This window comes from Lygodium microphyllum, chromosome 15, assembly GCF_053477565.2.
Source record: "Lygodium microphyllum isolate KBCC chromosome 15, Lygodium_microphyllum_v1.1.10, whole genome shotgun sequence".
In the NCBI taxonomy this organism is placed as follows: Eukaryota; Viridiplantae; Streptophyta; class Polypodiopsida; order Schizaeales; family Lygodiaceae; genus Lygodium; species Lygodium microphyllum.
In genome coordinates this window covers 92194717-92266805 of record NC_141149.1, presented here as the reverse complement: position 1 = coordinate 92266805, position 72089 = coordinate 92194717, and the positions used below count along the sequence as shown (strand labels likewise).

The window sequence follows — 72089 nt, the reverse complement described above, 5'->3', positions numbered from 1 at the left end:
CATGAGGATTAAATCTGACCTACAAGCCTTGCTCAACCATTTGACCAACAGAAACCAAATTCTTGGTGATATTCGGGACATGAAATACATCGGACATGTATTTCTTTTTCCCATCCTGCATAGACAAATGAATTTTTTCAATTTGCACAATAGGATGTGCAGTATCATCACCAGTCTCCACAAATCCTGGTTTTTCCATTTTCCTTGCATCCTCCATCCATTCTGCATGACTTGTCATGTGGTTTGATACACTTGAGTCAACATACCACACTTCGTTGCTTTCTTCTACACTTGTCACAGAATTGTTCATGTGTTGAACCATAAACAAATGCTCATTTCTATCATCACCCTCTCTACTAGAAGATGCATAATTTCCTTGTTGCAGTTTTCCATTCATGATGTCATTCTGCTTTTTATAGTAGTCTTTAGCCATATGACCCATTTTACCACAGTAGTAGCATTCAACATTACTATTTGAATTTTGGCCTCTTTGCCATCCACCACGACTTCTTTGGCTCCCCCTGCCTCTAGAGTTACCACGTCCTCCTCCATAGGACTGGTTTTCTTGAGTTTGTTGCATATTCTGATTTCTACCACGGCCTCCAAATTGGCCTCCTCTACCTCTGCCTCTACCTCTTCCAGCATTTGAGTAGAAGACAGCTTCTTTTGAAGTTCCTCCTGAAGAAGATGCACCACCATTTCTCTGCTCCTCAGAAATTAGAAGAGCAATTAACTCCTCAAAATCAGAAAATCTTTCAAGGACGGAAATGTATGTTCGAAACTGTGCATAATCCTTTCCTAGACCATTCAAGGTCACTGAGACTAAATCATCTTCTTCCACTGGCAACCCAATGAAAGCAAGTGCATCTGCAATCTTCTTCACCTTCATGTGGTAGTCATTGATGCTCATACTTTCTCTTTGCACATTGTGCAACTGTTGCTTGAGCTGCATTTTCCTAGCTTGCGTATTTGTGCTATACATTTTTGACAAAGTATCCCATGCCTCCTTTGGCGTACTTGCATCCTGAATATGCACAATCATAGAGTCTGAAATGCTGATAGACAGCCAATACATAACTTTCCTGGCTCTCTCATGCCATGATTTAAATGCCTGCATTTGCTGTTGATTGGGGACATCAGGAAGAACTGGTTCTTCTTCATTTCCTGCAACAAATTCCCAATATCCTTTTCCCATAAGGAAATTCGTCATTCTAAACTTCCATGCTTGGAAGTTGTTCTTGTCAAGCTTTTCAGTGACAATCTGTGAAAGAGAATCAGATGCCATTACAGAACATTGCAAAAAATTCTGTCACTGCAAAAAACACAACTTCACCCTCACAAGGGCAAATCTGCAAAACTGACGAAAGTGGTATTTGACCACACAGTCACTTCCTAGTGACGATTTTGCATAAACAGGAACCCAGGATGATTCTGTAACTCCCAATGTCTCTGCACACAGGCATATGATGCAATTTCTACATTAACTTTTCATCGACCTGTAGAACAGTGGCTGCACAACATAAACCTTGGCCTTTTCTTGAGTGTAGAACAGTGGCTGCACAGCATAAACCTGGGCCTTTTCCTATACTGTCCTCTTGCTTCACCACGAAGGGCTCAACCTGGACAATGCACTCTTGCAATTTCCGGCTGTGCTACCTGCAGAGATCTGCTCCCAAAATAGAAAATGAAAGCAACATTGCTCCTCTTACCAGAACACCGCAAGCTTGGCTTGCTTTCTTGAGCTCTTTACCATGAACAAGGCTCTGATACCATGTCAAGATTGTGGGAGAGAAGGAAGGAGTCTCACTTGTAGCTTTCTTGCTTGCACAATGGGGGAATACACACAAAGGTGGAGGCTGAAAACAGTTTTCCTCTTCTTAGTTGTGTAAGCCCAAAAAAACTCCAGTACATAGAAATAGAAGAACCCTATATATGGGTCTCAAACCAAACTCAACTAACTAAGGTGGCATACTAGCTGAGCCACAAACTAGAGTAGATAAGGATAGTTGTCATCTAGCTCTTATTCATGGGCGGTGTACCAACCGCATCTGCAACAACTGATAAGTCGGTGACATAAATGCACAACGGTCACCCTAGCATATCACAAGTGGAGCTCGATATCTCAACATAACCACAGGAGAAAAGACCTCATCAAAGTCCACACCATGCTCCTACTTAAAACCCTTTGCTACCAATCTAGCCTTGTATGCCAGCTTGGGGTGTCCATGGGTACTTTTCAGCTTGTACACCCACTTGCATGGCAAAGCTTTCTTGCCCTTAGGCAAGGAAACCAAATCCCAAGTCTCATTCTTATCCAAGGAGTCTATCTCAGACTGCATAGCCCTCTCCCAAGAGTGACTATCACCCTTGCATGTAGCCTCATCATAAAAGAAAGGCTCTCCTACATCTGTAACCAAGACATAATGCATCGAGGGCTGAAATCTATCAAGTGGACGTCTATCTCTAGCAAACCGTCTATCTCTAGCAGACTGTCTATCTCTAGCAGACCGTCTCACGGCAAGCTCTGTTGCCTACTCGGCTGCCTGTCCAACACCCTGACCATGAGCATCGGCTGCAAAACAACTATAGGTTGTCCAGGGCTGTGTGGGAGCCCTCTCCTCCTGAAATGTGACCCTGCAAATCTCAACAACTCTCTTAGGCTGCCTATGCATCTTGTCTTCATGGAAGACTACATCATGACTGCTTTCCGCAGTTTCCTATGGATCCCAGAGACGGTAACCCATCTCACATGCATCTCCATAACCAAGGAAAATGCATTTGACACTCTTAGGATCCAGCTTACTTCTCTTGTCCTTGGGCACATGGCAAAATGCCTCACATCCAAAGACATGGAGATGCGCATAAGAGGAAGGTTTTCCAGTCCATACCTCCTCTGCAACCTGGAAATCCAAACCACTACAAGGTGATATGTTTATGATATGCATAGTTGTACTAACTTCCTCAGCCCAAAAGCTCTGTGGTAGGCCTGCATGGCTAAGTATACTACGTATATGCTCCTGGATGGTTCCATTCATCCGCTCAGCCAAACCATTCTAGGGGGGGGGTGTAGGGGGCGGTCAAGTGACGCTTAATACCCCTCTCATCACATAACTACTCAAAAACATGTGAGACATACTCACCCCCATTATTTGTCCTTAGGCATTTTAGCCTATACCTAGACTGGTTCTCAACCAATGCAAGACACCTGAAACACAGGCAAGACATCGAATTTTAGCTTAATGGGATAAGCCCAAACTTTCCGTGAAAAATCATCTATGAACGTAACAAAATACTTTGCACTACCCATAGACTGAGAAGGCATGGGCCCACAGACATCCAAATGTACCAATGCTAAGGGCTCACTCATGCGTGGCCTACCAAACTTCTTATGCGTAGACCTAGTCTGCCTGCCATAAAGACAATGCTCACATGAATCAAAACATGCATAATCAAGGGGCGGTAAGTACTGCAAACCAGAAAGCATTTTCATTCCCTTCAAAGACATATGGCCCAAACGGGCATGCCAAAGAGATACATGTGGGATAGAACCCACAGACAAAACATGATCAAGGGAAGAAGCGGATACAATCAAGGGATAGAGACTGCCTACCTTGGCACCTCTCGCAATCACAAATCTGCCACCACGAGTGATTTTCCATGCAGAGTCTCCAAAAGTTACATGATAACCTGCGTCATCAAGCTGTCCAGCTGACAAGAGACTACGTGTCAAAGCAGGTACATGACATACATCTTGTATAACAAAACTGCTGCCAGAAGGAAACTACAGCCTAACATCACCAATGCCCACAATATCAAGAGAGTTGTCATCACCCAAGCGCACAAAACCTGAAACAGTATGGTATGAATGAAACCACTCTCAACAAGATGTCACATGAAAGGACGCACCTAAGTCCAAGAGCCAACACTGTGCATACATAGAGTGTATCTCTGTCATCTACGAAGCACTAGAAGAAGCTGCAAGGATATGATCATCATCAACATCCTCAGGCTGCATAACATTGATCTCTTCAATTTTAACACTGGACTTTTCAAGCACTATGTTCCGATTAGAAGACTTATCCTACACTTTGTCTTTCCCCTTATCTTTGCGCCTTTCATTGCGTAATTCATAGCATTGTGGCCTAATATGGCCCTTTTTCCCACAATGGTGACAAATAACATCTGCATTCCTGCCACGGGATTTGCTACGTGACTTCCCATGAGACTTGGATCGAGATTTTTGAGAATCCCGTCCATGGCCATTGCCCCTGCCATGCTTTCCATATCCATCATTCCTACCTCTAACTGTCATAGCATGCGACACACAAGAGGTAGCCAAATTCTTATGGTTAACCCTCTTCCTGCAAAAGAGCACTCTCAACATCAGATAATTTCAAGGTAGTAGTAGAGACACATAATGCAGTGCAGAATACATCCCATGACTCATTAAGAGTACCAAGCAAGAAAAGAGGAGTGACATCCTCTGCAAAAGTGATGTCCTGCGAAGTCAAATTCTTGAGTATAGCATGGAACTGGCTCAAGTGAGTAGACATAATCACCTTCTCCTTCATGCGCAGATCCATAAGCTGCTTCAGCCAATACATCTGACTCACTGGACTTTTCTTGTCATAGAGATTCACAATTTTATCCCACAACTGCCATGTACTCTATTCTTCCTCAAATACATTGTAATGAACCGGTTCTATGAAAGATAGTACGATAGTGGACTTGCATAACTCATCAAGCTCAAACCATTCCTCATCTGGCATAGTTGTAGGCAGCTGCCCGCCGCTGAACCTCAATGGTTTGATCTGCGATTTCTGCACTAACACCTGTCAAATCTGGCTCTTCCAATAAGAGTAATTCGTACCATAAAGCTTAGTGATGCTAAAAATAGTATGATCAGCAGGGATGAACTTGCCATAATGCAAGCTGGAAGATTGCAGACAGTTCAAAACTGCTTGCTGTTTACTGCAGAAAATGACCAAAAAATCACCAAAATTGAGAGAAAATGGAAAGAAAAGTGTAAGCAAAGCTGCTGCCCACCAAGTACTAGTGAAAGTACATCAATTCAGAATAAGTTAGCATGGAAAATACATGTCAGTCCAGAGTTAGATGCTTGTTGTAATAAATGATAGCAAGGTACTGTGAGAGTCAATTGCTGACCAAATCACTTTACCAAGTCAATAAATGATAGCCAAGGCATGACAGCCATAAACAGGCATAAATCAACACCAAACAGTCATCAAGACCCTGAGCAAACACCCAAACATGTCACTAAAGCATCTGTCAGTGAGTAAGCATACCCCTTGGACAGTAGGGCAAAGTATACATAACACTGGCAAGACCTGACACCAATAGGTGTATGCTCACAAGAGTGCAAAGCCCAAGCTTAGGTCAAAAGCAACTCCAAGATATCAGTGCATGAACCATGCAACATTTAAGTGTAAGAGATCCCAAAGTCTCAAGTATCTAAAAAAATGCTCAAATAGCATAAACCTCCTACTCAATGTCGGTCAAGCATACAAGATGCTCCCACTGGCACAAAAGGTGGATAAATGAGCTCAACAACTCAATCAAACCAAGTCAAAGTACCAAAGACAGGTAACCAAGACAATGCCTCAATAGCATCCCAAGAACATGACGGCTACAAAGCAATTGTAGGTAGCATCCATGAGTAAGACATACATCCCAATAAATATCTCTGACAATCAAAAATGACATCCAATACAAAATTCTGGAATAGCAAATGAGAATCCAAGCCAAGTCTTCAAAGAGCACTAAAGCTCAACAAGTACATGGTACATTGTGCCAAGACAAATACATCAAGTCATAGGCGTCGGGTAAGTATGTACCCAAAGAGCGTATAACTGTCAAAGCACTGACCACCGTCAAGCATAGACCGATGTCAATAATAAGTGCGTGTTGAAATAAGCTCAAGCTTCCAAAAGCATCCGGATCCAATGACAAGCTCGAAGTAGTCCCTCAATGATCAATACATCATAGCATAACCCAAGACATGCACCCGGAATCAATAGACATATGTTAAAGCATGAAAGATAGCTTCTGCCCAAGAGTACTAAGCATACATTTAATGTTATAAGCTAAGTATTTCTAGCCCCACAATTAGGCCAAAATCATAGCATTACATGTAGCTGCAATCCCCCAATCAATCAGGATGCAATAGGCATCAAACCGGTTATGTAGTCATGCCCAAACAAGCATAGGCATAAACTGTAAATGTAGCATTAGTATCAAATGTCTGTGAACTATTTATAACAGTCCTGAAACACTATTTTCAGCCACCAACCAATGCCCAATCTCAAAGGATCAATGCCAAGTATCAATATATGTGCAAGAAGCCCAGAATGTAGCCCGAATAAGTGCTAAATGCCAAGTTGGAACTGGAGCTGAAGTAGCTGAATGGTGGCTGTCCAAAAAAAGGCTCAAATTTGCGTGTTGTTGTTGCTGCTCCTACTGGTCCACGTGGCAGATCTGGAGAGGTTGGAGGGCTCAAACATGAGCCAAAGAGGCCTGGGAACAAGCCTCTAGCAGCCCACAACCAGTGGCAAGGAGATACACGGGCAACTAGGCGGAGGTGCCTTTACTCCCAATAGGGGAGCTGTTAGAAAATCAAGCTCTTTCATGTGTGTTTGACTGACACAGCTAGTCTAGCTATATTAGTCAGGTATATTAAATAAGTCGGTACTCTAGTCTTTATGGTCGGTGTGAATGGTCCTTCGTGACTTGTAAATACTTGACTCATGTTCTTTCAGTAAAAAGAGAAGAGTGAGAGAGGAAGCATGTTGCTTCACTCTGTGTGTTGCTCTCTATCTGCATCCATGAAAGCAAACATGGTATCAAAGCCATGAATGGGCTCACTCGTGGAATGCACTGGAAAAGAAGACTTGAAGCTTGAAGACAGAGTGTCTCTATGGAGAAGAAAGGCTGCCATTGTTACTCTATCAAGGTATGTGTCAGGGTTTATGCATTCTATCTATGCAAGAGCTTGCTATAGCTTGTTGGGCAGTCTCTCAGGGCCTCATTGAGCACTAGAGTGTGCTCTATGATCATCATTGTCATCGAATGTTGTTGCTGCATAATCCAGACAGGTCTGCGTGTTTACTCCTGTTGTGGCTAAAGACATATCTGATTGCAAAACAAGGCATTGGAAGCTTATCAAGCAATCTACATCTTGCATATACACCTTGGAAGGTGGTTGAAGGTCTTGGCATACTAATACTCGGATGTGTGCTTAGTTATGAGCTACAGATCTAATCTACAAATCTGAAACAAGAGCAGTCCAGTTGTAAACAATGATAGGGCAGCTTGTATTTGATCTTGGTTGGAGCTTGAAGCTCTCTGACATGCTTTGTGGACTTCATTGAAGCCTAGATGCACTCTGGAAGACATATGTATCTGTCTTCATGCCTTTGAGCTAAAATTCCTTGAAGAAAATACTCAGATCTGGAAGTGTAAATAGGCTAGAAAATTGTCAAAATCTGTGGGCAACAAGCATTGTCTTCATCTGAAGCATTGCATTACATTAGTTGGTGTCAATCGGATGTATGACTTGAAATATATCTGACAGTTACTAAGCAACCTAAGATGAGCATTGAATGCTCTTAAAAGACTGAAATCTGGAGCAAAGAATAAATGCAATAACAATGTATGGGCTGGTTACAAATAGTTGATGCATCTCCTGACTTGGTTCCTTCAAGACGGGTTTGACTCCTTGAAGACGGGTTGTCTATGGTTACCCGAATGCTCATATATTGAATTGGTCATCAAGTACTGAATGTATGGAATGTATTTGGAGTTGTTGGACTGAAATACAAGCACTGTGATTGAATATCTTTGGTTGATTGAAACCTGTAGCTAGATTACTATGCTTTTGTACTTGCAGTACATGTATAAAGTGTCAGATTGACTTGTTTGGAACCTCGTATGCAGAGATTAACATCTGAACTGCTATAGGTGTATTTTGGATCATATACCACTCAGTTTTGGGCTTGAAACCACTACTGGTCACTCACAAATTACAGTTTTCAGACTGCATGTATGTACCCTGGCAGTGAGGTTGCAAGAGTTTAAACTAAAGCAAATACATAGCATATGTATTGACTGTTTTACCTATAGGTTAGGCCACTTGTTTGTGGGCTATTTTGGGTTGTCAGTGGGCTGCAATACCCTGGTTTTTTACTACAATTAATTGCAGAAAACTGTCATAAACAGTTGCGGGCTGAAATTGAACTATTAAGAAGACCTTGGTTTGCAGGTAGTTAGGCAGTGTCTACAAAATGGCAAATGCAGATAGAAGTGACAACATAACGCAGATTGTGGGGGAAAAGATTGATAGCAACAATTATGCAATATGGAAGTTCCGCATGGAGAACTTTCTGATAGGCAAGGGATACTGGGACTTAGTGACAGGTGTTGAGGCTGAACCTGAAGTTCCAGAAAGGGAGCCTACAGCTGATCAAAGACGAGCGCATCGAGCTTGGACGAAAAGAGCTCGCAAGGTTTTACATTGGCTGTCATTATGCATCTCGGATGCTATGGTGATGCAAATCATGAACTATAAGTCCCCAGCAAATGCATGGAACATATTGGTCAAATATTATGGCACAACCACAAGTTCCAGGAAGACACAACTGAATCAGAAATTCAATAACATGGAGAGAAAGAGCAGATCCATACAGGATTATGTCACAGAGGTTAAGACCATAGCAGATCAGCTGGCATCTGTTGGTTCACAGGTTGAAGATGAAGATATGGTTGCAGTGACTTTGAATGGCTTGGGTCCTGAATACAAGTCATTTGACACTTCAGTGTCTGTGCAGGCTGAAATGCCTGACTTTAATGAGCTGGTTGCATTATTGATTCATGAAGAGGTTAAGCTTGGCTTAGCTACAGGGTCAAGCAGTTCAAAGAATAAGGATGTAGTTTTTTACTCGAATCAGCATGGCCGTGGCAGCCATGGTAGGGGCTATGGATCTGGTAGAGGAGGCCAGTAGAATGCATCCTATGGTAATAGCAATCAGCCATCATCAAATGCAAGAGGTGGTGGAAATTTTCAAGGAAGGGGGAGATCTAACTCCCGTGGCAGAGGCTCATGGCAACAGCAGCGTTCGTCTGACAATCAAAACAAGGATAAGGATTTTTATTACTGCGGAAAGTATGGGCATATTGCAAAGGACTGCTGGAAGAAGCAAGGAAACCAGAAGGGCAAACAGCATGGACACTATGCTACGTCCAATCAGGCAAATGACTCTGGTGATAGTATGTTTGCCATGCAATATGTCAAAGATAAGGCTGCTGAAAAATCATCTGATGATGCAGTGTGGTACATTGACTCAGGGGCGTAGAATCACATGACCCCTCATGGTGACTGGTTCACTGATATGGTGGCTGAAAAGCATGGCTATGTATGCATAGGTGATGACACGCAACATAGCATTGAGCATAAAGGCAAAGTGCCTCTTGTGGTTCATGATGGCAGGAAGAAAAAATTGCATGATGTCTTGCATGTCCCTTCAATTACGAAGAACTTATTGTCTGTCCAGCGGAGCAAAACTTGCAGGTTAGATTCAATAAGCATGGTTGCTTTATTGAAGAGTTTGGCAATGGCTGCAAGTTGATAGCTCGTGGTCACAGGAATGGTAGAATGTTTACTCTTGATGCTTCTTTGCCAGAGCTGAATTCAGCTATGTTTGCCCATGGTTCTGTCACTGTTAGGGATTTGGAAATATGGCACAAGAGAGTGGGGCATGTTAATTTGCAAAGGCTGCAAATTATGCAGAAAAAACAGCTGGTTACAGGTTTACCTAAGTTCCAATTTTCAGATATTGGTCATGTATGCGATGCTTGCCAGTTCGGTAAGCAGTCTAGATTGTCGTTTGTCAGGCATGTAAGGCAGAGTACACATCCATTACAGTTAGTGCACTCTGATGTTTGGGGGCCAGCTCATAATGCATCTATGGGAGGTTCCAGATATTATGTATCTTTCATTGACGACTACAGTCGCTATACCTGGCTTTACATATTGAAAACAAAAGATGAGGTATTTGCTGTTTTTCAACAATTTAAAGCACAGGTTGAGAAGGAGTTTCAATGCTACATCTCTTGCTTGAGATCTGACAGTGGTGGGGAGTATGTATCAAATGAATTTGATGATTTCTTGGCTGAAAATGGCATTCATAGGCAGCTAACCTGCAGCTACACTCCGCAGCAGAACGGAGTAGCTGAAAGAAAGAACAGGGTTCTGATGGAAGCTACTAGGGCCATGATGAATGAAAAGCATATGCCGCTTTACTATTGGGCAGAGGTTGTTATGACAGTCGAATACATTTTGAATAGGACTCCCACTGCAGGTATTCATGAGATGACACCGTTTGAGAAGCTGTATGGCTATAAGCCGGATGTAAGTCACATGAAAGTCTTTGGTTGTCTTGCTTATGTGCATATTCCAGATGAGAAAAGGAAGAAGCTAGATCCCAAAGCGCATAAGTGTGTTTTCATTGGATATTCGCAGGAGAAGAAGGCATACAAATGTTATGATCCCTCTACCAGGGAGACTTTGGTGAGCAGGGATGTTATCTTTGATGAGATGGGCTCTTGGTATGTATCACCAGTTGCATTGCCATCGGATATGCCTTCCACTCATGTCTCTACAGTTGATTTACAGCAGAGCACTGCTATGATAGGACCTAGTAGTCAGACAGTATCCCCATGGACAGGGAGATTGAGGAGCTCACCGTCCACTGACACCACTATGTTAGTGAGGGGGAGATATGATGTCTTGGACAGCACAGGAAAAGAGAAAGCTACTAAGGATGCATTTGGTATGATAACACCTGGCAGAATGACTTCTGGCTATGAGTCTGCTGATACTTTAGACAGTGAACTTGGTATTCCGACTGTCTATACGCCTGGCACAAGGCAGAGCAGGTATATTCCGCCTCATGAGAGAGGGGAATCGAGTAGTGCACCACAGCTTAGATGCTCATAGAGGGTCAGATACCCTGTTGACAGGTTGACATACAGTGGCTACTCCGCAAAGCATTATGCTTACATGACAAAAGTGATGGAGGTCAAAGAACCAGGTACATATGCTGAAGCAGTGAAAGATGAGAACTGGTGTGTAGCCATGGATGAAGAAATGAATGCCTTGGCTAAAAATAAGACTTGGGATTTAGTGCCACTGCCTGAAGGGAAAAAGACCATTGGTTGCAAATGGGTCTACAAAATCAAATGCAAGTCAGATGGCAGTGTGGAGAGATACAAAGCCAGGCTGGTCGCAAAGGGATATGCCTAACAGTATGGACTTGATTATGAGGAAACATTCAGCCCTGTTGCCAAGATGGCAACCATATGCACTGTGATTGCCTTGGCTACTGCTAAAGCCTGGAAATTGCAGCAGATGGACGTTAAGAATGCATTTCTTAACGGTGACCTAGTAGAGGATGTCTATATGGTTCAGCCGGAAGGGTATGTTCACCCTGATTTTCAGCACTATGTATGCAGGCTGAAAAATGCATTGTACAGGCTGAAGCAGGCTCCGAGAGCTTGGCATGCTAGGATCAGTAACTACTTGCAGAGATTGGGTTTTGCTGTTGGCAGGGCTGATCACAGCCTATTTACAAAGAAGACTGACAGTGGCTTGGTAGTGCTGGTCATATATGTTGATGATTTGATAATCACTGCTGATGATGACTTGGGCATACAGCATGTAATGAAGATGCTGAAATCTGAATTTGACATGAAAGACCTAGGAGAACTGAAGTATTTCTTGGGCATTGAGGTAGTTCCAGCTAAAAATGGTTTATGGCTGATGTAGAAGCACTATGCCATGGAGATATTGAAGAACTATGGCATGGCTGAATGCAAACCGTTGGATACACCACTTTATCAGAATGTCAAGTTAGACATGAACACTGGGGCTAAAGTAGAGGATGTGACTATGTACAGGCAGATGGTTGGCGGCTTGATTTACTTGACCATCACTAGGCCTGACTTGAGCTATGCTATAGGGCTCATAAGCCAGTTTATGCAGAAGCCTAGAAAGCTGCACTTGGATGCAGTTAGACGCATTATGAGATATGTTAAGTCCACTGTAGAGTATGGGCTATTCTATGTTAGAGATAAGCCCTTGACATTGACTAGATACACGAATGCAGATTAGGCAGGTTGCTCATATGACTGTAGATCTACGAGTGGATATGCATTTGGATTTGGTAGTGGTATGATTAGCTGGAGCAGCAAGAAGTAGCCTACGATTGCTTTGTCAAGTACTGAGACAGAGTATAGGGGTGCTGCATTGGCAACATGCGAGATTTCATGGCTACTCAAGCTTATGGCTGATTTGGACATACAGGTAGATGCTCCAGTGAAGTTACTATGTGATAATCTAAGTAGTGTACTCCTGGCTATGAATCCAGTCTATCATGCCAAGACGAAACACGTAGAGGTACACTACCATTTCATCAGAGAGATGGTTCTTGCAGGACGAGTTGATCTTATGCATATAAAGACAGATGAACAGGTTGCAGATATCTTTACCAAGTCCTTGGGTAAAGATAAATTCTGTGGTTTTAGGCAGATGCTTGGTGTGCAGATGCTGTCTTGAGCTTGAGGGGGAGTGTTAGAAAATCAAGCTCTTTCATGTGTGTTTGACCGACATGAGCTAGACACAGCTAGTCTAGCTATATTAGTCAGGTATATTAAATAAGTCGGTACTCTAGTCTTTATGGTTGGTGTGAATGGTCCTTCGTGACTTGTAAATACTTGACTTATGTTCTTTCAGTAAAAAGAGAAGAATGAGAGAGGAAGCATGTTGCTTCACTCTGTGTGTTGCTCTCTATCTGCATCCATGAAAGCAAACAGGAGCTGGTCCTTTTGAGAGTGCTTAAGTCATGTTACTCCACTCTCAAAGAGGGCAATAGTAACAAGCTGGCCCATCGTTTCTATGGCCCCTACTGGATTCTTAATGTTAGGGGTAAAGGCGCCTCTACCTAGCCGCCTATATATTACTACACTGACAATACCCACACACTTGCACACTACAAGTGACGGGTGCCCATCAATATTACTTCATTCTTTATTCTTTTAATGACATTTGAATAAAGGGAAGGCTAGTAACACATTGTGATTATTGGAGTTCCCACATTGTGTGTGTTTCTCTCTCTTTCTCTTGCTCGTTCCACCATATCTCTTGCTCCCACTCATGCTTCCACTTCAGGGCTCACCTCCCTTCAACTGGTATCAGAGCCTTCTTCTTCACAAGCTCCAGCTTGATTCGGCACACTCTCAACTTCCATTCGAATACCTACAGCAATCATCTCTTTGTTGGCAACCATAACCACTCCTTTCGAGCTTTCTATTGGTTGCATTCTTCTTGGGTACTCTTTGAGCCTTCTTGAGAAAGTTGGACCAGCCCCTCATAGCCCTCACCCTACTAGTGCAACTGAAAGGGATGTAGGAGGTGCAGGAGAGAAGAGCACACACAATGTAGGTGCTATCAACAATGTTATGACAACCTTATTGCACTTTCATATATATATGAATAAAGAATATGGGTGGTCACTATACACGGGCAGGCCCAAGGGCCTTTTACCATGCAGGAGACATGGGAGAGAAGAGCACACACAATGTAGGTGTTGTCAACAATGTTATGATAGCCTTATTGCACTTTCATATTTATATATGAATAAAGAATATGGGCAGTCATTGTACACGGGTAGGCCCAAGGGCCTTTTACCCCAACAACCTTCCACTAAAAGGCCAATGGGCCAGGGAGTGAAAAAACAAAAGAAAATAAAAGAGACAAGTGAGGAATCATGACATCTCACCCAACGCCCAATCGGAAAGCAAGCTGTGCAATAAGTGGCGGGAACCTTCTCATAAGAAGAGTCAAGCATCCCTGAGTCCATGACATCCACGAGATAAGCAATCCCATAGCTCTAGACAATAGAGCAATCAATGACTGCTTCCCATGAAGCAAGCAACACAACTCATAAGTGCACGACTGTAAAGCATCAGAGTGGCGCATAGCATCAGCACAATGCATAAAAGACATCGAAGAGCATACAAACTCTCCAAGGTTAATCATCGAAAGAAGGCCAACATCCCAGACACAAGTCAAACATGGTCTCAAGACAATATGCGGTCTCAGCAAAGCGGAAGATTGACATATGACTATAGAATCAACCATAAAGCGCATTGAACACGCATCAAGAGGCACGAGAGGTGTCTGTGTCTCATAAAAGACAACATGATGGCTGCATAGAACCTGATGGGCATCTAAATCCCAAAATGTGTAAGCAATAAAGTCACCATCTCCATAACCAAGGAGAAGACATCTGCGTGATATATGAAAGGAAGCGACGGATTGAAGGTTGGACTCGAGAGCTATAACGGGAAAGCAAGAGCAAGAAAGGGAGAGACTAGAAATGGGAACTCCAACGGTCACAATGTGTGACCGAGCCTTCCTTTATTCAAACTGTCACTAAAAGAATAAAGAATAAAGTGACAGTGATGGGCGCCCGCCACCTACATTATGTAGTGGTGGTGACTGTCAGTGTAGTAATACACAGGCGGCTAGGCAGAGGCACCTTTACCCCCAACAACCTCCCACTTAAAGGTGAATCTGCCCCAGTGAGGAGTGAAAAGAAAAAGAAAAAAGATAGTATAACATGTACACATGTACAATAGGATGAGGAAAGACATCATCTCATCCCACACCCATCAACCTCTTGAGAAAGGCAAAGTGCTCTGTAGAGAGGCTTTTCGTGAGCAGATCTGTAGGATTCTGGTCAGTCGAGATCTTGACAAGATCAACAAACTTGTCCTCAACGACCCCACGTATGAAGTGATACGTGACCGCAATGTGTTTCGTCTTCGCATAGAAGACCGGATTCTTGGCTAATTGAATAGCACTCATAGAATCCGAATGCAGTGTAGGGATTGCATCAATACCAAGGTCAGCAACCAAACAACCCAATCAAATGGCCTCCTTGCAAGCCTCAGTGGCTACAACATACTCGGCCTCTGTAGTAGAAAGGGCCGTGCATTTCTGCACCTTGGACATCCAAGAAACAGCACCTCCAGCATATGTGAATACATAACCAGAAGTGGACTTCCTACTATCTGCATATCCTATATAATCAGAGTCAGTGTACCCCACGACTCCTGTATCTTGGCTGCCATAGCATATGCACATATCTGCAGTGCCTCATGATACCCTTCACGGCATCCCAATGCTTCTTGCCAGGTGTAGCCATATAGCGTGCCACAACACCAACTGCAAAGGCAATATCTGGATGAGTGGCTATCATGGCATACATAAGACTGCCCACTACGGATGCATAGGGAATCTTGGCCATCTCGGCCCTCTGCTCATCTGTCTGCGGACAATCAGCCTGTGTTACCTTCACATAAGAAGGCAATGGATAGCCAATAGGCTTTAAGTCCTGCATGTGGAAGCGCTCAAGGACTTTATGAATGTACTCCCTCTGTGACAAGTAGAGGAGTCCTTGATGCCTATCGCATCTAATGCGCATACCAAGTATGTGAGCGGCATGTCCCAGATCTTTCATCTCAAAGCTCTTCTTGAGCTGAGCCTTAAGAGCATCTAGCTCATCATGAGCTTTCCTTGCTATCAGCATATCATCCACAACATAGAGGACCAAAATCAACAAAGAACTATCACGGGCTTTCTTCGTGTAAAGATACGAATCCATAGCACTCCTACTGTAGCCCTGTGACTGCATAAAGGCATCAAACTTATGACACCACTCCCTAGGTGCATGTTTCAAGCCATAAAGGCTTTCCTTCAATTTGCACACTAGGTGCTCCCTACCAGGTTCTACAAAGCCCTTAGGCTGCTCCATATAAATCTCATCATGCAAGTCCCCATGTAAGAAAGCCGTCTTGACATCCATCTGGTATAAATCCAAGTCAAGCTGAGCAACCAAAGCCAAGACTAAGTGTAGGGTGGTCATCTTAACCACAGGAGAAAAGACCTCATCAAAGTCCACACCGTGCTACTACTTAAAACCCTTTGCTACCAATCTAGCCTTGTATGCCAGCTTGGGGTGTCCAGGGGTACTTTTCAGCTTGTACATCCACTTGCATGGCAAAGCCTTCTTGTCCTTAGGCAAGGAAACCAAATCCCAAGTCTCATTCTTATCCAAGGAGTCTATCTCAGACTGCATAGCCCTCTCCCAGGAGTGATTGTCACCCCTGCACATAGCCTCATCATAGGTGAAAGGCTCTCCTACATCTATAACCAAGACATAATGCATCGAGGGCTGAAATCTATCAGGTGGACGTCTGTCTCTAGTAGACCGTCTCACGACAGGCTCTGTTGCCTGTCTAGCTGCCTGTCCAACACCCTGACCATGAGCATCTGCTACAGCTATAGGCTATCCAACTGGCTGTGTGGGAGCTCTCAGCTCCTCCTGAAATATGACCCTACGGATCTCAACAACTCTCTCAGGGCTGCCTATGCATTTTGTCTTCATGGAAGACTACATCATGACTGCGGATGACTTTTCGTACCTACAGATCCCAAAGACGGTAACCCATCTCGCTTGCATCCCCATAACCAAGGAAAATGCATTTGACACTCTTGGGATCTAGCTTACTTCTCTTGTCCCTGGGCACATAGCAAAATGCCTCACATCCAAAGACACGGAGATGCGCATAAGAGGGAGGTTTTCCAGTCCATACCTCCTCTGCAACCTGGAAATCCAAACCACTAGAGGGTGATCTGTTTATGACATGCGCAGTTGACTAACTGCCTCAGCCCAAAAGCTCTGTGGTAGGCCTGCATGCCTAAGTATACTGCGTACACGCTCTTGGATGGTTCCATTCATCCGCTCAGCCAAACCATTCTAGGGGGGGGGGGTGTAGGGGGCGGTCAACTGACGCTTAATACCCCTCTCATCACATAACTGCTCAAAAGCACGTGAGACATACTCACCCCCATTATCTGTCCTTAGGCATTTTAGCCTATACCCAGACTGGTTCTCAACCAATGCAAGCCATCTCTGAAACACAGCCAAGACATCGAATTTCAACTTAATGGGATAAGCCCAAACTTTCTGTGAAAAATCATCTATGAACGTAACAAAATAGTTTACACCACCCATAGACTTGGGCCCACAGACATCCGAATGTACCAATGACAAGGGTTCACTCATGCATGGCCTACCAGACTTCTTATGCGTAGACCTAGTCTGCCTGGCATAAAGACAATGCTCACATGAATCAAAACAAGCATAATCAAGGGGTGGTAAGTACTGCAAACCAGAAAGCATTTTCATTCCCTTCAAAGACATATTGCCCAAACGAGCATGCCAAAGAGATACGTGTGGGATGGAACCCACAGACAAAACATGATCAAGGGAAGAAGCTGATACAATCAAGGGGTAGAGACTGCCAGCTTTGGCACCTCTCGCAATCACAAGTCTGCCACAAGTGATCTTCCATGCAGAGTCTCCAAAACATACATGATATCCTGCGTCATCAAGCTGTCCAACTGACATGAGACTACGTGTCAAAGCAGGTACATGACGTACATCCTCCTGCATAACAAAACTGCTGTTAGAAGGAAATTGCAGCCTAACATCACCAATGCCCACAATATCAAGAGAGCTATCATCACCCAAGTGCACAGAACCCGAAACAGTACGGTATGAATGAAACCACTCAAGGCAAGGTGTCACATGAAAGGACGCACCTGAGTCCAAGAGCCAACACTGTGCATGAAACAGTACGGTATGAATGAAACCACTCTCGGCAAGGTATCACATGAAAGGACGCACCTGAGTCCAAGAGCCAACACTGTGCATACATAGTGTATCTTTGTCGTCTACAAAGCACTAGAAGAAGCTGCTAGGATATAACATTCTCAGGCTGCATAACATTGATCTCTTCAATTTTTAACACTGGACTTTGCAGGTACTATGCTGCAATCAGAAGACTTATCCTGCACTTTGTCTTTCCCCTTATCTTTGCATCTTTCATTGTGTAATTCATGGCATTGTGGCCTAATATGGCCCTTTTTCCCACAATGGTGAGAAGTAACATCTGCATTCCTGCCACAGGATTCGCTACGTGACTTCCCACGAGACTTGGACCGAGATTTTTGAGAATCCCGTCCACAGCCACTACCACTGCCATGCTTTCCATATCCATCATTCCTGCCTCTAACTGTCGTAGCATGTGACATACGAGAGGCATCCAAATTCTTACGATTAACCTCTTCCTGCAGAAGAGCACTCTCAACATTAGATAATTTCAAGGTAGCAGTAGAGGCACATAATGTAGTGCAGAATACATCCCATGACTCATTAAGAGTACCAAGCAAGAAAAGAGGAGTGACATCCTCTGCAAAAGTGATATCCTGCGAAGTCAAGTTCTTGAGTATAGCATGGAACTGGCTTAAGTGAGCAGACATGGTCACATTCTCCTTCATGCGCAAATCCATAAGCTACTTCAGCCAATACATCTGACTCGTTGGACTTTTCTTGTCATAGAGATTCTTGATTTTATCCCACAATTTCCATGCACTCTGTTCTTCCTCAAAGACATTGTAATGAACCTGTTTTGTGAGAGACAATACAATAGTGGACTTGCATAACTCATCAAGCTCAAGCCATTCCTCATCTGGCATAGTTGCAAGCAGATGCCCGCTTAACCTCAAAGGTTTGATCTGCAATTTTTGCATCAGCATCTGCCAAATCTGGCTCTTCCAATACGAGTAGTTTGTACCATCAAGCTTAGTGATGTTGAAAATAGCATGATTAGTGGACGAACTCGCCATAATGCAGGCTGGAAGACTGTAGATAGTTTAAAATTGCTTGCTATTTATTGCAGAAAATGACCAAAAAATCACCAAAATCAAGGGAAAATGGCGAGAAAAGTGGAACCAAAGCTGTTGCCCACCAAGTAATAGTGAAAGTACATCAATTCAGAGTGTTTCAATATGAAAAATCCATGTCAGTCCATATATATATGCTTGCTATAATAAATTTCAGATTTTAGTAAAAGAGAGCTAACAGTGCCAAAATCAGATCCCAAGGCAATCAGATATTGCCAAGACCAAAGTCGGCATCATGCGGGCATAGCATAAGCATATGATGATCGATAAGAATGAATCCAACACCCAAGTATGTCATACAAACATCTGCCAGTGAGTAGGTACACCCCCTAGGGGCAATGGGGCAAAGTGTTCCCTCCACTACCAGGCACACCCCCCAGGGGCAACGGGGCAAAGTGTTCCCTCCACTACCAGTGAGTAGGCACACCCCCAGGGGCAATGGGGCAAAGTGTTCCCTCCACTACCAAAACTTAACACAAGTAGGTGTCAGTTCACAAAGATACGGATCCAAAACTGAGACTTAGCTCATAAGCATACAGTGAACCAAGACATATGATGTATCATCCCAAAAGGTAAGAAGTCCCAAAGTCTCAAGTGTCTGTAACTGCTCAATAGCATGTAACGGCTCAATGCATAAAAGTACCACCTGCTCAATGTCTGATAAGCATTCAAGAATGCTCCCACTGGCACAAAAGCCGTACATACGAGCTCAAGAGCTCACGCCAAGGCAAGACACAGTGCCAATGACATAAGTCCAAGACAATACATCAATAGTACATCCCGATGTAGGCGGTAGAGCATCCGTATGTAGCATCCATAAGCATGTAAGACATCAAGTACATCCCAAGATACAACTCTGGCAAGCCAATAAATAGCTCAAGTAAGCTCCGAGAATCCAAGGTCAAGCCAAGACCGAGCCCCAGTAGCAATAGGCTCCAAACAATGTAATTAGCATGTAGTAATGGCATAGGCTAAGCATGTCAAGACCGGTCAGATATAAGTAACATACATGCCATAAGTACATCCAAGATGGAGCATCCAAATGCTTTGCAAAGCTAGCTCAAACTCAACCAATGATCTCGAATCAAAACCAAGCTCTATGTCGAGCCCCAAGTGTCAATACATCACCATATATGCCCGAAACATAGCCCGAAAAGCATATGCATAAGTATACATGAGTAAAATGACTTCAGCCCAACTATGTACAACAGTGATTTACTATTCAAAACTGAGAATTTCAGCATCAAAATCGGTTCCAAATGGTTGCCAAAACAATAGGCATACATTCCCCTAACATCCGGGCATTAAACTAGACCAATCGGGCATTCAAATGACAATACAACCTGTAGCATCAAATGTCAGTGTAACACTGTCATAAACTACCTGTGGACTGTTATGACAGTCCCAAAATAGTGTTAAATCAGTCCAAATGCTATGCCAACACATCAACCATCAAAACCAAGCATCAAAACATGTTCATATGCCCGAAATGGAGCCTTTCCAAGTGTCAATGAAGGGGGAGAGTTGCTGTTGTGACTGTCAATGCTGAAGACACATATGGGAGGGCTGTGTGATTCCGCCAACTATAAATGCCGGTCCTGGGGCTGCAAAAAATGGTGGCCAAGCTTCAGAGGGGTCCGGTTGAAGCCAAGGAGGGCCTCAAACAAGCTCCAGCAAGCCTTGTTCAAAGGCAAGTGAGATATGAAGCAAGGGAGCTTCAATGCTGGTTGCCCCAATCTTGTTTACAGCATGCGAGACCTGAGAACTAAAGTAATCCTAAAGAAAATGATCAAATACCTCTGATGTAATGCCCTGAAGGTACCCAACAATGCCGGGAAGGTGCTCGGGAAGTCGGGGAGTGACGGGAGCTCAAAGGAGTCAAATATGGCTGCCAGGAAGGAGACCCAATGCAAGTAGGGAGTCAATGGGATGCTGAGAATGCCATGAACCAAGCTCAAGAGTTGGAAAGCAAAGCTCTGATACCAGTTGCAAGGGAGAGATGGATCGAAGGTTGGACTCGAGAGCAAGAGCAAGAAAGGGAGAGACTGGAAATGGGAACTCCAACGGTCACAATGTGTGACCGGGCCTTCCTTTATTCAAACTGTCACTAAAATAATAAAGAATAAAGTGACGGTGACGAGCACCCGCCACCTGCAGTGTGCAGTGGTGGTGACTGTCAGTGTTGTAATACATGGGCGGCTAGGCAGAGGCGCCTTTACCCCCAACAACATAGGCTCATATGGCATACTGATAGTGGCCTGGCAGCCAAATATCCTCAAGTGATCATAGGAGGGTCTCATACCACTCCATGCCTCATGCAGTGTAATACCATCCAAAGTCGAGCACGGTGTCCTGTTAACCAAGTAGACTACCATCATAAGGGCCTCAGCCCAAAAGCCATAAGATAATCCAGTTGTGGTAAGCATAGCAGCAACCTTCACTTGTAAAGTCAGGCACATGCCATGAGCAATCCCATAATACCGTGGGCATAAGAAATCAATGCTATATTGCTAACAAGAGATCCGTAAGCTGGGAGAGATAGCATGACTCTCATAATCCATCTACAAGCATCTAGGCCTGCTACTAGTAGAATCCATAAACCTGTCAAACATAGTAACAACATCCTCAATCTATACCAAAGGGTAAGCCCAAACATGGTGGGTAGCATGATCCATGAAGGTCACAAAATATGACGCGCCACCAAGTGACTGGGAAGGCATAGGTCCATATACTGCAACATGGACTAGATCTAGAGGAGCATGCTTCACACGATCGCCATAAGCCAAAGAGGCTCTACACGAACCATGAGTACAATGAGGACAAGTAGCATGGGGAAGAGCAGGCAATAAGCCCGTATCACATAAAGCATCCATCTCAGTGTGTCGTACATGACCTAGGCGGCAATGCCATACCAATGCATGTGGTATCTGTGTAATTATAACCATAGAATCTCCCACATGAGAGACATGCACTGCATAATCACTGCCATAACTAGCACCTCTGGCCAATACCAAGCAACCACGATGGATTTTCCATGAAGTATCCCCAAGAGAGACATAATATCTTGCACCATGCAACTAGCTACAGAGATCATGCTCTTACTGAGCATAGGTATATGCAAGACATCACGGAGCATGAGAGAATATCCATTTGGCAAAGCTAAGTGTATATCCCCTGTACCAATAACATGACAATCCTGCTCAAGGCCCAAAGAAATACATCTGTCAACCTCCGTGTAAGAAGAGAACCAATCTCTATGCGGAGTAACATGACAAGATGCCATATTGTCTAAAAGCCAACAAAGGTATAGGCCGTATCACTAAGCAAGTAATCTGCAGGGTAACACAATGCCAGGAGTCTAGGCTCAGCTGCATCATCATGGGTAACTACATGCACCATACCACTATCAACAATGGTCTCACCTATTGTACCATTGACTCTGCTCTCATGTCTAGTGCGGTGCAATCTTTGTTGCTCTCTAATCCACTTGAAGCATTTACACTTCACATGCCCTGTCTTTCCACAATGAAAGCAAACAAAACCTGTAAAACCTGTAGAAGAGGACAACTGCTCTGTAATAGCATGAGTAGGGCTGTCCAATACATCCAAGGAGCTCAAAGAATCAAGGGAACTCTCATAAGAGAGAACATGCTCATCAAGAGGACTGTCTGCATGACTAGAAGAGCTGGAAGTCATCATAGCATACTGCAAAGGGAACTCATCCAAACCAGAAGGGGAGAACACAAAGGCATCAACCACGGATGCAAAAGCTCCCTCACAGACAAGCCTAGCAGACAAAAGCATGACATATCCAACCACTTTAGCTCGCAGCCATAAAAACAAAAGTATGCCTCGGAGCCATAAATGCATAAGCATCCCCGAAATATAGGAGTATACATAACTTTGCAGTGTCTCATACCATGTACTGACATACATGTCCAGCCAAGAATGGTAGGTGACAAATAAACCTGCAAGAATCAAGCTCCAAATATCTGTGTAAAAGCATCCAGCTAAGAGGCTCTGTAAAATACATAGCAGCAAACCATGTGCATACACGGGTGGCCATAAAGATCAACTACTCCTTGACATACATGGGCAATTGCATCCCAAATAGCATAGATGCCATACAATAGAGAAGCAAGACGGCCATAACTATAAATCCCAAGCACTATCCAAGTCCACTGATCAATAAGTATCCTGCATATCAAATGCAAACGAGTAATCACAGCTCAATAGGCAACTGCCAAAACAAGGAAGCAGTTCACTGCTCAATACCTATAAGTGCATCCAAGTAATAGCCAATATCCATAATTAGAGCATCAAATTCCATATAGCATCCAAGGTCATAACGAAAAAAACCAAGTCGTAATGGAAAAAGCCGAGCCAATGTCCAACTGCTCAAGGGAATACTCAAATGAATGTCGAGACGAGCTCAAACAACTGCCATCCACAGCCAAAGCATAAAGCATTCACCAAGACATCATAACCCGTGCTGGGTAGCCTAGGCATAAACCATGTCATAGATGAAAAGCATTACAGAGCATAAACAAGACATGTGGCATAGTCCAAATACATCATGACATCATATCGAGTAGCCGGGAGCACCCCATGACCAATAGGCATAACCCAACTGTAGCATAAATATCTTCAGCCCTGAAGTTTCCAGCAGCATATAATCTTTGTAAACTAAGCAAATCAGTTCTCAATCCAAGCTCAAATCCATAGGCAAACCATAGGCATACATTCTCGTATGTATAGGCACCAACCGGGCATAATCGGGCATCAAATGCCAAGACCTGTAAGCATCGGATTGAAGTAACAAGTGGCTACCTTGTTTTGAACAAATCTGGAACTATTCAAAATAGTTAAGGCTGAGCTAAATCAGCTCCAAATGCGTCTCACATAAGAGGCATAACATCCACAAGTGATCCGGTATCAATAGACATCAATAGAAGCATCACATAAGCCATAGGCATACAAATACATGCTGTCTTAGACCTAAAATCTGTTGTTAAATATTTTGTCATCAAAATTTGGCAAATTCGACATCACCATCGCGTCCGGAGCATATCAAAATCCCAACTTAGACTCTTACCTTGCCTGAATCGAGTTTCAAATACCCGAGATATGACAAAAAGAGTGATTTTTGAGCCATTTTTGCAAACATGCACAAATAAAACGTGAGCATGCTGTTGTACTTGAGGGGCCAAATCAGGATGGGTAGGGGCTAAGCAAGAGCACGATGAAGGCCTACAATAGGTCTACACAAGCCTAGGACAAGTCCAAGCAAGAGGTGAAGAAAACAAGCTTCAATGATGGAAGCTATGGCTGCCTCTTCATGAAACCCTGCTGTTCATGTCAAAGAATGGCTGAGAATTGAGTGCGAAGCAAGCTCTTATACCTTGTGTAGATGCCAGGGAAGACTGGGAAGCGCTCGCGAAGGACTTGCTCTGATACCAGTTGAAAGGGATGCAGGAGACCCGGGAGAGAAGAGTACACACAATGTAGGTGCTATCAACAATGTTATGACAATCTTATTGCGCTTTCATATATATATGAATAAAGAATATGGGCAGTCACTGTACACGGGTAAGCCCAAGGGCCTTTTACCCCACAACAACATCACGTTATGTGAAAGATGCACTTTTTTTAGTAGTAGCTCACATTTTCCATCTCCTACGTCATATCTTATACAAGCACTTATACCCTTGGTTTTGATGCTTGACATTGATCCTTCACTCTTGGTATTCAATTTGAGTGTTGAGCTTCAGCTTTGGACTACTATAACAGTCCACAAACTGTTAGATTTGATATCTACACTCATTGCCATTGGTTGGATGATGCCCAATTATGCCCAGTTGATGCTTTATATATTTACGGATGTTATATCATTGCTTGGAGTTGATTTTGGAGTGATTTAACCACTTCATTTACTCTTGGCTAAGGTTTGCTAGCTGGAAATACAAGGCAACACTCTATTTGATGCTTCTATGGTTAGCTTTATTGTTCTTATGACGCCCGATTATGCTAGGGTGATGTCTACATGTATGGGAATGCTATGCCCTTGTTATGGATTTGATTTGGAGTTGGTTTTGGTACCAGAATATCTTGGTTTAACAGTGTATTCTCAGTGTTGTATACTGCAAGGTTATCTCTGCTATAATAACCAGGGCTAAAGCTTGATTTTGGTACTGGAATAGCTTGGTTTAACAGTGTATTCTCATAGTTGTATACTATAGGGTTACCTCTGCTGTAATAACTAGGGCTAAAGCCTATTTGGTCAGTGTATGCTCTACCTATTGGTCACATGTGCTTCTTGGGTGACTCATATGACTAGATGGATGTATATGGAGGTTGGCACATATTTTATTGCTCCAAAATGCCTTTTTGAGCTTCGATTGAGCTCCGTCTTGGTTGGCATTTGATTGACATTGGTCTACTGTGGCATGCCAATTAGAGTTTCCCCCTACCACCAAGTTTCACAATGTGTTTAATGTCAGCCAACTAAAGTCCTTCATTGGCACCTCAGTGGACTATGTGGAAGAACTTCCCCACATAGATAAAGAATGTATAATTTAGTATATCCCTAAGGCAATCATTGGGCAACAAGATAAACATTTAAGATCTCAATCTATCAAAGAGTACCTTATCAAATGGCAAGGCCTACCCCTGGAAGAAGCCTCATAGTGTCCAGTCACTATTGTCAATGAATTTCCTCACCTCCAAGATGCCCAATAGCCAGTTATGCCCTCGTTTGACCATCCCCTACCTGTAGACTGCACATTGTTTTAGAATAGTTTTATACTTGCCCAAATCTCTAGAATGTGCCTCCTACAAGGGCTGAAAGTACATGTCATAAGCTCTATTTCGACATGCAGCACACCCCATTTGGAGTAGCCTATCAAAGATATGATAATTTTACCTCAACAGGCCTCTCATGGACAGCATGCTATCCCTAGTCTTTACCCATCTATTTTCATTATAATGTGGTTGAGAGTAGTACTCTGCACCCCATTCCTTAAGCCCATCTATCACTTCCCTCCAATTGTCTTCGTTTTTTAGGGCAAAAAACTTCAAGGTGGGGATGGATTGTAATGAGCAGGATACATAGGAATCAGGGGTTAGACACTTAGTCACATTGACCCGGGTATATAAGGTGTAAGAGTCCCAATATTTTGCTATAAAAATTTGAATTGAATACATGTAATAATGTAATAAATTTTAATACCATGTATCACTTTTTATCTAGAGACAAGCATTCATGATAGATATGCTCATTAATAATACATACACATACACACACACACACCCCTTAGTACACATATAATGAAATTATTGTAGAAACATGATATTACATTACACATATGATTTCTTATTATAGCTTTTGTGTAATTTAAAGGGCCACACTAGTGCAAAGCACCATGAGTGCCTCGAAGTGGCAAGAAAAGTTGCCATGCTATTGCACGACAACTTCACTCGACAATTCATTTCTCCTCTCTCTCTCTCTCTCTCTCTCTCTTTTCCCTCTCTCTTTCTAATTTGTTTATTCTCTTCTCTCTCTCTCTCCACCTTTTATTTTCGTTGATTTTCTCTCATCTCTTTGTTCTCTCTCTCTCTCTCATCAAATGTAAAACTAAAAGCAATTTATAAAATTTATAGTATAAAATGCTAGATATACATGCAATCTCTTTTATGCATCAAACTTCACTAGGCTGCTTTGTGGCAACTTTGCGCTATCTACTATGAAGTGGCAAGCAAAGTTGCCAATTTCACTCCACAATCCATTTTTTCTCTTTCTCTCTCTCCTATTTTCTCTCTTTGTTTCTAATTTGTTTCTCTCTCTCTCTCTCTCTCTCTCTCTCTCTCTCTCCTCTCCCCCAATTCCCTATGCCTAATTGTTCTCTCTCCTCTCTTTGCCTTTTAATTTAGTTTATTTTCTCTCATCTCCTTGTTCTTTTTCTCTTTCATATCAAATGTAAAATTAAAAGTGATTTAGAAAAATTATAATATAAAATGTCAAATATATATGTAATCTCTTTTATGCATCGAACTTATAAATTTTCATCTATACACAAAGTTGATACTAATTGGACCTCACAAAGTTTGAAGTTCAAGTCAAACTTTCCTTTCTCTTTCTCTCTCTTCTCACCTGTTCCTCTTGATTTTTTCCTCTCTCTCTCTCTTTCTCTCTCCTCTCTCTCTCTCCTCTCTCTATCTTTTTATCATTTCTCTATTTTCTCACTCCCTATATGTCAAATTTTTCTCATTTTCCTCTCTCTCCTTCGATTTTTTTCTTTCCTCTCCCTTTTCATATTTTCCTCTCTTCCTCTTTCTCAAGTCTTTTTCTCTTGCTCTCTCTCTCTCTCTTTCATTTCTTCTCACTTCTCTTTCGCCTCCTCTTTCTGTCTCTCATATTTTCTCCCTCTCTCTCTTCTCTCATTTTTCTCTCTCCTCATTTTTCTTTGCCTCTCTCCTCTCTTTTTTCTTTTTTTCTTTTCTCTCTTCTATTTTTTCCTTCTCTCTTTGCCTTTTCTCTCTCTCTCTCTCTCTCTCTCTCTCTTTAATTTTTTCATTTTTTTCTCCTCACTACCCCTCTCTCCTCTTTTCTCCCCCTCTTTCTTCTCTTTTTTCTTTTCTTCTTATTTCTCTCTCCCTCTTTTTTCTTTTCTTCTTCCTCTCCCTCCCTCCCTCACACACACACACACACACACACATTTCTTCTCATTTATTTTGCCTATTCTCTCTCATATTTTTTTCTCCCTCTCTCTCTTCCTTCTTTTTGCTCTACTCTTTTCCTCCCCTTTTTTTTATTTTCTTCTTCTTCTCCTTCTCTCTCTCTTTCTCCCCTTTCCTTCTTTCGCCCTCTCTCCTTGCTTTTTAAAATTTCTATCTCCTCTTTTCCCTCACTCTCTCACTCTCTCTCCTCTTTTTTCTTTGCCTTTCTCTCCTAGCTTTCCCCTTTCTCTTCCCCCTCTTTTTTCTTTTCTCTCTCTTACATTTTCATTATCTCTTTGCTATCTTTCTCTCTCTCTCACTTGTCCCTCCAAATCTCTCTCTCTCTCTCTCTCTCTCTCTCTCTCTCTCTCTCTCTCTCTCTCCAAATTTTTTCATTTTTTTCTCTTCTCACCCCCTCTCTCTTGCAATCTTTTTTCTCCCTCTTTCTCTTCCCTCTTTTTTCTCTCCTCTTCCCCCCTCTCTCTCCTCTTGTTTCATTTCTCCTATTTTTTCCTTTTTTTCTTCTCTCTTTCTCTTTTAAATTTTAAATTTTCTCTTTCTATAATTCTCTCTCTCCCTTCCTCCCTCTCTTTCAAAAAATAAATTATTTTTTAAAAAAATACTTAAATAAAAAAGAAGATAAAATATTAAAAAAAGAGTGAAACTTAAATTAAAAAGTTTAATTTAATTTAAAATATTTAATTAAAAGAGAGAGGGAAGAGAGTGAGAAAAATGATTAATTTAAGAGGGAAAGAAGATTTTAAAAAAGCTTTAAAAATATTTAATTAAAAGATGAAAAAAGTAAAAAAAAGAGAGAAGTTAATTAAAAAGTTTAATTTGATTAAAAACAAGAGAGCGAGAGAGAGAGAGAGAGAGAGAGAGAGAGAGAATTAATTAAAAAGGGAGAAGAGACGTTTTATTGAATTATAAACTTCAATTAAAAAAGGGACATGGAGGAGAGAGAGAGAGAGAGAGAGAGAGAGAGAGAGAGAGAGAGAGAGAGAGAGAGAGAGAGAGAGAGAGAGAGAGAGAGAGAGAGAGAGAGAGAGAGAGAGAGAGAGAGAGAGAGAGGGAGGGGTTCATTAAAAAGGAGAGGGGGAAGAGAGAGGGAGAGGGGGTTTTAATTAAAAAGGGGAGGTTCGAGAAGGGGGTAGGTTTAGGAAGCCCTTTGGAGATTTGGGGCTTCCCAAACCTACTACCAAATTAAATTAATATAGATATAATGCAAGAATGTACCAAACCGTATACCAACCTTATGTGGCCTTTTATATGATGCTCCCAAAGCCAACAACTATTGTGTTGATATAGAAGTCATATTAAAATATATTCTCTCCTTCCTTCATGTCGGGCTAAGATGTGGGTTTGTTAAGAACGTTATCATGTTGGCAAAGCACATTCCCATTCATTTTATGTGAGCAAAGGGAAGCTGTGCCTACCTCATGGCTACTTCCCATTGCTCATTAAAAAATGTAAATATGAGTGATATGTAACATTATAAGCTTTTGAATGACACCATTCTACACAAGCTAAAATATGCTAGCTAGTTTTTTCAAAAAAAAAGGTAAGAAGTAATTTGACCCATTTATTCACTTTGCTTTTGCTTCACTGGCAAACATTGACATACGGAATGTGGGAGAGATTCTTTAGTTCTTAAACACATTGGGCACCATGGTGATTATCCAATCCTTCGTGCTAAGTTTCGTAATGTAGACCTTCCATAACAATGTATTGAGTTTATTTGATGGGGTACTTCTCCAAACCTTTGTATTTTGCAGCACCATGTCTTCTGGTGTTCTCTTGGGAAGTTGGGCTTCGATGCGGTTTGCAGCTTGACAAAGTTGCCATTCCTATTATTTTCAAAATTCTTTTGGTGTTTTTGGACATGGCCTTACTCATTGAAGTCTCCAATGATTTAATGAGAGGTTTCCCAACCATCATATGCACTATTGGCCAACTAAATTTCTTGCTCTTGTAGCCAATCATTTTCAGGCTGGTTAAGTTACTTCTATAGCCACCTCCATAAAATCCCCCATTTCATGGAGGTTGCCATAGGTCTTGCCATCTACCGAGTACCTTTCCTTTCAATAGCTATGCTTCTCTTCGGATCTTTTTAAGTAGGTGAGGTCCCATCATCATATGCATGGGGACAGAGCCCTATGGGCTAACTAGTTGCTCTAACCAAGAGTATACCTCAACTTTTAGGATAAACTGACCGTACAAGTAAAGTTTTCCTTTTTGTGAATGAAGTGCCCATAGTCCCGAAATGGAAGGGCAAATTAGTGCAAGTGGTCTCTAAGGTTGGATCAATATACTTTCTTCTTTTTAAATAAGCGAGGTGCCATCGCTTCTCTCTCTCTTCTCATTCAGATTCTTTATGTCTGTACGCGCGCATGCTGCATCCATGGGGACACGCAGCAATTTCTATAAGAATGCCGCCTACGATTACGCCAAGAAGTTTGATCTCTCTTCCGCGCTTGAGAATCTGCGCAGTATGTAACCTCTCGCAGCACCATCAGTACCGAATCACATTGAAAATCAACAGACAGCTTCAATACTTAGTCTGTTCAGTTCTTTTGCTTCTTAAGAGGAGAATTATCTGGACGATGGCCTCATCCAAACCTATATTGATTTTTGGCAGCTTACCAGGTTGCTACTGGAGAGTTGCCACTTGCTGCCGTACAAGCTTCTGGTGAGGCACAAGCTACCAAACAATCCGAGGGCCTGACAGCACCAAAAGGCAAGTGTGCTCTCCATGTCACTGGTTCCAGTTTGTTCTTGATTGAGTTCTATTCAACGTATGCTTGTTCAATAGGACGGAAGCACAAAATTTTGCTCTCTGCACCGGACGACACGAATCAAAGTCTTAGAGGCGGAGATGGAGAATCTGTGCATTCAACACCCTCAACCAAGAAACTGAGGCAAGAGCTCTATGTCCTTGTTCCCATCTGGAATAGAATTCAATCATGAGCACTGTAATGCCAGTTTTGCCACTTAATGAAGTAGGATTGCCACCAATGCTAATGCTTGAAAACATGTATGACAACTAATCTCTGACTCAGAAAAATTATTCCCACCTTGTGAATTATGGCAATATCATGAGCTTCTGCAAATTCCCATGATAATTCCCACATTGTGGATTACGAGAACATTACGAGCCTCTGCAAGGGAGGGATCACCTGTATAGCTAGGTGCGGTTGAGGGCAGGGAGCTGCCGCCCCCAGGAAAACGTCAAAAATTTCTTGTGTGAACCATGGCGTTGATATTGTGTAGATCAAATATGACCTATGATGTTTATTGGAGAGTTTGAGATACTTACTTTCTATTAGGCTTTGTTTCTTGAGCTGAGCTTTTAAACTTTGAGAACCAATCTCCTTTGAAGTGCGAAACTTTTTTGCCCTCATATTAGCTTGCTCTTTACGAGACACTTATTTGCAATGACAGTCTGTCTAAAGATATATCCAAATCTCTGAAAGATCAAAGGAAACAACAGCTCCACTTATAAGAAAATCAAACCAGAGGAAACACCTTGCTGGATCATATATGAGAGTAGAAAACTGAAAGCTCGCTGAGTATGACACAAAATCTCTGAGGTTAAATATATCCTTGTAGTGCCCCTTCCAACCAAATTACACCCTCCCCACCCCACTAACCACCAGGAAAAAAAAGAAGAAAAAAAAGGGCCTTGGGCTGCTCCAAGTATTGTCTTGTTGAAAAATCTAATGAACGCTGGGCTACCAAAGTCCTTCAAGTGATTGTCTCTAATTCTCAAAGCAACAACTTCTTCCATAGCTTCTTGCGTGGAAGAAGACCTCTAGCAATGAGCTTTACAATTAGAGCTTTGCTCTTGCAATCTAGATCTATGATCCCCATGCTTCCGTTGGATTTGAATTGAACAATGCTATCCCAAGTAACTATTGCCTTCATTGGGTTCCCATCTCTTGCTGACCAAATAAAGTTAATGGTGAGACTCTGCATTGCACACTTGGCTAATATATGACTTGGAGAAGGCCAAAGAGAAAGTGGTATACCAAATGGTTGCTACCTATGAGCCACCACCACCCTCCTTGCTAGAGATAGTCTCATTGTGCTTTGATGAAGGAGCTTTTGTTTGGTATTGAGGAGTATGGATAAGACACTTCACTTGGCCAATACATGACTTGGAGAAGGCCAGCCACTACCCCCCTCCTTTGCCAGAGATAGTCTTGTCGTGCTTTGATAAAGGAGATTTTGTTGATACTGAGTAGTAGATAAAACCAACCTTCGGGCTCCCAAAGGGCAGTAAACCACATTGAAGCAAACAATTGGAGCTAGAGTGCTCTTGCACCCCATGTGATAATTACTAGCTCCGAAGCTTGGCTGTTCTTCTGACATTTCTTTAGATTATTGGGAATGCTCCAAATTAGATACAAATGTCTTGGTTTCTAGCAATTTCTTGCTATAGAATCAATCCACAAGTGCTCAATGATTGTTGCTTCATTTTGGAACTCAAATCAACTTTGGATTGTTCGACCATCCACCTAGACTTTAGCATGCCAAACCATTATGACAGGTTTGTGTAATCCTTTTGAGTTGAGTCAAAACCCTCTCCCGTTTCTTCTTTTGTTGTGTAGGATTTGGATGATTTTCAGTATGTTAACTTTAATAGAGAAGGCTCTCGAAGTAGATACCCCTCATTAGGTATACATCTACCATTTGTTTCATTTGAGCAAGTAAACCACACTTATTAGCTCCCTCCCATCCCACCACTATCTTCTCCACATTTTGATCTACTCACATCTTCATTCCAAAACTTAGAATTACACTCCACTTCCACTCAAAGCACACTAGGAGTTTGATCTTCGATCTCCGCTCGTCACACATTCTCTTTTTCCATCCTACAATCTACCTACCCTCCATTCACTCTACCTCTTGGTGCATTGTTAGGGGGAATGCCACCCTTAACACTGTACCTTTCACCTATCCCCACTTTACCACATACTTTCACTCTTGGACGATTGTGATGGGCATTTCCCTCACTACCCTCGGATACTCATAAACCCCCAACATGACCTTTCAGACGCAAGGATATCCATCTTTTGCTTATGGACTGTCGTCATACATCCCTTGGGTCACTTCTTTGCAGGGCCGAGTTCCACTCTCAATTACAACATTTTCTCCTCGCATTTGAGCATTGGAGTAGTCATCTCATTGACCGCTACGTGGCTCAATATCACACTTAATGTATCAATCTCAATTTTGAGCTTTAGGAGTTTTCCATTTAGGAAGGGGATGATTTGAAAGTCAAATTGGTTGAATATTGGTGAGTTTGCTACTACTGGGTTCTCGAAGTTAGATAATGATTGGGTTACATTCTTTTTGAATAAGTTGCTTGATGAATACTTCCATTTTATCCAGCACATTATCTCACTATCTAGATTACCGACCTTCTATGAGTTCTGAGTGCCGGTTCTTGCATTATGTGAGGCTGCATGATCAAGTCCACAAGTTCTTCACACACATCCATTTAGAGGCACGAGAGTTGGTTGTCTCTTTTTTAGGAGGGAAAACCACTAGTGGCAAGATCTCGCAAGATGTGGAGGCAAGCCAAAATAAGGGTGACACCACTTTCTCCGACGGAACCAAAGAAACACGAATTCTTCGGTAGCAAATTTCTAAGAAAAATAGGTTTTCCATACATTGCCAGAGGTTGGGCTATGTGGATAAGGAGTGTTGTACTAAGGTCCAATGTTTTCCTCCTAGAAAACCACTGCAGAATGTTGCTACTGCCTCCACTTCAGCTGGCCAGTTTAGTTGGGCTACTTTTCTTGTTGCTGCACCATTTGCTCCGTTTGCCGTAGCCGCTATTGGATACGAGACACGCGGACAGTCTCAGTAGTCTATCTCCTTCATTACTCTTGAAGTAGTTGATTGGTTTGCTAGTGGATTGCCTATTACACTTTACGCATCCATTCCTAGTGTCACTAGGTGGTGATACTTTTTGCAGTTGCTTTCCTTATTTACTTATATAAATAAATAATTTATTTTTTCTTTAGTTGATGTTGCTCTTTACCCCCAGAGTTCTCTTGGATTAAGCCAGGATCTTTGTATGGCCAGAAGAGGCAACCATTAGGACAAATTGGACTAATGGTTTGTTTGAGCCTTGGGACCGGTTCCATATTGAATGGGCATTGAAGAATAGAATGCTAGTGGTTTGGGACTGTGTGCTTAGCCATTGGAGATGGTGCAGGACAACGAGCCTGACGAAGATAGAAGATGCACATGTGAGAATGCTCATGGAATAAAAGTCACCGTAACTGAGCCACATTGCACTTTTTGATGTGGCTGCAATGATAAAAGTTGCTCAGAACAACCTGAGGAATGTAGGGGTCACCATCCCTAAAATTTAGGGAGTTCCTATTTTGGACCCCAGAATCTGTTTGCGTCATTATCTTCATTTTTGCACGAGGATTAATTCACTGGTCTGTGTTGAGGTCAAATTTGCATTGATTATGGAGAATTTTAGACCGGAAGGTTTAAACGGGAAAATTGTTACATGTATGTCATGTGTCACAATTTGGACACAGATTCCCAAAAGAGAGAGAGAACTTTAAAAAAAAATGTAATAGGTAGGAGGGGCAGATTTGAGCATGAAGTTTTGAGGGGCTAAGGGCAGACTGCTGCAAGTACATCAGCTATGGAGAGTACTTCTTCATCTTTGACTCATGTACGGAGGTAGAGCTTGCTCCCTTTGGTCAACTCTCTCTCTATTCTCAGAGGAAACGCTATGCATGATGGGCTGATTCCATCGAATATACAGTTCGGTGTTTTCTTTGCACTTTCGTTGAGGCAAGAGTCTCACTATCCAGGTTCAGGAGCAGTAGATTGCTTCTCCAATGCAGGAACTAAAGAAAGTGATGACCACGCCAAACGGGAACAGGGTTTTCAGCTCTGATTTAGTGCTGTTTGTGGTATTGTTTTACTGCTGGAATGATGCAAGGTCAAAGGGTTTGTAGTCCAACTGATACGGAATAGATCTGGAATTGAATAAGGCTGAGAACAGACCAAGGAACAGGTAAAAATAGTAAATACAAAGTTCTGCAGATTGTAATTCTGCACTTGAATTATTGAGTTATGGTCACAGAAAGTGTTCTCCTAATTGGGATGTTGTTTTGGATATGCTCAACTGTCCTTATGCAGCTGAAATCAGCTTAAAAAAGATGAAAGCCAACTATTCAAAGGTTTTGTACTTTGGAACATTTCATTTTTGTAACTTTTCATCTTTTGATTGCTAAATAAATACCGAAAGGGGCACCGGATTTCAGGGCCAATCTAGTGTTGAGTGAGGGAGTGAGGTCTCTGTTTGTGTGTGTATGGAATGTTTGTTTCCAAAGCTGAGTATGACAAGGAACACTTGTTTCCAAAGTTGAGTATGCGTTACTATGGCCCTTTTCAAGTCTCAGAGAAGATCAATGACGTGGCATATAGGATGAAATTGCCAGAGAATCGGAAAATTCATAGTGCATTCCATGTGAGCCTATTGAGGCCTTTTATTGGTGAAGTGCCAGAAGATATGGTTCAAGAGGAACAGCTTGAAGTAGAGGAATTAGATGAGATTCTAGGTCCTGAGCAGATCCTGGCACATAAGGATAGGAAAGTGAAAGGTAGAGTTATAAGAAGATTTTTGGTGAAGTTCAAGAACTATTCACCAATGGATGCCAAATGGATGGAAGAGGTTGAATTGGCAAATTCACCTCAGTTATTATAACTTTACCGAGAAGCTTTCTTGCTAGAACCTACAGTGACTTAAAATGCTTTTTGAAGCAATGTACATTCTCTATTGTACAGCTGAATATTGCATCTTATCGAATAATGCATAATGTATGGTTTACACTTAGCATTAATGTGTGTATAATTGAATGAAATCTTAGTGCTTTGAAGTTGTATTTGTTACACTTTAGTTCAATGATTATACATATTGTGACACTAATAGTTCGGGGATACGTGCTATCGCCTTGTGTTGCATCCGGAAACATGTATATTAGAAAGGCTCCTAGTAACCATAGTTGGATACAGGATGTGATCCTCCATCTATGTGAGACTTGAACTTGCAATGGCACAAATGGTAGTGGCGAAACTCCTACCATCACCCCATGTCATTTGTTAGCAAGCGATACATGCGATGATACTAATAACATGGAGAATTTTGTTATCGTCCTATGTCATCCATTAGCATGTGTGGCATGTAATCGAGGTCGCTTGCTTCTTTCAAGGGGGGGGGGTATGTCACCATCAGGTGATACTTTTTGCAGTTGCTTTCCTTATTTACTTATATAAATATTTTATTTTTCTTTTCTTTAGTTGTTGTTGCTCTTTACCCCTAGAGTTCTCTTGGATTAAGCCGGGATCTTTGCATGGCCAGAAGAGGCAACCATTGGGACAAATTGGACTAATGGCTTGTTTGAGCCTTGGGACCAGTTTCATATTGAATGGGCACTGATGAATAGAATGCTAGTGGTTTGGGATTGTGTGCTTAGCCATTGGAGATGGTGTAGGACAACGAGCCCGGCCAAGACAAAAGATGCACATGTGAGAATGCTCATGGAATAAAAGTCATCGTAACTGAGCCACATTATACTTTTTGATGTGGTTGCAATGATAAAACTTGCTCAGGACAAATTGAGAAATGTAGGGGTCACCATCCCTTAAATTTAGGGAGTTACTACTATTTTGGACCCCAGAATCTGTTTGTGTCATTATCTTCGTTTTTGCATGAGGATTAATTCACTGGTTTGTGTCGAGGTCAAATTTGCACCGATTATGGAGAATTTTAGATAGGAAGGTTCTAACGGGAAAATTGTTATATGTATGCCATGTGTCACAATTTGGGCACAGATTCCCAAGAGAGAGAGAGAGTATTTAAAAAAAAAAAGTAATAGGTAGGAGGGGCAGATGTGAGCATGAAGTTTTGAGGGGCTAAGGCAGGCTGTTGCAAGTACATCAGCTATGGAGAGTACTTCGTCTTTGACTCATGTACGGAGGTAGAGCTTCCTCCCTCTGGTCAACTCTCTCTCTCTATTCTCAGAGGAAATGCTATGCATGGTGGGCTGATTCTATCGAATATATAGTTCGGTGTTTTCTTTGCACTTTTGTTGAGGCAAGGGTCTCATTATCCAGGTTCAGGAGTAGCTGATTGCTTCTCCAATGCAGGAACTAAAGAAAGTGATGACCACGCCAAACGGGAATATAGTTTTCAGCTCTGATTTAGTGCTGTTTGTGGTACTGTTTTACTGTTGGAATGATGCCAGGGTCAAAGGGTTTGTAGTCCAACTGGTATGGAACAGATCTGGAATGGAATAAGGATGAGAATAGGTCAAGTAACAGGTAAAAACAATAAATACAAAGTTCTGCAGATTGCAATTTTGCACTTGAATTATTGAGTTATGGTCACAGAAAGTGTTTTGCTACTTGGGGTGTTGTTTTAGATATGCTGTATTGTCCTTATGTAGCTGAAATATGCTTAGAAAAGATGAAAGACAACTGTTCACAGGTTTTGTACTTTGGAACATTTCATTTTTGTAACTTTCCATCTTTTAATTGATAAATAAATATCAAAAGGGGTGTTGGACTTCGGGGCCAATGTGGTGTTGAGCGAGGGAGTGAGGTCTTTGTTTGTGTGTATGTGAAAAGACTAGGTATTAATTAAAGGGGCTACCGGTTTATGTGAGACATGGACTGGTTTCACCTAGGGTATCCACTACACCTTCTAGGACCCCTTCACCACCTTGTTGTATGCGATGGTGGCCACACACTTCGCCTTTTTCTTTTTTAGACTTCTGTTGCATATTGCATTGCACTTAGCTTTGCTTTCTTTTATTTTCAGTTTTATTTTTTGGAGCATCTCACTACTCATCTTTGTGCTTGCAGATTTTGATCTCTTTTGTAGGGTTTTTATATCAGTGTAGGGCTAACATACAGGCTTGCACTGGTCCTTCGTGAGCTGGAGATAGGAGATGCACGCCGTTGCTTTCATGGTTCCATCTACTTGGAGTTTTACTCTTCTACCAGCATTGTGGCTTTCCCTCCCGCGGCAGATTGTGCAGCATTTCTCTTGATGCTATCATGGTGGTATTTTCTATCCTTGCTCTTCCAATAGGGATGCTTCATAATTTTATCCACATGGTTTTCAGCACCACATAAAGACCGATATCCTTAGGCTCCTCTTCCTTCTTCGGCATTGATATCCAGGTTGAGAGGAGGTTCTTATCTTTCTTGGTATTCTATATTTTTCAGCACTTGTCTTCGATACTAGCCTTCTATTACGTATTTTCATCATCCTTGTACTAGGGCGTTTGGGCAAGTGAACATTTTTCCCACGAGAGACACTGTCCAAGTGGCACCTATTGCGTGAGCCCTTTAGCATGTAGGATACTATGCATCCCATGGTGACTACTTGGACTTCCTTGGTAAGATAACCATCGCCTTTGTAGTCTTGGTAGGCCACTGGGCAGCTGATGTGCACCCTTTTTTCCGATGCCTTGGTTGCTTTGGGATCGGACACCTTGGGGTAAACATTGCAATACTTTCCTTTTAGGCATTTTTAAACAGCCCCAAAACACGCTTAATTAATGAAAAACACATTTGGCGTGCAGTTTGAGAGAATTTCAATGGTCCTCTAAAACCCTAATTTTTGGGGCACCTTTCAATATCTATAAATAGATAGGCTGCCCATCATTTAGCCTTATCCTTTTGTGCAGGTTTCTTACTCTACCATGCAAATTTCAGCCATCAACCATCTACCATCTACCATCTACTGTCTAGCCATCACTGACTGCAGCCCGTCATTATATAGCTCTAGGTGGCTTGTTTTCAGCCATTGCCATGGTGTTTGGAGGTCTCCATTTGTTGCGGCATCATAGCACTTGATAAACTTGCATTTTCAACATTTAGCACTAGGCGACAGGCTATTGCTATCTCTCCCACTAGGTGACTATTGCAGTACCCGTGTTTTTGCTGTCTAGCAGGCTGTCTACATCAATAGACACCTCCCTTGTCATCACTTGATAGTTCTCTGCCTCAGGTGATCAGTTTTCAGCCTTCTCTGGTGGTACACTGCTATGTTTATCATATTTCAGCCTCCGACTACTGTGTTTTGATGACCAACCTACTGCCCTTTATTATTTAGCACTCTCTCATCTTTGATTGGTGGTTACAATACTCGGGATTTGTCTTCGGTGGACGTCACTCTTCGACACTCCATTGCTTTGCCCTTGGGCATTCTGTACACTCTTACATTCATTTATAACATTTATCTCACTTCAGAGTTTCTTCTCTTTGTGTTTTTTTGTGTTTGAGCTTTGCATTTTGTGTTTAGGGTTTGAGTTTTGCTTGTCACTATTTGAATCTTTGTGTTTCAGTCTTGGTTGTACATGCTGTGTTTTCTTAGTGCAAATCCTAGCATATCTTCACTGCCTGAAGAAGCAGAGAGCGAGAAAGGTGGAAGGTAGCCACAAGCCACAAATTGCAATGTTTGTCAAAAGGGTTGTGAGGATAGTGGAAGGGCTAGAGAGAGAATAAAGGGTGTTTGATGATGAGGAAGAGGGGCGAAGAATGACTTAAGTGGGGTAAAGAATGAATGAAGTGACAATCTATTTATAGGCATAAGTTGTCTAGGTTGGCGCACCATTGCGTGGGTGCCCATTGGTAAAATGAATAGAATGTGGACACAAGCCCTTTTTGGGGCTATTGGTGCGAAACCCTAAAATGAAATATGGAAATTGAAGAAGTGGTTTCTCAATACCCCCTCTCAAGCCCAAAAAGAGATGAAGAAAGAGGAGTGAAGAGAGAGATGAAGAAGATGTAGAGGATTCCGAAGATCCAAGATTTCCACTTGAAAGGTAACTTGTAGTAAGGAACCGTAGATGGGATGGACTGTAGAACCTTACTCCACCTTGGAAGAGAAGCCATTAGCTTTGTAGCTCCATGTTGGAAGGAATTCGAAGGCCTCGTCACCAACTTGTGACTAAATCTCCAAGGCCTTGATCTAAGAGGTCTTTGAAGATTTTGGGTATTAATAGGAGAAATGATTGCTCGAAGACAGCCATCCTCAAAGAATAAATGGTGGGTGAAGAACTTCATTATGGGTAGGTGGTGTCAAAAGATGATGTACCAGCGAGATAGTAGGATTTGCAGGGAGGAACACGGAGTGAACTTGGCAAACATGGAGAAGAGAAGAGAAGAGAGAAGAAACTTTGATGAATGGAATGATGAAGATTTGAATCATCGAGTGAATGTGATACAAGGGAACAAGGGTGCCGTAGCACAAGGAAGATGGCGAAGACAGCCACGAACCACGAACCGCAATGTCCTCCTGAAGGGATGTGAGGGTAAGGGAGAGGCTGGAGAAAAGAGGTGACGGACTGAATGAATCAGCCGTAAGGAATGAATGAGAGAGCGGCCTATAAATAGACACAGTCAGTCTAGGATGGTACCCCTTTTTGGGGCTGCAAACCCTAAATGCAAAACGCAGAACCCAAAAACACAAACTACGGGTGAAGGTTTTCTCAACACCCCCTCTCAAGCCCAAAAAGGAAACAAGAGAAGAGTGAGGTGGAGATGCAATGCTACATGTTGAAGAATGCTCATGCAGTAGATGCCACTTGGACAATGTCCCTTGTGCGAAAATTGTTTACTTACCCAAGCACCCTAGTACAAAAATGATGAAAACATGCAATGCATAGGGGGAATGTCGGACTTTGTGTGGTGCCGAGAACCATAAGGATATGCTTGTACTCGATCTTGGGAGGTGGCTCCGTGTTGACCAGGGGACAAAGAAGATCCACCCTGTAATCTAAGAATACTACCTGAAGGAGACTTTTGAAGATAGTCAGGAGACTAGATGAGCTGTAGAACCCGAAACTCAACCTTGGGAGAGAAGACACTAGCTCAGTGACTCCATGCTGGAAGGAATACAAAGGCCTAGCCACCAAGTTGTTGTTGAAGACCCAAGGGCCCCAATCTAGATAGATCCTCTAGATCTTGGGTATGAGTAGAGGAAATGATTGCTCAAAGGAGAGCCACTCCTTGAAAGTGAAAGGTGGTGGTATGTGAAGAACTTCATGGCACATAGGGTCCCTCTCTGAATCGAAAGGACTAGAAGTTGGAGCCTCCTTTGGAGCCGAAGAAGAACTGGAAGCCCCCTCTGAGGGCGAAGTAAGAAAATCCCCCTTTGAATCCCAGTCTGAGAGAGAAAGGGAATCCAACCACTCATGGCTTACGGACTACCTAAAGAAGGTATTTGGGGCTTGGAAGAAGCCGGAAAGCACCCAAGAGTAGCCTCTCGAACCTGAGTGGAAGAGGGTAGGAAAGGAGGCTCAGGATGAGCCAAGGGTGGGGAACAGTCGCGGGCTCTTAGGAGAGTGGATTGTGGAGGAGATGTGGGACATGGAAGCCATTGTACTCGGAAGTGGGTGGGGGAAACCTCAGCGTAGGGGAGTGGTCTCTAGGAGGGCTTATCGCCTCGTAAGGTCTTAGAGCCTCCGTGTGCTCGAAAGGACTTAGTGTGCGTGGGGTGCGGCTTATTGCCTTGAGCATAATACTCTGATAGCCGATGTAGAACGACCTCTGTGGCCCAGAAAGGAGAGGTGGCACAAGGAATGCCTTGTGGAAGACGCTTATGCTCCGGAGGGGTGGGGAGCAAAGGTCGATGTCGACAGTCTTTGGTGGGATGACCGTTTGTGCTGTAGTAGAAGCACCTAGTAGTGTGGTCATGTGTTGGTAAAGAAGCCTTGGGTACCAGTGTGCCTTGTTGAAGAAGGAAGAGGTCGGCCACGAACCACGAACCGCAATGTCTGCCTCAAGGGGTGTGAGGGCAGTGTGAAGCACAAACTGTAATGACCGCCGCAAGGGGTAGGAGGGCAGTGGAAGTGCTGGAGGTGAGTTGCTAGTGGGAGGAGGATGCTACCAGCAGTAAGAGGTTGCAACTAGTAGAAAAAAGCAGGTGAGGAGAGAGAAAGACTAAAAACGCAGGAAAAACCAACAACAGCAGTCAGTATGCTGAAATTAGCTCCGAACAGTGTATGGTAGGTTGGAAATAGGCACCAGACTATTATAGACAGCAATGGCCAGCTTGAACCGTGATGTCCTTTGCATCCAAGGTGTGGGCAGCAAGCTGAAATACCTGAAATTTGCAAAAACGAGATTGTTTTTTTGAATGGAGGAGTGATCAGCAACACTCGCTTTGCTGTAAACAGTTGCAAACTGCGGGTGGAAGGTTGGAAATAGGTGCTGGATTGTAGATGACAAAAGGGAGAGCTGAGATTGTGATGCCCTCCGTGAAAGGGGTGTGGGCAGCAAACTGAAAACACCTGAAACTTGCAAAAACAAGATTTTGATGTAGTGGAAGAAGAAGAGAAGTGGATGCTGAACCCGCCACCAGTCTTTGCTGTCATTGGAGTGGAGGATCTTTGCCGCTGTTTGAGCAGATCCAACGCTGATACCATGTCACAAGATAACGTACCAGCGAGAAAGTAGGGTTTGCGGGGAGGAACACGGAGTGAACTCGGCAAACATGGAGAAGAGAAGAGAAGGGAGAAGAAACTCTGTTGAATGGAATGATGAAGATTTGAATCATGGAGTGAATGTGATATAAGGGAATAAGGGTGTTGTAGCACAAGGAAGATGATGAAGACAGCCACGAATCACAAACCGCAATGTCCTCCTGAAGGGGTGTGAGGGTAAGGGAGAGGCTGGAGAGAAGAGGTGACAGATTGAATGAATCAGCCGTAAGGAATGAATGAGAGAGTGGCCTATAAATAGGTACAGTCAGTCTAGGATGGCACCCCTTTTTGGGGCTACAAACCCTAAATGCAAAATGCAGAAATGCAAACTGCGGGTGAAGGGTTTCTCAACAAGTGGCCCCTTTGAGGGTGGTGAGGGAGGGGTCTTCATTGAATCTAAAAAAGTAGGAGCTCCCTCCGAGGGCAAAGAGAGTACATTCCCCTCTGAATCTCCCTTTGCAAGAGAGAATCTGAAAACTCATGAATCACGGACTTCAACTCATCTAATGACGAAGAAAGTATTGTTGGTCATGCCGAAGAAGGTATTTGGGGTGTCAAAGATGTTAAAGAACTCCTAGAGATGGCTCTCGAACCTAAGCAGTCGAGGGCGGAAAAAGGTGAGGCTCATGTCGAGCCAAGGGAGGTCCACAGTCGGTGTCTCTCTATGGAGTGGACTACGGAGTTGAGGTAATGAAAGGTGTGGAATAACCATTCATTCTCTCTCGAAAGAGCAGACTGCTGAGGGGATGGTATTCAACAATCCGTGTCGCTCGATGGAGTGGACTGCAGAACCATCGGGGGTTGATGTGGCATTCTTCAAAACCCAGAAGAAGTAGAAGCAACCTTTATAGTGCATTGCAGTGGTCTCAAGGAGGTCAAGGTACCAAGTGATCCTCTTGTGACTCGAAATGGCTTAGTGCCCATTGAATGTGTCTTATTGCCTTGAGCATAAAAATTTGAAAGCTGATGCAAAATAAACTCTATGGCCTAGAAGGGAGAGGTGGCACAATGAGTGGATGGGGGTAGACACATATTCTAGTGGTGTAGGGAGCAAAGGCCCATGTCAGCAAGCATCAGTGGGAGGTTGAGTGATGCTAGAAGAGGAGTACCGAGTGTTCTGTCCACCTGTCGGTTCTGTCCACCTGTGTGTGGAGAAGTCATAGCACCGGAGTGTCAACCTGTGAAAAGGGAGGGTGGAACGGAGAGGAGGAGAAGGGTATCTTTGTCTTTTGATGATGCAACAGAAGGGGAAAATAATAAAATTAGTAGACGATGTCAAATCTGCAACCTGTCTTTGCCTCCTTTGATGTAGAGGATCTTTGTGGTTCACCGAGCGCCTCTGATTCTGATACCATGTTAAAAAAATAATAGGTATTCTCTGATACCATGTCAAGAAAATGACTAAGAGACCAGATAGACAATAGGTTTGCGTGGAGAAACACAGTGTGTACAGCAAATATTGAGAGAGAAGAGAAACTTAGAAACACAAGAAGCAGATGGTGATAATGCATTGAATCATGCTACGAGAAGAAACAATGATACAGTGGAGCCGAAGCTCACACGATGACTACATTGTCCTGTTTGAATTAGGTGGCAACACGTGTAGGGAATTTGCACAGTGAAGGGAGTGAAATGTAGTTCTCTGGGCAGAAGCGGGCTGTTGGAAATAAAGGCCTCGTGCCTTTTAAATGTGCTCGGGTGTGAACACACCCTTAGCACTTGTACTTACACATATATATCTATCTAAAAACCTAAAGGTACACACTCATCATTGTACCTAAAAACGTGCTCACTCTCTACTCTGCTCTCTCTTACTCTCTCTGTCTCTCACTGCGCGCAGCGATGGTCTCTCTCGATCTGCGTGCCTAATCGGTCCCTACAAATTGGCAGCAGAGCGTAAGGTGCTGCAGATGATTGTCAGGTGTGCAGACGGCTGGCGTGTAGACAACTAGAGTTTGTGTCAAGTAGGGAGTCGGCTGGAGTTCGTGACCAAACTGGAGTTGGGTTCTACAAACTGGGTCAATAGTTTGTGCAACGACTAGCAGACAACAAGCTTGAGGTAGTCAACTGGTGCACCAGCTGATGGGCGACCGATTGATGGGCGATCAGCAGTAGTTGACGGCGACTGCAACAACTGACGAAGGGCTTTAGCGGCCACTGATAGCGCGCCTTGGACAGGGTGACATTCAGTCGGTAACAACCAACACCCCCCCCCCCCCCCCCCCCCCCCTCAAATGTTATTTTTCCTTTTTTAAAAAAGAAAAAATCAGATTCTACCCCTTTCTTGACGGGGTTTCGCGCGCTACCACAAAATCTCAGATTTGTGCAAAATTGGCCCAAAAAGTTGGGGCTTTTCTCAAATTTGGGGATCTCAACACAAAATTGAACAATCTGACTTAGAAATTGCAAAGTCGGTGCACATTTGCCCAGGAATTTTGGGGCTTTTTACATTTTAGTGAAATTCTTTCAATTTCATTGAAATTAGTGCACGCAAGACTTGGAAAATTTGGGGATTTGTCTAGATTTGGTGCAAGCAAGATGCAATAGTGATATCTGTCTCAGAAATTGCAGGAATTTGTGACATTTTGTCCCCAACATTTGGGGCTTTTAATGTACATGCGCAAATTGGGCTGAAATTTACCCAATTTCTCGACATTGATACACATTGGACCCTGTGCAATTTGGGGCTTTTGCAGTTTGGGCAAAATTTGTGCAGCATTTGGTCATTTTATGTACATGCAGGTTGAATTCCACGCAATTTGGACATCAACACTTGGTAAAATATGGGGGTTTTGCTGAAATTGCTCTATTTTGGCAAAATTGGCTTGTCCTATGCATGACAAAGGAAATGTAGATGTGTGTTTGATGCTTTGAGCACAAAAATTTGGGGCTTTTGACCGTTCGTGTCAAATTTTATGCCCGTGGGTACATGTACAGCAGAAATTGCAGCTGAAATTTTGGGATTCCTCATGTAATGTGATGCATATGCCCTTGCAACAGCTGTAATCAGTTGGATAATGCTGTAGCACATGGTTTGGTGCTTCTGAAAATTTAATTACAGATCTGAAATCTGTGCTTCTACGTGGTCATTTATTGCTGATTGGTACTTGTTTTTACCTTGGTCACTTGGGTGACAGTTTTGGGCCTGCATTTGCTGTTTTTTGGTCACATTTGGGCTGAAAATCATGGCTGGCAGCAATGACAGCAGTAATCTTTTGCACATAAAGAAGCTTGAAGGCGCACATAACTTTGTAGTTTGGCTAAAGCAATGCTATAATATCCTGTTACAAAAGAAGTAGGCAAAGCCAATCAAAACCAAAGGGGCAAAGCCCGCGGACATGGATCAGGACGATTGGGATGAGTTAAATGAGCTTGCACGCTCAACCATAGAGCTATCGATTTCTGATGCTTTGTTGTTCAACATTGAAGGTTTGGATTCTGCATATGCTATATGGACTAGACTGGAAGAACTGTATGCACAAAAGAGTGCTGCAAGCAAAGTGTATTGGCTAAAAAAGCTTATGGATTTGCGTATGAAAGAGGGTATAGCAATGTCTACTCATTTGAGTGAGTTTAACTCCATTTTCAGCCAGCTGGTTTCCTTGAAGTTCATTATTGATGAGGAATTTAAGGCTACTTTCTTACTTTGCACTCTACTAGAGAGTTGGGATACATTTAGGACTGCTATGAGCAATTCTAATGTAATCCTTTTGTATGCTGATGTAGAGAGTGCTCTACTTATGGAAGAGATGAATCGGCAGAATAATGCATCCAGTAAGTCTTCCAGTGCTTTCAATACTAGGGGCAGATCATAGCAAAAGGGCAAATATGATGACAAGAGACGCAGTAAATCACGTGGCAAAGATGTTGAATGCCATCATTGTGGCAAGAAGGGTCACTTTAAACGTGACTGCTACAAATGGAAGAAAGAGAAAGGAAAAGGCAAGAAGACAGATGATAGCAAGGAAGAGAAGAAGGACAGTCAGCCTAAGAAGAGCAGTGTAAAAATTGAAGAGGTGAATGTAGTCACTCATGACAGTGACAGTGGGAGTGATGTACTCTTTGTCTCTTCACGCTTTGGTGCACATGCTTTACTTGTAGATACAGATAATGACATGCATACTTGGATTCTTGATTCAAGTGCTTCCTTTCATGTCACCCCTCATCGTGAGTGGTTTTCCGCTTATACAGGGGGTCGACATGGCGTTGTCTGTCTTGGGGACAACTATGCATGTGAGATTGCAGGTATTGGCAGTGTGCAGTTACAGTTTCAGCATGGATCTGCCTTTACACTTCAGCATGTACGGCATGTACCTCAGCTCAAGAAGAGCTTGATTAGCATAGGGCAGCTAGATGATGATGGTTTTCATACCACCTTTGGTGGTGGAAAATAGAAGATCTGTAAGGGATCTAGGGTTATTGCCAGAGGTTGCAAGAGTGATACTTTGTATCCACTTCATGTATCTAGTGTGTGTGACCATGTTGTTGCCGTGACCGAGCAGCCAAGCGTTTCTTTGTGGCATGGCCGGTTGGGACACATGAGTCAAACATGAATGAAAGTTCTTTCTCATTTGCGTTACTTGCCTTGTCTTCGTTATGCTAATTTTGAGCATTGTGATCATTGCATTTATGGAAAACATGCACAAACGTCTCACAAAAATTCTCTTTCTTTGAAATCTTCTCCTCTAGAGTTAGTACATTTGGATGTATGTCAAATGCCAAGATTATATTTAGGGGGAAAGAAATATTTTGTCACCTTTGTCGATGATGCTACACGGAAGGTATGGGTTTATCCCATTTGTAGCAAGGATGAAGTACTTGATAAGTTAAAAAAATTCTTGGCATTGGCTGAAAATCAGATAGATAAGACACTTAAGTGTCTTCACTCTGACAATGGTGAGGAATATGTGTCTAAGGCCTTTCAGGCATTTTGTGACAGCAAAGGGATAAAGAGGGAGCTTATTGCTCCTCATAATCTGTCCCAAAATGGAATTGCAGAATGTATGAATCGGATCATACATGATAAGGTCCGTACGATGCTGTGTCATGTTGCATTACCCCATGGTTTTTGGGCAGAGGTTGTTATGATAGCCGTTCACTTAATTAATTGGTCACACCAAACAGGTCTTTGGGGGGGGGGCGTTTCCCAAGAAGCGTGGTCGGGCAAACCACCTTCATACGCTCATCTGAAAGTGTTTGGCTGCGAGGCTTTTGTGCACATTCGTAAATGAAAATGCAACAAACTTGAGCCAAAGTCCTGTAAATGCATTTTCTTAGGATATGGTGACGAGGGTGAAATGGGGTATAGATTGTGGGATCCCGAGAAATGGAAAGTGGTACATAGCAATGACGTTATCTTCCGGGAAGATCTCATGCACAAACAGCCTGAAAAGACTGAGGAGGTCTGTAGGGTTGTATTTCGGAAAGAAATACCTTTTGGACAGCAAAATGTGCCCGCTGTGCAGCAGCAAATACCTGTTGTAAATGAACTTGTAAATGCAGGAAATGATCAGCCAGCTATTGTCCATGAAAATGAGCCATTACATGTGCAGGAACAGCTAGGACAACAAGCTGTTAATGCTGATTTGCAGGTTGAAATGCCAGGACAGCATGTTGAAAATGGAAATTTGCAGGAACAGCTAGCAAACAATGTCCATTGGGTTAGGAGATCATCTAGGGCTACTAGACAACCTGACAGGTTTGTTCCTGGTGCAATTAATGTGGCTGATTATGTCATGTTGACAGACTGTGGTTAACTGTCTTGCTAGGAAGCAATGGACAGCCAGGACAGCAAGAAATTGTATAAAGCTATGCTGTCAGAGATGGAATCTCTTGAAAAAAATGGCACTTGGGACTTGGTGCAGTTGCTTAAAGGGTAGAAAATTCTTCCATGCAAATGGGTTTACAAGATGGTCACTTCTGGTTCCTCACCAAAGTACAAAGCAAGATTGGTTGCAAAGGGGTATAAGCAGGAGCATGGAATTGACTTTGATGAGATTTTCTCTCCTGTAGTCAAGATACTACATTGAGAACCATTTTGGGCTTGGTTGTAGTTGAGGATATGGAGCTTATACAGATGGATGTAAAGATTGCGTTTTTACATGGTGATCTGCATGAAGATATATATATGCAACAGCCTGAAGGGTTTATTGAACAAGGGAAATAAAAAATGGTATGTAAACTTAAAAGGAGTTTGTATGGGCTGAAACAAGGACTAAGAGAATAGTATCATAAGTTTGACACATTCATGCAGTCCCAAGGCTTTCATAGAAGTCAAGTGGATCACTGCTTTTATACTAAGAAGGCAGCAGATGGCAGCTTGATTATCTTGGTTTTGTATGTTGATGACATGCTGATTGCTAGCAGGGATACTCATGCCTTGGATTCATTGAAGCAAAGTCTTCATGGCAGCTTTGATATGAAGGATCTTGGTGATGCAAATCACATTCTTGGCATGCGAATACTCAGAGATAGATCGAAAGGCTTACTCTATCTATCTCAGTAGGAGTATATCTCCAAAGTTTTGTAGTGTTTCAATATGGAGGGGGGGGGAAACAATTGGGGTTCCGTTGCCTCCATATGTGAAACTTAGTGCAGAGGACAGCCCTACATCTGATGATGAGAAGGCTGAATTGGCCAAGATACCATATGCTTCAGCTGTTGGCAGTTTGATGTATGCTATGGTTGCTACACGTCCTGACATTGCCTTTGTAGTGGGAGTGGTTAGCAGATACAGGGCAACCCCTGGCAAGAAGCATTGGGATGCAGTGAAAGGTATTATGAGATACCTTAAAGGCACAAAGGAGTTGTGCATCTGCTTTGGAAAGCAGAAGGCGTCTGTCGTTGGCTTTACGGATGCAGACTATGTTGGTCATGCGGACTGCAAGAAGTCCACTTCTGGGTATGTGTTTACCTTCACAGGAGGAGCAGTCTCTTGCATCTCCAGGCTACAAAAGTGTGTTGCATTGTCTACTACAGAGGCAGAGTATGTGGCTGCCATTGAGGCATGTAAGGAGGCTTTATGGCTTTCACGTCTGGTGGGAGAGCTTGGCATCACAGAGTTACCTGTTCTCCATTGTGATAGTGAGAGTGCTATCATGCTAACACGGAATCTTGTCTTTCATGCAAAGACAAAGCACATATAGGTGAAGTACCACTTCATTAGATATACTTGACAGTTAAAGCATTGAGCTTGTCAAAGTGCATACAGATGATAACCCTGCATACTTTCTCACAACGGGTCTTCCAGTAGAGCGGTTTGCTCATTGCCGACAGATGATGGGAGTTGGATAGATATATGTATTTCAGCTTTGTACATACCTAGACTTAGTTGATTCTTTTCTCCTCTTAAGGCACATTGCCTTTAGGTGGGAGGTTGTTGGGAATAAAGGCCTCGTGTCTTTCAAATGTGCTCAGATGTGAACACACCTTTAGCACTTGTACTTACACATATATATCTATCTAAAAACCTAAAGGTACATACTCGTCATTGTACCTAAAAATGTGCTCACTCTCTACTCTACTCTCTCTCACTCTCTTTGTCTCTCAGTGCGTGCAGTGACAGTCTCTCTCAATCTCTGCGCCTAATCTGTCCCTACAGTGGGCTATCGAAGTAATCACTAGAAGGTGAAGGATTGTTGTTGAGGGAGTGAAACTACAGACCTTAGATGTCAAGGAGATGGCCTAGCTACAAATCGCAAATGCAAGAGTGTATCGGAGATGTCAAACGCAAGGAAAGCAGCCTAGATGCTGATGCCAGGTACAAGAGGATGGTGTTAGATGATGGATGATCTCCCAGGCTGAAAAACACAAATACCTGGGAGGCAAGGAGCTGACGCCAGGGGTGTGAACATTGATGCTTGATGATGAGAATGCTATTGCCAAGTGGATAGTGTTGATACCAGGTAAAGTTCGAAACACAGATAGTGTGATGGCCGCTAGGTGGGAGAGGATGTCTCCAATTGTGTAGAACTGAGGCCAAGATGTGGGAAAGCTCCAATGGATAGTAGTCCAATGAGTGCATCATCAGCTCTCATTGAGACCTAGTTGGCCCACCTTGGAACTAGGATGTCTCCAGTTGTGTAGAACTAAGGCCAAGATGTGGGGAAGCTCCAATGGATAGTAGTCCAATGAGTGCATCATCAGCTCTCATCGAGACCTAGTTGGCCCACCTTGGAACTAGGATGCTCCAATCTTGCACAGCCTGGTTCCATTGTTTTTCTTTACAAATACAAACACTTGTGTGAACTCTGTAGCTCCTATTGCTGCAGCTCAATAAGTAAAAGTGTATCCTAGAAAAACTTCCCATAGTAGTGGGATATCCTTTTCGTAGAAAGGTGATACTCCTAAATCATTAGAAAGTCCGTTGATCCTCCCACTAGTGGAATATCCTTTTGGTATAGAGGTGATGCTCTTGAGTTATCAGAACTTCTAATGATCCTTCCAACAATGGAATATCCTCTCTATAGAAAGGTGATGCTCTCTTGAATCATTAGAAATCCCATTTGATATGCCCCCTAGGATCCAATGTGCACACGAGATTCAACGCAAGCCAAACTCACAATAAAAGGGACTGGGCATTAGACTAACCTCCTAGTCATAGAGCCAAACAAGCTCACCCTCAAGCTTGGGAGCTAGTAGCACTCCGGGTCACCAACCGCATCCCAAGGGTTGGTAGCCCATACCACCAACCCACACCATCCTGGTGTACGAATGCATTGGCCAATGGGCCAAGAGTCCAAGAGTGGTGATTACACAATGAATGTGCACAATAGGGCCTTGAATCTTATAAATAGGACTCGAATGCCTTACCTTGAAGTGTCCTTAGTGCATTCGCACTAAGCCACTTCGTAACCACCTTGACCAATGCTAGTAGCGCCCATCTAGATGTCCAAGGATGTAATACTCCCCCCTTATGAATGATTGCTATCCTTGGCAATATCCTTAGGGCTGAAGTGAGGAAAACAACCCTTCAATGAGTGTACCAACTCCCAAGGCCAGGCTGCCTCCTGTCAAACAACTCACATGAAACACAACATGAATTTAGATTTTGGAAGGTAAGTCCAACTCATAGGATACGCTACTTATCTTTTTGGTAATCTGGAAAGGACCACAATACCTCGAAGATAATTTATAGCACTTGCTAGTAGTTATTGAATTGGAGTACCTTTGGGACTTTAAGGTAGACCCACATGCCTTCCTAGAGCTCCCTAGGAGTACGATGCTAGTTAGCGTAAAGCATGGGACTAGACATTAGACTCACCTCCTAACCATAGAGCGAAATAGGCTCATACTTGAGTTTGGGAGCTAGCATCACTACGGTCACAACCGCCTCCCAAGGATTGGCGTCTCATACCACCAACTCACACCATCCCAGTGTATGGATGTGTCAGCCAATGGCCAAGAGTCCAAGAGTGGTGATCACACAATGAATGTGCACAATAGGGCTTTGAGTCCTATAAATAGGACTTGGCTGCCCCAACCCCAAAGTGTCCTTAGTACATTGGCACTAAGTCACTTCGTAACCACCGTGACCAATGCTACTAGTGCCCATCCAGATGTCCAAGGACGTAAAGCCAAGCCCTATACTTTCCCTCATCTACATTTAGGGATTGGTTTGCCTTCTCTTTTCTTTGGCATTGACATCCCTTTCCATTTGTATTTTCATTATCTATGTATGTTTATTGCAAAACGAGGTTTAAGCAAGTGAACAATTCCCTTCCAAAGGCTATTTTCACATGGAACCCTACTACACTAGCATTCCATTTTGCATTCTGTCTGCATTCTCCCTTGCATTATCATTGTGTCTGTGTGATTTAGGCACTTGGAAGGGTGAAAATCCAACTAGGCAGGCTTGCACATGAAAACCCATGCATCATGCAGCATGCTTTTACCTCACCGTAATGTGGGTGTCTTGCTCACAATGGATTCTAAAGAAAAGAAAAAGGTGGTTATCATCTTTACTTTGGTATATTGCCTAGTGGGTTTATCACTGCATCCACAACACACACACATTTCTGTGGGAGTCAATTGTTGATGTACTTAAGGTCAAGATCAATGAAACAAAACATATCTTGTAATATGCTTGTCCAATATTTTGGTGCTTCGCCTTAGTGTGCATTCTGATTTGTTCAGGGAATTTGTGCTGCCATGTGACCCTTTTCTGAATGAGCCAATGACATAGCCCTCTAGTTTAATAATGGCCCAGCAAAAACATTTTATAGCGAGTTACTTGGCTTGCACCAAAGGCTTCATCACTACTTTTGGTACAATGACCATAGCAGAAGTGAGATGGCTTGTAGCTCAATAATTCAGATTTGGTGGTCAATCACAGAAAATTAATTGTCGATGTACTTGAGTCCAAGGTCAATGAAACAAAACATATCTTGTAATATGCTTGTCCAATATTTTGGTGCCTTGCCTTGGTGTTTATTCTGATTTGTTCAGCGAATTTGTGCTGCCATGTGACCCTTTTCTGAATGAGCTAGCTAATGACATAGCCTTCTAGTTTAATAATGGCCCAGCAAAAACATTTTATAGTCAGTTACTTGGCTTCCACCAAAGGTTTCATCACTACTTTAGGTACAATGATCATAGTGGAAGTGAGATGGCTTGTAGCTCAATAATTCAGATTTGGTGGTCAATCACTTGATTTTCAGTGTGAAACCACTGGTTAATTTGGCATATTGGACATCATCAAATGAACAAACCTCAGAAGACCTCTAATTATTGAGCTGAAAGGAACATCATGTATGTGAATGAAAAAGCTGGAAGCTGTACACCCAAATTTGGTTCATTTTAGGCATCAAAGTAAGTTTGGCAGGCCAAATCCAAGATAATGTAGCAAAACCAGCCAGAGCACTGAGTTTTTGGTTAAGCTGTAGTTGATTATAGGAAAGCTGAATGGTCAAACCTAGATAATCCACTGGATCAGTTGCTGATTTCTGAAGTTTTCTAGGAAGGGTTTCCATGATGATGCACAAGAATTTGGTGGCATTCAGCCCATCCCCAAGGTATAGCTTATATGATTTTTCTTGCTAATGATATGTATCGCTTTCAGACTCTTGAGGTTGCCTTGTGTTTGGTTTTCAGCTCACATCTGTTCTTGGCTTTGAGCCTTATGATTTATCAACAGGTTAGTCAAAGTTGACTGAATGGATTCTTATAGGTTGAAATGAAGATATAGTTGTTTAAGCATTGAATTTTTGGTTATTCATATCTTCATTTGATCTCTCAAATTTTGGAGCTTTTGTTTTCTAGACTCTCCTAGGTTTGAGAACTCAGGGAAGGTGGAGGTTCTTTCAGAAAGCTTGGCAAAAAATGTATTTGCATACTTGACATATGAGGATGATGAAAGCTCACAAAATTCAGGAGAAATGCTGGGAACTTGTAAGTTCACATTTGGTCATTGAGTTGCTTTAGTTCTAAAATATTTTGTTGATTGGCTGGTTTAAATTAATGGTAGCAAGGATGAAGTGTTGATGATAAGACAGCTTGCCTCGAGAGGGTTTAGGGCCAAAATGGGGAAATAACTACGGGCTAGGGCTGCATATCATACATTTGTTGTGAGCCTCATGTCAATACTTCCAATTCTTTATATATACTACAACAGAGTACAGAGTGGATAATACCCCTTCGCTAACATTATTACCAGTGTTTGTTGTGCTCCACGAGCTCAACTTGGGACCATTGGACACATCCTTATTGTTTTCAAGGGGCTCAACAGATTAAGTATAACTAGTTGTTACCTAGTGTACTCGCACACATAAAACACATTGAACTAATCTACCAAATGATAGATTGATTCGGGGCAGTTGTAGTGAGAATGTTTACCAAACTTACCATATTATAGTTGTACACATAAAACACAATGAACTAATCTATCAAATGATAGATTGATTCGAGGCAGTTGTAGTGAGAATGTTTACCAAACTTACCATATTGTAGTTGTATACCTCGCTAAGCATTGCTCCACGATCCACGTGTTGCTCCTCACTCACATATTTGCTTCCATTGTTGCCCACGCAAGAGAGGAGCTGTTGTAGGAAAGCATGAGGAGAAGAAGAGAGCTTCTCGCCTATGCGTTCCTCACTCCCTCACACTCTCACTCACATACATGACTCATCAAGATGGGATGGAGAAGAAGATAGAAAGAGGAAAGGAAACTTCACTCCTTGTCTCTCACTCCCTCTCTTACATACTCCCTCTCCTTCACTTTCTCTCAATAGGCAATAGAGTAACAAAAGAAATGTAAACTTGAGTAGCACATGCATGAATAGCTTGTTCTATTCTTTTTATTCCTTTATATAGAAGCATTTAGGGTTAGGGTTTTCACCTTTCCCTTGGGCATTCAATACATATCCATGTCTCTTAATTGGTCTCCCCCAAATTTTATGCACCTATCTTAGCTTAAGCCTTATCCTGGTGTGTAAATTAATTTGTGCACGCTCTAACCTTATGAGTCAATCAAAATTGCTTACAATTTACATGGAAGGGAGCCCGGGTCTCAAGTGTTCACATAAAATATCCAAGGTTGATAGTATAATAGCTTCAAAAAATTCTTTCCAAATAATTGTGGAGGCATGTTGCACAATGTAGTTAATATTATGCCCCCTCTTAGATGAATGCCAATCCCATGGTACTCACATCAAATGTAGCTTATTGTAGATTGTGTCAAAGAGGAGAAATGTTAGGATAGTTGATGAAGTAGCCTTGGTAGAGAAGGGATGGGTGTTATTACTAAAGGGCTGATGTTGAGATGGGTGGATCTTGTCGGAGTTGAAGATAGCTTGTACGTTGGTGGTTGGGTGATGGTTAAGGGGCTACATTTCAAGGGTGGAAGGAGGAAACATAGATACTTGAGAGCCAAGCTTCTTGACATGCAAATTATAAGTAATTTTGATTGTACACAAATCAAATCACACGTTAGTAGTAAGCCTTAAGCTAAGACATGTGTATGCAATTTGAGGGAGACCACTCAAGAGACTTGAATATGGGTTGGATGCCCAAGGGGAAGGTGGAAACCCTAGTGCTAAAAACTTGTATATAAAGGATGAAAAAGAATGGTACAAGCTATTCATGTATATGCTAACTCAAGCTTGCGTTTTCTTGTTACTTTGTTGCCTATTGAGAGAAAGTGAAGGAGAGGATTTTACATCCATGAGCATCCAAATGGGTGCGAGTAGCGTTGGTAATTGTGGGCACGAAGTGACTTAGTGTGGATGCATGAAGGGCACTTCGGGGATTAGGGGAGTGAAGTTCTATTTATAGAACTTGAGGCCTTATTATGCATATTCATTTTGTGATCACCACTCTTAGACTCTTGGTCCATTGGCTGATACATCTATATACTCAGCACTAGGATGGTGTGGGTTGGTGGAATGGAATGCTAACCCTTGGGATGTGGTTGTGACTCGGACTGCTGCTAACTTCGAGGCTTGGGGTAAGCCCATTTGGCTCTATGGCTGGGAGGTGAGTCTGACGTCCGGTCCCTTATATTGTTGCATATGGATTGTGTCATTTCTCATGTGCAGGTTACATGCTATGGGGATGTTTCATTGGTATTAGAGTGTCAGCTTGCAATCTAGCCATAGTTACCAGGAACGGGCCCCCGGAATGGGGGGAACGCCCGAAGTTAGGGAACAAGAACGGAGGGAACGGCATATATATGTGTGTGTGTGTGTGTGTGGAGAGAGAGAGAGAGAGAGAGAGAGTCAACACTTAAGTCTTAGAATCTAGAGAGAGAGATCATATCAACCATAATTCGTGAAATTAGAAACATAATAATCAAGTTTCAACAATAATAAAGATTCAAAACATTGTAATTAGCAATGGATTATATATATATATATATATATATATATAGAGAGAGAGAGAGAGAGAGAGAGAGAGATGTTGAGCGAGAGAGGTCACGGGAGCTCATCGTCGGACCTGTGCAGGGTTCGTCCGGTGCTCTGTTGTTGAATTCTCCCGCCCCGTCACGTCGTCGGTTCGTTCGCGTGCCCCGTCACATCCGTTCGCCTGTTCGTCTGTTTGCGCACCCCGTCAGTTCGCCTGTTTGCCCGCTCGCCCTATCACGTCTATTCGCCCCGTCACGTCGCCTGTTCGTCCGTCCGCCTGGTTCCCTGAGAGCGTCTCCCTACCCTACCTGCGACCCGACCTTGCGACCTAACCCTGAGACCTGACCCTGCGCAGGAGCGACCTGACCTTGCGAATCTGCTCCGTTTTCCTGCTCGACGATCCCAACCATCTGTATAGCAGGCAGCTGCACTGTTGACTCCACCGTCAGCCCCCCGTCTCGTCTCGCCTTCGAAGCCCCTGTACTAAGAGCGACTGGCACGCAGTCTTCTAGTTTTTCGGCACAGCAGAAAGAATTCTGTGATATAGCAGAGGGTCGGCCACCGCCGTGTGAGAAACCAGCTTTCAGGGGTGCAGATTTCTGACTTAGCAGACAGAGACCTATGTTGCAGCAAGACACACAGAAAGAGAGAGAGAGAGAGAGAGAGAGAGGGAGGGAGGGAGGGAGGGAGGGAGAGAGGCTTGTGCGCCCTGTGTTCCACCCTCCTGACCCTAAATGTTAGGGTTGTGCCCTGCCGCACGCCCTCTTGGGATAGGTCGTGACTGCGGCGGACAAGGTCGCATCTCCCGCTCTTCACCGGACGTCAGTCCTCCTTCGAGATCTAATCGTGATACAATATGGCTGGTCTGGATTTGGATTCTATAGACCAAACGGTGGCAGCGCTTGGTCTGGATTCTGATACTGAGGAGCCTGAGGATATGGTTCCATGCACCGAAGAGATGCCCCCTGGTCTTGACATCCAGCCTGCGGATAAACGTACCAAGCATACTTCGGATGAGACAGTGGATCATCAGGATCGTTCCTATGCTCAGGTGGCTTCGGATTCTATGGACTCTCAGGATGTTGACTGGGAGCATTTGCTGGAATTTGCTAACACTTTGCTTGGCGATTATGTTCAACATAATTAGGAAGTCTTTTTTGACTCTGCACCTGACGATGTTCTGGAAGCCACTATGGACCCGAAAACTGTCTTGCGATCCTTTTCGGTGTTTTATGATCGTGCTGTGATACTCTTCTTCACTGGTCGAATCCCACTACTTTCCTGTATTCGCCAGTGGCTGCATAGTCTGCTACAAGGAGAATGTGTTGAAGAGATTTTTGTTGGGCCTCGAGGGTTTTTTGAGGTGCTGTTGAAATCTGAGACGCATCGTGTTGCTCTCCTGTCTAAATTGCCTTTGTTTTTTGATCGCCGGTTGGTCCATGTTGTTGTTAGAGATCATAGCCTGTTTAGGCAGCTGCACAGTCAGCAGCAGCAGTCGGACCAGCAGCTGCAGTCGGACTGTGCAGTCGGACTGCCACGTGGCAGTCCGACTGCCTGCAGCCGTTTTTACCAGGCTGCGCGCTATTTTTGGCGCCCCGTTCTCGGTGGTTTTTCGCCTATTTATTGTCGACGACTTCAGCAGTCTGCCCACTCTTCTCTGTCGCAGATTACAGACCGGTGCCGTGCAGATTTCTGTCTCTGTTTGCAGATTTCAGACAGCAGACAGTGCAGACTGCAGCAGACTTCGAGGTGGACAGCAGGTCGCATCGTCGGGGTGGAGACACGCAGTCCAGCGCACTGCGCCCGTGTATATCTTTGTATTCAGCATTCTTTATACAGCAGATCTTCATTGTACACTGTCTCTTTCTCTCCCTTTTTTCTCTGCGTTCTCTCTCTCTCAGTCCTACGCTTCCGCACCGCTGCACTCTGACAGTTGTACCATGGCGCCCAATGGCAGATTTTCAGTGTCTGCTTCAACGTGAATGCCCTGTCTGGGTTGAAGTGGAAAATTGTCCGGCTGTCTATTGGCCACTGTTGAAGGACGTTATGGCTGCTGTGGGCATTGTTCTGGTTCCTCCAAGTCTAAGGGCTGTGAATCGCAACCAGTTGTGTATGTTATGGGACACTGCAAGGAAAAGGCCTGCTTGGTTATGTCTCAATTGCTCTGGCATGCATTCGTTACACTTTCATTTGAAATGGGGCAATTTTGCAGGACATTGCTTTTCTTGTGGACAATTGGGGCATTTTATAGCCGAATGCCCGGAGCAGCAACACACTTCAGATGCTGGCCATGTTGCGTTGCCCATGGAAGATATGGTGTGTGATGCTCCGTCACAGGATGCTATCCATCCACCTAAAGTTTTGGACAAAGGTAAACAACAGGTTTCGGGTCCGGATTCCCGTGCCACTGACTAGGTTGAAGTACGTGCAAAAAAAGGCAACAGGGTTGTTGCTGGCATGGAGAATACTGTGCCTACTACCTCACAAGATTCCATGCGTACCTATATGCGCAGGAAGGAAATGTTGTCTTCCGAGCGATCTGCTCCTGCTATGGTTTCCTCTTCCCCCCGTCCTCAGCCCACCAGGAGAATGTATTTGGATCGTCCAAAGGGTCCACCTGCTAAGCTGGCTTTTGATACCAGAGGCAACGTCATTACCCCGTGGGATCGTCGTTATCCCCGTTCCATCCCCAAGCCAGCAGATATGCCATCTACCTCCAAATCTGGTCCTCAGAACTCTTTTGCTGTGTTGGTGGATTTCTTGGATGAGGGAGTCCTGGACATTCTCGCAGAAAAAGTCAAATCGAGGCAAGCTGTGCCTTGTACTTGATTTTGTTTTGAATACACATGAAAATAGCCACGTGGAATGTGCGAGGAATTTGTTCTCGCCACAAGCAACATGCCATGTGGACTGTATTGCATGAGAATCAGTGGGATGTCCTGTGTGCTGTTGAGCATAAGAGTCACGGGGAAGTTGGAAAAGTTGTGGATTGCCATGGCTTTCGTTTGTTCTATGCAGGGACACAGGCCATGCATTATTCGGGTGTGCTCATGATTGTACATGACAAATATCAGCTTGCTCTTATTAAAAATGATGTGCATGGCCGCTTTCTGGTGATTGAAATTTTATTCGAAGGGGAGATCTTATGGTTTCTTGGTCTCTATGCTTTGAATGATCCTTTATCTCGCCGGGATCTTTGGCAGACTTTGCAGACCTCCTTGTCGCTTGGCAGACGGGGCTTCTTGATGGGGGATTTCAATATGTGTATTGATTCTTCCCAGTCCACATCGGAGCATTCGGTAATGGACGCGCCGGAAAGTCGTATGTGGCATGAGTTGGCTCTTACTGTTCTTAAGCAAGATCTCTGGTCCTGGCTACACTTGTCTTCTACAGGCTTTAATTTCCATTCTGCCCAGTATGCAACAACATGGTCGCGGTTGGACCGCATATACATCATGCAGAATGATGATTTTCTTCTTGAGATGCTCGAAATGAAAGTGTTGCAGCAATATGCCTTGTCGGACCATTTTCCTCTGCAGCTTGAGCTGCTTACACAACCCATTGCACCTTTCAAGCAATTTCTGGAGAGACTTCCTTTGCGTTTCAACTCGTCTTACTTGAAGCACGCAATCTTTCAGGGCTATATGCAGCAATTGATTGATAGATTCTTATTGGACTTCTCCTCTCAGGGCACTGCTTCATTTGAAAGATTGCTCTAATGTGCAGCGGGTTGCTCGGCAGTATGGGATCCATCATGCCTCTCTTTGTCGGCGGCGTCGACAAGCAACAGAGGACCTGCTAACTTTGGTTCGTTCTCTGCTGGTGGACACTCCGGATGATGCATTTCTGCTAGCACTGGTAATGCGGCTGGCTGATCTTATTAAAGAATTTTAGTTGAATTCGTATCAGCAGGCCAAATTGCAACATCTGACGGAGACTTTGCAAGATAGTGCGTGTCAGACTCATAAGTTCTTTCGAGCCCTCCATGCCTCTCCTGCTCGAGAGAATATGACCTGACTCGAGGATGTAGAAGGCCACCTGATCCTTGATCCGCAATCTATTGTGCATATGTGTAGGAATTATTTCCGCGACCTTCTTGGTTCCACTTCTCCATCTGCAGCCCAAACTACTCAGGCCCGTTCGGTTTTTTATGACCTGGTCCGCAATCAGGTTCCGCACGACATGCAAGCTACTATGGAGTCAGATATTTGTGAGGCAGAGGTTATGGACGTTTCGTTACACTTGCCCAAGGATAAAAGTCCGGGTTGGGATGGTCTCACCAATGAGTTCTTTGAGGCTTTTGCTACCCAACTGGCCAAACCATTGAAGGCTTTGTTTCAGCAGGTGTGGGAAACGGGGATCATGCCTTCCTCATGGAAAGAAGGACTTATTAAACTGCTTCCAAAGGTTCCTTCGCCATCTACGTTGAAACATTGGCGTCCAATTTCTTTGATGGGTTCTATGTATAAAATCTTTTCCAAAGTAACGGCGAATCGGCTCCATAAGCATCTCCCTGTCATTGTGCACCCTCTCCAGTATGGTTTCATTAAGGGCCGAAACATTCTACATAATGTATTAAATGCGCAACTGGCGATTGATTATGCAAGGCATTCTAATCAGGAGGTCGTACTGATTCAATTGGACCTGGAAAAGGCTTTTGACTATCTGGACTGGTCTTTCGTTTTGCTGAACTTATGTCTGCTATGGGCTTTGGTGCTCGGATGTCTCGTCTAATCTACACCATCAATGCTGTGGCATCTTCGAGAGTCATGCTGAATGGAGGTGTTACTGAGCCATTTGTCCTTGCCCGCTCTGTCAGACAGGGGTGCCCTTTGAGCCCTCTCTTCTTTGCCCTTGCGACTCATCCAGTTCTTTCGATGTTATCTCATATGGCAGCTTCTACTCAATTGGCTGGATTGTCGCTTCCTTCTGGACAGCACTTCATTAGTCAATCCTTGGCTGATGACAGCTTTATGATTTTGCGTGTGGACAAGGATAACCTTCGAAAAGCATTGGATGCTTGGGCTCTCTTTGGTCAGGCGTCCGGCCTTCGCATCAATGCGTTCAAATCAGCCATTCTCAGCTGCACGGAGTCGGATTTGCAGTCCTTGGACTGGCAAGGTATGGTTGTTCCTCGTGGCTCCATTGTCAGGCATTTTGGGTACCCTTTGGGTATTGATGTTCACCCAAAGCAGCTTCTACAGTGAATTTTCTTAGAAAATGGCGGCTAAGTTTCTGTATTGGAAGTCTCAGGCCTGGCCCTTCCATGTTCGCCTCAAAGTAGCCCAGACAATTATGTTGCCAATGCTCACATATTTCTTGCCATTGCTGCCCTGGACTACTACGAGTCTGAATGCTCTTACTCAATCTATTCGTTTCATGCTATGGAAGAAGGATTCATTGCATGCAGGTATTTCCTGGATTTCTTGGTCGCATGCGTGCACCCCCAAACGCATGGGTGGAGGGGCTATTTTAGATGCCCAAACTCACATGCTGGCACTCCATTGGTCTCTTTTTCATGCCATGTGCTCGGATCATCATCCGTGGGTCGTTATAGCCCGTTATTTCCTTGAGGATCAGAATCCGAAAAAAATCCACATCAAATTCAACCAAGAGGCTGAGGGCACAAATCTTGTGCACTGAAAGAAGATGATACCCCAAAGCTAGCACATAAAGTACCTTAGATGCATGAACACCACCACGCCCATTTGGAATAAGATGCATGTTGCCCGTCCCTGAATAGGAATAGATGAACGATCTCCAATAAGAATCTGACCATGAGAAGGCCACAAATAAGTAACACTTGCTGAAGAAGGAATCATGTGCCTAGAGGCACCACTGTCAACAATCCACTCTTGAGTAAAGGGGGCCGTCAACGTAGTATCAGAAGTCGGTAGGGTTGAATCCTCAACTTTCTCCAAAACCACCTCCAAATGGAGGAAAGCAGCTGATAAGGGAGCTGCCACCACTCCGGAATCCTTTGAAGATTTCTCATTCTTCTCCTTGTCGGGGCAATCGTTCTTCCAGCGACCTGTTTTGCCACAAATGTGACAGGTAGAGTCCTTGTCTTTGTCCTTCTTAGATTTGTCGTCGTCCTTCTTTTGGTCCTTCCCCTTCTTTTAAGAGGATAGACCAACCAAAGCTTTAGATTTCGAAGCATTAGTTCCTTTTAGTTGCTCCTCTTGGTCCAAGACCATAGGAACCAACTCTTCCCACCGAAGAGTCTCAAACCGCCTTGAAGCAGTCAAGGCAGAATAAAGACCATTGAAGTGAGGCGGTAACTGTGAAAGAAGAGTTATTGCCATGTCTTCAGAAGTAATCACCTTCCTTGCGTTTTGAATGAAGCTGCCTTAGCTTGTTGATATGCTCCCGCATGGATGATGACTTGTTGACACTCATAGTCCTCATTTGCACTTCCAAAGAAACTCGCTTCATGATGGTCATCCGTTTATACATCTGATCCAACTCTAGTCATATCTCCCTAGCCGCCGTCAAATGCTCTATATGAGAGATAGCAACTGTAGTACATGAGAGAAATAAAAACGAGCGAATGCGTCCATGGAGTTTATCCCAATCCCTGAGCCTTTGCTAACTCTGCCTTCTAATTGGAAGAGAGTTTGGACTTGTCTCACGAAGGATGATTGATAGCCTCCGTAACACGCTCCGCCAAATCATAGGGCTCTAATATGGCAAGCATCATAACCCACCAGATGCGGTAATTCTCACCATCGAGCTTTTGATTTGAAGGAAGAGCCGGTAGGACGGGCACCTTCCGATCCATGATTTCCTGAAACTCTGTCTTGGCCTCAAAAGACATCTTCACTTGCAATGCCTACACAAAACACAAAAAGCAGCCCCCTCTGATTGTGAAAATATAGCTTGCTAGGGCTGAAGCTTGCTCGTCCCGTTCCTCCTCCACCCTTCGGAGGTGATGAAAAGGTAAAATCTGCACTTAAAGGCCAAAAACACAGCCTTCTTCCTTCTCTAACAGCAAAAACAGTAGCAGCTTCAGCAAATCTTCTCTTTTCTTGCACGCCCACACTCACTTCAGCCTTATTTTGATGCGCAGCCCACCTGCTCGCACTTGAACGCTGAAAACACAGCCTTGTGTTGTGCTGAAAACTCCTCTTGAGATAGGTCCACCCTAGGTCAGTCCTTCAATGCTCTAATACCATGTCAAAGTGAAGCAATGCGGAAGCGAATGGCCATGAAAAAGAGCGAACAGAGAGAGAAGAGAGAGAGAGAGAGAGAGAAAGAGACAGTGAAATATAGAAAATCTGCAGTATAAGGATGTGGAATTATACACGGGTGCAAAGAAAATATTTGCGTATGTCTCCAGCTCGAGGATCTCAATCTCTGTCAGCCCCGAGAGCAATATCCACAGGTAGCAGGCTGAAATTTGTCAGAGACAATGTACAAAGACTGCTGGAAACTCAGCCTATTTATAGACTGAAAATAATGCCCATAAATGATCAGGTCGGCTGCATTAAATGCAGCTGACTGATGCAATCGGATTGCTGACTGCTGCCACGTGGCACTGCTAACGTGACCGCGTCTAGGGAATGTCTCTTAACAAAGGTGAGCAGATTGTCTTAATTGAAGTTGCGGCTTGAGAATACTGCTTAATATATTCCACTTGAACCCAAAGTGGTTCTTAACCTTAGGACTAAACGTTCTTGTTTAATTGCTTATCCAAAGTATTTGGGCGAGTGGAAAAACCACCCATAGGTGAAAGTTACTTGGGAGTCCGTATGTTCATTGAGGAGTCGTTGTCCCCTCTTTTTGTTCATAAGGACATTGCTGAGGACAATAATCATTCATAAGGGGGCAATTAATACATCCTTGGACATTTGAATGGGTGCTAGTAGCGTTGGTAATTGTGGTCATGAAGTGACTTAGCGTGAAACACTAAGGACACTTTGGGGCTTAGGGGAGCCAAGTTCTATTTATAGAACTCCAGGCCCTACTATGCACATTCATTGTGTGATCACCACTCTTAGACTCTTAACCCATTTGATTGATGCATTTGTATATTGGGATGGTGTGGTTTGGTGGTATGGACCGCCAACCCTTGGGATGTGGTTGCGACCCAGAGTGCTACTAGCTTCCAGGCTTGGGGGTGAGCCCATTTGGCTCCATGGATGAGAGGTGAGTCTGATGTTCAGTCCCTTGTGTTGTGTCTCGTGTGTAGGCTGGATCCTATGGGGATGTTTTAGAGGACTATTTATTGGGCTGTTTATCTTTCAGTACAGGTTCACGATTTTGTTTAATAAATCACATATTTTAATGACTTAAACTTCTGTGGATAGAAGGATCCAACTTTAGAAGGTGATCCCAACCTTGATTGGATGAGAGCATTTGTTTACTCACAAGGAAGTCCTAGACTGATTCCCACAAACCATGATAAGATGCCACAGAGCTTACTTATGCTAACTTTTGCGAGTGATGGATACAAAGATGCAAAGGAAGGTGAGCAATGAGAGGGAAATTGGAATGAAGAACAAAAAGATGGCTGTGTGATGAATGGCCTCGGTTGTAAACCCCACATATGCAAAATAATACTGGAAGAATGAAGTATGTACAGATGCTGCCTATAAATAGGTTGTGGAACTGAGACTGGCTGACTTGATCAGATGTGACAGTGAATTCCTATGTTGTATAGCCTCTTACCAAGGTCTCTTATTGGAAAAGTAATAAGTTCGGCTCACACTTGGACCCAGCAAGCGAGTCTAGTTTAAGTGATGGATTTATCTGATGCTGAACCTCCAAGACCATTAAGTCAATATCATCCAAGTTTTCGGGAGTACTACCAAGCCTTTTCAACTCCAGCCATATTATCTTTAGCCTTTAGATTGAACCTCTCAGCCTGTTTCTGGTTACTGTTGTACAATAAATGCTGGAATCGGTGGACACAGGTAGTTTCATTATTTATTCAATAATTAAGCCCATGAGAGTGTTCTTATTCTCTGACCTGTTTAGATTTTTTGCTGTGCCAATGTCTTTGGAAGTATTCGTATGGCCAACAATCTCGTCAAGCGCTAGGCAAAAAGGTTGGCAATAAAGGATACACAGTTTGTTGGTGAAAGGGCATACCATTATGTTGAGATGGCAAGCTTAACATGTGCGGACATTGATGATGGACCGCCTGGCTAGATGGTTCCGCACGTCTACATTTAGCATGTCAATGGTCATTATGATCCTCACATGGGCATGACTAATCACTTTTATATTTAGTTTGTGCACCTACCTACAGCTAGCATAGTTACAACGCCAATAGATTAGTATATAGTCACTTATGCACTGGTTGACTTAGTCCTACTAGCTAAGCACTCAGTTTGCCACTAAAATCTTTGAAGAATCAGAATTGTTATGATCTTCACTGCCTTGTTTTGAGTTTCTAGATCTTAATGAAGCTTTATGTTTTAGCCTTTGTACCAGATCATGGAGGAGATAGTAGGGAGATGGCTTCTTGTTCTGAAGGTGATCGTATGCATGTGGCTTCTTGCAAGGTAAAACTTTTCCATTAATGTGCTGAAAACTTGTCCTTACATCTCACAATAGTTGATTGTAGACATATGGAACTTGCAGCGTTGTTTTTTTTCCCCATGATTGTTGCAAGTAGATGGTTGAAGATGTGAGGTTGATTGACTAATTTAAGAGGGTTTCCTATGTCATTATAGAATCTCTGTTATTAGAAGCTCCTTTGTAGGTGGTTGTTGTGTAGGTGCATGATAGATGTATGTTGGAATAGTCTGTGTCAAGGTAGGATTTGTATAGTGTGTGGATCTGTTCCACACATTTTATATACCGTACATATATCTGTATTTTCTTAACTATTCACACATGATCACTTGCTTTTTTGTTAAATTGCCCTTTTTAGTCATGTCAGCACCGGGGGTACTTGGATTTATTAAACCCTTCTTTTATAGGTTGTGTATGTGTATGTGTACACTCAAATGCCCCTGCTGTAATTGGTTTAAGGTTATTGAATGCTGCATATTCACATGGGGTGTGTGTCTGTCCAAATGCGCACGCGCGTGCAGACATGCATATGGGTGGCACAATGACATCTGTGTGTAAATGCCATTGCTGTAAATAATTATGCATATGTATGTATAGATATTGTGTGTAATGTGTACAATAATGCCACTGTTGTAATAAATAACTACATATATATGTTATGTGTCTATTGCTTTTGTGCATGCATGCGTGCGTGTGTGTAAATGCCACTTGGCATTGATGATTGTGCAATGGACCATGGTTTCTTCTTTTTTTGAACTTGTGCTACATATGCTCTAAAAATTTAGTGTTTTTTGTTTTCTTGATGTACCTTATGAATTTGACGTACCCAAAATTTAGGCCAGTATTGAATCACGTACATAATGCATTGCACCAAACACTACACACAATTCTACCTGGGTCTGTGTGCATCTATGCTCAATCTGTTACAGTGTTCACCTCTTCCCGAGTTCAATGTAATGGCTTTCATGAATGCATTACAGACATCTGTAGTGTACCATCCATTCTCAATTGGAGCCCTTTCTGCCTGTACTTGATTCATAGGCTTTTTGATTGGACAATACAGTGTCTTAAAAGTAATAACCTTTTGATGTAAGTAAGGAGCTTGTATGACTCTAACATAAGCTCGTGTCTCTAACGTATGTCATTTCTGGACAGCCTGTAGATGATGTAATTATGCGAAGGAAGGATCAACGCTTTGCAGCTCCAGGTGAACCCTACTGTGTGCTGTGTGGACGATATGGTGCGTACATTTGCAACAAGGTTGTGGAGTAGACTTTTTCAGAGTTTTTGAAATTTGTAGTGTGTTTGTTTATTCAGTTTATGCTTAACAGCTTAAAGGCTGACTATTTTAGGGTCTTACTTTCGCAGACAGAGGAGGACGTTTGTAGCGTGGAGTGCAAGGAGGAGCTTTTACGAGAGCATGCAATCAAGTGTGCGGAGGTGACTATTGCAAATACTCTGCATGGTTCATGTTTATTTCCAGTCAGTTCTAGTGTGTATACTACTGTATAGAACAATTATGGAAGGCTTGAAGCCTCTTCTACTGTACAAAGGTGAGGTGTGTACATGTTGGGGTTGTGACTACACTACATCTCTTCCAAGTTAAATCAGCAGATGCACTGCTCTTTATAAACTGCATTTTTTGCAGGAAGTCAAAGTTGGTTCATCTGAATTTGTTTCCTTGGCCACACCAAGAGGGGCACTTCAGCTTCCAGAGCTTAAGCCAGATTGTTGGGACTATGACAAGCATCGTTGGATGATTCGAGGCAGCAGTCTCTTAACATATAATTGGTAAAATGGCTTTTTGTGCTGTACAAGTACTTGCATGGCTGCTGTGCTTTGTATGTAACATATACACATGCATGGCGATACATAATTGTGCACAAATTCACATGATGCAATCAAAGAACCTGAAATTAATTTGTTTATTTTTACTACAAACGAGCACATTCAACTGAAAGTTGGGATAACATGAATTGTGGCTTGATGATTGGTTGATGCTTGCCCAGTTAGATCCTTAACATACACATGGTAACTGGTTTTTCTTATTTGCATAACATGTGGCAGGCTGCACAGACAAGGACAACACATATAGATACCTTCCTGCACTATGCCTTGTTCTCTATCCCTTTAGACTACTTTATGTATAACAACCTATCAAATATAGGGACTCTGCATTATGTCTATTTTTCTTCAATGGGCAAGGTATCCAATTTTCTTATGTACATGCTAATTCAAATGAAATCTTTTTAATGCCTTTCTTATTTTCTTTAACCTTTGCTAATAAAAGACAGAAGCCTTTTTAACATAGTAGATTTAGTCTGCATACAAAATTCGATACACCTAGAATTTGCTAGCTCTCAATTCAATATATTATTCTGTTGATAGGTTACTATAAAGTGCAGTTCGCCAGAGCATTAGTGTTCAAATTGTGAGGTGTTACTTAAAAATCAGGTGTTGCCTAGACTTCAGGATTGCATATCGAATTATTCTGAAGGCAAAAGAATAGGTGTCTGTTGGGGTCTCATACGTGTACTTTTTGAAGATCATTATTACATGACTGCCCTACTGTCTTTGGGTTCTCTGAATCAGCAGTAATTTTCAAACTGAATTCAGCAATATAAACATACTTCTGAGTAACTGCAAAGCAAATGCTGGACATGTTATAAGCATGGTAAAACTTAAAGCGTAGTTCAAGTTTAGCCTCTGATTTTGGCAGTTGGAAATGTGGTAAAGCTGGCCACCTTTCGACAGATTGCCTGGTTACAAAAGCAATACCAGCTCCTACACCTGCTAACCCAACTCATTTTAAGGTAAGCAAGGAATGCCCACTCTGCATTAATGCCTTGATACGATTGTCATTATTCCTTTTGCTTTTTGTCTTTTTGTTGTTTTTCCCCATTGGGGTTTTGGCAGTCAGGAGGGGTTACATGTATCATGGAATATGAGCATCATTTAGCATTCTACTTCTACTGATGCAAGCAATAGTAAGCTGAAAATTGTTGAAAGACAATTTGCACACTTTTTGAATTATTATTTATGTGCAGATTCCAGTTGAAAATGATTCAGACGAAAATACTATCAGCTCTGAACTATGGCGTTTATACAATAGGTGCACCTTTTTAAACTTGCTTTTCATTTTTGCAGATTGTATTTGGACTCTTTAAGACCATTTTAGACTGTACTGACTGACTTTACTCCTTTATGTGCTGAGATTTAAAGATGCAGGAGGATCGCAGCTGATTCTCTGAATGCAGAGTGTAGTGTTTGCCGTAGGCGCTCAAATCTTGTGACGTGTATGGATTGTGATTGTGTTATTTGTGATGGGTATGTCTTTCTCTAAGGGCTTGTATTTGAAGTGGAAACTGTTCCTATATGTATGAAGTTACCTAAATTTGATCCGCCAGTCAATGTGCAGCTCAGGTCACCTGATGGAGCATCTTTCACAGCATTTATCACATAGGCGCCTGTACTCATATAAGATGCAGTGCATGGTACTGGTCTTATCCTTGTTCTTTTGTATCTCTTTAAAATATTTTGTTCACCATTTGATATGAAGACTAGAGCACAGTATGGAATATGCAATGGACACACCAGGCTAGCCCTCTTTGGAGCAGTTGGTGTAATGCCCTTCTTTTCACAATCAGCAAAACTTCACTGTATACCTGCAGGAGTGCTTTTGTCCTTTTCTGTTTCTTGTATTATAAGACGCCAGAAACTGTAAAATCAAAGGATTTGAAGGGTGATAACCTTTCTTAAAGGCTAAGAGGGGTAGTTGCAAAAGTAGCATGTGATCAGTCTCAGTAAGCTGTCTCGGAATCGCCTCCATATTTGTGTGATTGTGCTGAACCAGGTAAGGCGAGTTAGATAGTTCGCACACACAAGCATGAGAGTGAGCACATCTGTAGTTTCTTTACTCTTAAAAACCAGCAGTGAGAGAACTTTGATGTAGCCTTTCACTTACTAGGGTCTGTCTACATTGAACATGTTAAAGCTGCGGTATATACTTGTAATTTGGTTGAGGTTTGTTGCACTCAAAGACATTGTTTTTGTGACTGCTAAATATAACTGGAGATGCTATGTTCTTGTAAACTATACACTAGTTGGTTCTGAAGAGATTATTTCTATGATTCCTAGTTTTCAACTTTCTTGTAGCATACACCTAATGCTAGTTTCATGTTTTAAGGTGTGCAGTAAAACAGTTCATGCTACAATGCTTTAATGCAGGTAAAGTGCTGCAAGCCGACGTGTGATGTGACAGATATTAGTGAACTGCTGTGCTGTCAGTTCTGTTTCGACAAGGCATTTGAGAGATATTACAACATGTACACAGCCACCTGGTAAAACTCTCTGTTCAGACAGTGGATATGAGATCTCAGAGCCAAAATATGCTGTGTACGACCTTGAAATAAAAAAATTTCACAATTTGTCCAGGAAAGGAAGGGGTCTGAAATACATTCGAAACTCAATATGCTGTGACGATCATTTTACCTGGTATGTGTCTGAAAAAAACGAAGTCTTCTTGCTTGATGCTGTATTTATGACTTGAAAGCTTTGTACCTGAATGCATGGTCATGTCGATGTGCAGGCATCGAGTTAATTGCCCATATTCGGATGTTGGAGACGGTGCTTATCTCATAAAACAGAATGATATGGCCATCAAAAGGTCGCGATTCAGCGACTTTCTTTTTTAGGGGAAATCGGTTCTAAATGCAATGGTGTTTACAATGCCTGATTTATTGAGGTCAGTAGTTTCTGGTCTCTAGTGTGTAAACCATAATCCTGATTTTTTCAAGAACTTGTAAATATAAAAGCCTACATTGTAAAAAGCCCCTCTGGCATGAAATTTCTTATCAATTCTTGTCTTCCCAATCCTGGTGTGTGATATGAGTGCATTTGTGCTAAAAAACTTATGTTAGTGGAGCTTGATAGGACCGTGTGTTACTGATTGATTATAAAACCTATGTGTTGACAGGATTAGCTGCACTAATTAATATTGCTATAATCTCAACCAACTGAATGTAGCCCCTCATCATTTTGCTGTGAATTCATTGTTGATTGGTCCGTGAATATGGCTATCTTGACATGTACCAACTTCAATCTTCAACCAGCTTTGTAGGACTCTAGCCTTCTTTAAAGAATTGGTTAATAACCTAAATAATGTTTGAAGTCTAATGGCTTGCAGACTGAAGGAAGACATTGATATTATTATGTCCACAAAAACGAACAATGACTGATAACAAGAACTTGTGTGCTTTTGTTGTGTTAAGCTTAATGATGTGTAATCTCTTCATCTATTAAATTTTCTCATTGCAATATCTAGCAATCTTATTTTAGGATGCTAACATTTCATTCTTCTCAGAGATTTATGAGTTTGGGTTTCAAACTAAGTTTTTTTTTGTCTATTGTCTCGACATGTTTAGGAACTTTGAAAGTTGGATTTCAAAAGCACACATTTTGCCTCTCACATCCTTTTAGGCTTTGAAGTTATAGTTGTGAAGTAAATGAGTTTTAAAGTTGTGTTTCCTTATTTTCTATGATGATGTGTTCCTCCTTATGATTTGAAAGTTATTTCTCTCAATTTTAGGGATACTTGTTGATCCTAATGTACGGTGCTAAAGTTTTCCTTTGGGGGTTTACAATTTTGACTTTCAAACTTTATTTTTCTTTCTTACTAAGATATCACATTGTTCTTCATGGTTTCAAACTTAAATCCTTCACAATCACATCCTCTAGTTTTTTACAATGTTATATCGTTTAGGGTTTCAAAGTTAGATTTTTGAAGGCACATATTTCATTGTCACATTTCTTTGATTCCAAAGTTATGGTGCTATAATTTTGGGTTGAATGTCGTATCTCTATTTGACTTTTTTTGGGTGATATTGTAATCTTCATTTAGGTGTTAAAAGTCACATCTTCATTTGGGATTTTAACAATTCGGGGTTTAAATTGGACTTTCTTTGCCTACATTTCTTGGTTTTCTTTGATTTGACATTCAAAAGGCTAGTGCCCTCATACTTGCCCACCATTAAGTAAATAGATTTGTAGTAGGTATGTGTTTCATAATAGACTTAGCTTTTGGGTTAGTATATAGTGCCAACTTATGCTATAATAATGTTAACTTGATTGTTCGTGAATAAAGCTATATTAAAATAATACGAACTTATGTAATAATAGTAAAACAGAAAAACAAGTACTAATTTTATTCATGTACAGCCAAAGCATGGGTGTTTATTTTCTATGGAGAAAACTATTTCTTTTAAGTATTATTTTAATGTAAATCAAGTCACATGAATAAAGTTAACATTTATATATTATTTCTATGAAAAATGACTTTCATTGGCTCAAGTCTTGTTTGACTATATTAAAAATAATATATGCAAATGATACAAAAATTGGGCGAGTTAATCTATATTGTTAAATAGTCAAATAATAGGTTTTGACCAAGTTTTATGTGGAAACGTGTCATGTATAAAAATGGATTTTTTAAATGTGCATGAAAATTGGTTAAAATAGCACTCAACAATGCTATTTAGAGCTATTGAAATTGTTGGTAGCTTTCATTCAATTGCAATTCTCTTTATGATAATGCAT

General features: G+C 42.6%; 1 protein-coding gene across 4 annotated transcripts; it reads left to right on the top strand.

Moving 5' to 3' along the window:
- The first annotated feature begins 29903 nt into the window (after positions 1–29903).
- On the top strand, positions 29904–70352 carry LOC148024760 (uncharacterized). Of its 4 annotated transcripts, none has more exons than XM_087694411.1 (17): positions 29906–30090; positions 30248–30338; positions 30414–30519; positions 53093–53147; positions 53227–53269; positions 53395–53523; positions 65400–65482; positions 66651–66755; positions 66864–66935; positions 67144–67286; positions 68215–68308; positions 68543–68607; positions 68718–68822; positions 68914–68989; positions 69723–69835; positions 69930–69989; positions 70084–70352. In XM_087694411.1, exons 1-17 carry the CDS (start codon positions 29992–29994, stop codon positions 70187–70189), a joined length of 1545 nt encoding a protein of 514 aa, XP_087550537.1. In that variant the 5' UTR covers positions 29906–29991; the 3' UTR covers positions 70190–70352. The 4 variants fall into 4 exon arrangements, 3 of the variants coding, with proteins under 3 accessions (XP_087550537.1, XP_087550536.1, XP_087550535.1); XM_087694410.1 differs by having other exon boundaries at positions 30240–30338; positions 65412–65482; XM_087694409.1 differs by having other exon boundaries at positions 29908–30090; positions 30240–30338.
- The last annotated feature ends 1737 nt before the right edge of the window (positions 70353–72089 follow it).

What these genes read in the sequence shown, in the direction of transcription:
- LOC148024760 (XM_087694409.1), top strand. Translation starts at nt 29,976, where the DNA reads ATGTCTGTACGCGCGCATGCTGCATCCATGGGGACACGCAGCAATTTC. An exon ending in GCCTTATGATTTATCAACAG is followed by an intron (nt 53,270 to 53,394) that starts GTTAGTCAAAGT and finishes TTTGTTTTCTAG; the next exon opens with ACTCTCCTAGGTTTGAGAAC. An exon ending in TGTGACGATCATTTTACCTG is followed by an intron (nt 69,990 to 70,083) that starts GTATGTGTCTGA and finishes GTCGATGTGCAG; the next exon opens with GCATCGAGTTAATTGCCCAT.